The sequence below is a fragment of the Canis lupus genome, chromosome 7, assembly GCF_011100685.1.
Source record: "Canis lupus familiaris isolate Mischka breed German Shepherd chromosome 7, alternate assembly UU_Cfam_GSD_1.0, whole genome shotgun sequence".
Taxonomy (NCBI): domain Eukaryota; kingdom Metazoa; phylum Chordata; class Mammalia; order Carnivora; family Canidae; genus Canis; species Canis lupus.
The window spans coordinates 58,137,030-58,209,118 of NC_049228.1; the positions used below are offsets into that span (position 1 = coordinate 58,137,030).

Here is a 72,089-nt window from a genome sequence, read left to right on the forward strand (position 1 = left end):
ATATTTATGACACACTAATTTTTGACCCTAAGGACCATATCTTTAGGAAGTCAGACCCTAAGGACCATCACTTTATTTCAAACTCTATACACAGAACATTTAAACTACTATTTTTTCCTCTCCCTTTTATTAAGAGCATGTTGATCTGAGATTCAGCCTCCAATATAGATTTGAATTATAACATTTACTTGTAAAATAATTTCCATATCTTAGGTCTGTAGAATGACCTAAGGTCTGTGAGTTGGAGTAAAGGATCTACAGAGGAGAATTGATTTATGCCCACAGGTTGTTTATTGAAAAAATGACATGCCTTTAAAGGATTGTTAGAACTGTATCTTAAAAAGATAATTTTAAAATTTAAGAATAAAGAGTTAGAACATCAGTGTGTAATCCTGACAAAAAATTTATTTGAAAGTATCTTCCTAGAAAAATTGACAACTAATACTGTCATTTTTTATATCTTCCATGGTTTTTTACTAATGGATCTTCATAACAACAGTTATTAAAGATGGTCACTCTGGCATTTGTTAGACAATCTAAAAAACTTTTTTGGAAGATATCCAGAGTCTTTAAAAAACACTTCTGATGAGAAATCAAAGTGACACAGAAGCTACTTTTGGTCAGATACCATTCCCTTGAATTAATTAACTAGTAATTATTTTTATTCCTTCAAACTCCTGGATCCAGCATAATCAAGCATATTTCAATAAATACATCTTGACTTTATTTCTGGAAAGATTATCCATCATTAATGGAAGCTCCCCCCTCCCCAAATGGGAGAAAGAAATAAAAGAGTCCCTGTAAATGACTTTATTTACACCTCTGCATTTTGACATGCTACAGACTATCAAAATTTCACATAGACTACAGATGTAAAATAAGATGTATATTGTGGCTTTGAAAATATTGACATCATCTACTATAACATAGAGCAAAATAGCTCTGATAAAATAGTTCACTCCTTAGCTCCCTTTGAAAAGTGTTGGAAGTTGACTATTCTTGGATTTTGTAATACCTTGGGAAATTTGAGTAATCAACAGGGAATAGTCCTTGAACAATTTTGTCATATCTAGTTTCACTTTAGTGAGCTCATATCAACACTGAATTTAGAAATGAGAAAAAAAATTCTCTATCTTGCCATAGCAAGTTTATCCCTGTCTAAGAATGCTTTGGTTCTATTTAGAGATTTTTTAAACCAGGTATTACTATATAGCAAACACACAGAAATGGCTTATCATAAATAGTATATTGCTAAATTTTGAAGCTAGAAAAATATATCATACTATATAATTTGGGAACTATCTATAAATTGGAATATTATATAAGCCAAGAGTTTTATCAACAAATTAAATAAGGAATATAAGATTTATTCTAGTGAGAAAATTTAGTTAGGGAGTGAGATAGAGTAAGGATATGGGATTGTCTAGTACAATTTCACATAAGTTAACACAATATCATCAACTCTGTTAAAAGGTTTTGGTTGACCTCTTTAAAATAGCAGCAGAGTGTTGTTTTTAAAAGTACTAAACTCAATTAAAACTAATAGTACAGCATTACTTTACAGAACTAACTTTTCCCATTAAACATTTTACATGTTCTAAAAACTTTTTTTAGATCCCCTTAAAAAAATCCCCCCAAAGCTTAACCATACTGCAGAGTTTTTTCACAGCTCAGCTTAAGTAAATTATTTTAACTTAAGAGATGTATAATAGAGAGCTGGATGTAGGTGAATAACACTTACTAAACACACATCTGAAAATACAAAGTGGTATCCATCTGCTTCCTTGGAAGGTAATTTACCATTAGGGATGACAACCATGTCAGGTGTTACTTGCTTCAGTCAGAGAAGTATACTTGGCAAGCTTTCTGCCTTTAGGTAAGAGCCACAGTGATAAGAAGAACGAGTGTGATATTCTGCAACCTCACATCTACCACAAAACACAAACTAGAATCAGAAAACTCCTGGACTCCATGTGAATTTTAGCTGAGGCCCCATCTCAAGATTCAGGTTCAGACATTTCCAGTTTTCCCCAAATGAATCTCCCCTATTGCCATTCCCTTGTGGAAATTTCCTCCCAGGAAATTGTTCCTCATTTGAGGTTTATTTTATCTAGTGCAATTATTAAGGTAGGAGTGCTTGATGGCTTGTGAACTGGATTGTGTAGCCAGATTTTGTTTTCTTTAATGGTTCATCATGGTCTGAATACATGGTTGGATTTTTATTCCTATTATCTGTGAAACTGACCAGGTGCTTAGCACATATTTCAAATTCTTCCTACATATGTGAGCTCATGTTACATGTTTAGTCCTTTTTTAATATTGCCTGAGCTACATGGCAAATCAAAACAGAGTAAGGAGAGTTGTGCTGATAGCCATCTTAAGGCCAGTGGTTTTGCATGACTGAGTTTAATTTATTCCCTGTGCTGGAGATATATGACAGGCCACACAGAAGCAAAGAAGACCCTGTCTCAAGTTTTACTTCACTGTCATGATTCCATAAGTATTAATATAAGAAAAAAGTTTACAAATGCTAGGGAGAGCTCTTGCCCAATAGCACTGTTTCCATCTTTCTCATTGTGGTTTCTGACCTTGTTCCACAGTTTTTTAGCACCTACCTGCACATCATCAAACACATCATTAGTTTTTTGGTGGTGGGAATGGAATCTAAATCACCATTACTGAGAACAAATGTACTGGGATCCTGGCTACTTAGTATATTGTACTGTACTGTACTTTGTGATTCGGCTTCGGGCAGTACTAGGGGAGGCAGATCCAAGGGTCTGGCTAAAGTGATGGTCAGAGGAGCTCCTCACATGACCGATGGTGGCTGTGCCCCCCATGCTGCTACTCAGGCCACCACCTCCTCCCAGGCTGTTCAGCCCAATGCCACCACCACTTACTCCCATTGCACTGCCAACTAGGCCACTGCCTCCACTTATCCCAGCTGGGCCACTAATACCACTTATGCCAGAGCCAGAAACAACCCTCTCTGTCACAATCACATTTTGGGCATTTGATAACTCAGGGTGTATACTTAGATTGCCCATCATGCCAGAAGCTGGTCGGATTACTCTTTCTGTCACTACCACATTTGATGATTCTCTGGGATCAGGCATAGTCAAAGAGGTGGGTAGACTTGAGCTTGGTGCTATTACCCTTTCTGTCACTATAACATTTGACCCATCTCTCAAGTCAGGCATCTCTAACATTCCATGCAAATCAGTGCCAGAGATTGGGCCAACAACCCTCTCTGTCACCACTACGTTTGATGCATGTCGATTATCATGAACATGGACAGTGGGCTTCAGAGTGCCAGAGGTGGTGTAAGACTCGGTCACAGTGACATTACCATAGCCCAGAGGATCAGGAATAGGCATAGGATGTTGTACACCAGGTCCTGAGGGGTAGGTATTCTCAGAAATGACTGTGGTAGTACCGAAATGTGGGGAGATGGGTGGGTGTCCACCAATGATGGGCTCTGTTCCCTGCTGAGGGCAAATCGGTTCAGTGCTCTCAGGTGGCCAAGAGGGATCAGGTTCAACTTCTTTTCCCAGGCTGATATCTGCCAACTTCTTAAATTTAGGCCCCAGTGTGTCCAAAAAGCTGTCACCCAAATCTTCTCCAATGAAGCTACAACAACCCACGGAGCCAGCAGGAGAACCTACACCTTCAATATCATAAATGAGCAAACAGTCATTGGATGGACGTCCTTCATCTTCATCTGCATAAGCATATGCTTTCTAGATTTGTAGAGGAAAGAGAAAAATGAAATTATGGATACATATTTAACAATAATAGAAGTCTTTATCATTCTTTTTGCTTCTGGGGCATTATCAAAGAAGAATATATAGGACAAAATTCTAACCTCTACTAGAGATGTATTAAAATCATCATATAATTTCTTGAAAGAATTTGGTTGGATATTATTTTAACTGTAATCCTGTTAATACATTTTGATTTTTAAAATTTATTTAAATGGACTTCCCTCATCATAGTGCACTTTGGATACAAAAGTACATGCAAAAAAAATCACATGAATTATTTTGTAACCAAATTGGAAGGAGATACCTAGAAGCACTGAACATTAAGTACACTCAATTGTGTGTGTGTATGGGAGGTTCTATTCTTTTCTTTCTTTTTCTCTTTCTTTCTTCCCCTCTTTCTTCCTTCCTTCCTTCCTTCCTTCCTTCCTTCCTTCCTTCCTTCCTTCCTTCCTTCCTTTCTTTCTTTCTTTCTTTCTTTCTTTCTTTCTTTCTTTCTTTCTTTCTTCTTTTTCTTTCTTTCTCTTTCTTTTTTTGTTTGTATATAAAAGGTAGCTCATAGTTGATTCGGGCTCATTCAGTATTGCACTCTCCTTTCTCCAGCGGAGTGAATTTGATGGTTCTGTGAAGATTTACTTCAAGATGGCTTTTCCAGCAAAACAACAGAACATGTCTTTGCCATTTTGGGATTCAAAACTGAAGATTTTTTAAAATAGGATCTTCTTCAATTCAAAGCTAAAGCCCAGAGACGTGCACTTTTTTCTGTAAGATTTATTTATGAATTTGAGAGATAGAGATAGAGAGAGATAGAGATGGAGATGGAGATAGATAGAGATAGAGATAGAGAGAGAGAGAGAGAGATAGAGATAGAGATAGAGATAGAGATGATAGAGATAGAGATAGAATCTCAAGCAGATTCTCCACTGAGCACAGAGCCTGACTTGGGGCTCCATCTCACAACCTGGAGATCACGACCTGACCTGAAACCAAGAGTTGGATGCTCAACAAGCTGCGCCACCGAGGTGTCCCAAACATGTGCACTTTTATCTCATTTCTGTCCTTCATAATATTGGATTGCAAACTTTCAGGTTAAGTATCGGAAATATCTGTATTAGCAAACCAAGTCATTTCACTATTTCATTCAAAAATATTTTTGAATCTGTACTGTATGCCAGACACTTTATTAGGAAATTGGCAATGTAGGGGTGAAGAAATACATTTGAAGTCTCTCTCTCACAGGGCTTATATTTTAGTAGGATGAGACAGACAATACATAAACATATTTGTTAGGAGGTGGTATGCACAGAGTGAAGAGATAGGGTGATAGAGTGGCCAAGGGCAGCATTTCGTAAAGTGATGTTTGAGTAGCGGTTGGAATAAAGCAGTGGGTGGAATAAAGCAGATAGAGTGTCCTGGGCAGAAGGAGTTGCAAGGTGCAAAAGTTTTGAGGAAGAATTGTACTTTTCATGAAAATAACATTCACTTGTAGGGACATGGATAGGAAGTATTCCTGTGGATTTCAACAAGTCTCCTATTATTATCTCCCATTATTTGAAAGGCTTTCATTAGTATTTTATTTCAAGATAATCAGCCTCCCTTTAAACCAATGGGAGAGTTAAAGAAGATATTTTAGACTTGGATGTAGAAGAATATAAATCTATCAGAGACTGCTTCAGGGATAGAAAATTCCTGAAAGCTTAAGTATCATATAGTGCATATCCACAGACAATTCTGTCTCCTGAGGGTGGCAAAATTAATTCTTACCAGTTCTTAGAATATTCTGGAAGTGTGCTATGGCTCTTGAACCCATGCTTACTGAATGTTTACTATGTGCCTGGAGCTGAGCTAGGTACTGGCAACATGTAGAGAACATATGGACAAGATGCTAAAAACCATGATAGACATAGAAACATATTTTAGCAATGATAAAGTTCTATAAAGACTATACACAGAGCACTACAGAAATACAGATAAAGAAACATCTATTCTATTTTGAATGTGAGGGTTAACAGCAAAACTCCAGAGGCAGTAATATTTGATTGAGCCTTAAAAGATGAGTAGGAGTTTATGAAAGAGGTGATGGTTAAAAGCATTGCAGGAGAGACACAGCATAGGCAAAGGCATGGAGGGGAATAGACCAGTGTGAATAAGGCAAGGACACTTGGTATGTGGAGTTGGTGGTGAGGAGGAATTGGAGGTGAGAGAAGGGGTCATTTTATGAATAATCTTGTCATGTTAAGGAGTTTGGACCTCATGCCTTGGGTAAATAGAGCTAGGTGCCATTGGCTATTTTCAAGTAGAGGATTAAAGTGGTTAGTTCAGAATTATAGAAATTTTATCCAGCAGCTGTATGACTGTCAGGCAGAGACTAGAGGCTGGGAACCTGCGAAAGCCGTGTTGAGGAATAATGGTAGCCTAGAGTAGAGCCGGGGGCACAGGATGGAGAGGAAGACACAGTGCTAGAAACCTTACCTGGAAAAAAAAAAAAAAAAAGAAACCTTACCTGACAGAAGTAGCTTTCCATGAAGTTCATATTCAGACCTCCTTCTCTACATTCTCTCATAGAATTTCTTCTTAATGTTCCAGAATATTCTTGACATATTTCAGGTACTCCTGACGTTTTAACTCCTTCTGTTAGTTCAAATCCTGTTGTTCTTTCTCCTCCTCCCAGATCTTGCATTTCTCTGCCACCATACTCATTTGTGTAAACCCCTAAAAGTGTTGATAAAATTAAGTTTTCTTTTTCTGGTATATTATAGACCAAAAATAACTTTCTATAATGTAAGTTTCCTCATTGAAGTAAAATCTAGACAATAAGTAAAGGGCTATAAATGCAATATTGAGTTCAAAATAATATTATTAATCAGTTTGTTAATTTGTTAATTGTTTGATGTTAATTATTTGTTGCTAATTATATGTCATGCTGGAAGAGGGAGGGCTGCATAGAGGTTATAAGAACCTATGCTTTAGAGAGTTTGATTTCAAATTGAGGGAGTTTGGGGGGGATACCCAAATTCTAAAAGCTGAATAGTATAAGAATACCCCAACACATTAGGAGTACAGGGCATCCAGAAGAAGACCCAAGAACCACTGGCTTTCAGAGGAGTAGTCATGGCTGTGGTGAGGGGAAGGTTTGCATGGAGAATCTTGGGTTTTCACTTAGATGTGATGGGTGAATAGAAACCTGTTACCATGTTCAAGCTAAGTTAGTCAAAATGATGGCTCAGACTATGGAAGAGCCATAGATAGGGAAAGTGTTGAGACTGGGGTATGTGCCCCATGGCTTTAATATGTTAAAAATCTTGATTTTTAGGGACAGTGTATTTTTCATCCTTTAATGACTCTGGTGCCTCTAACTGTGCTTTGTTCCAGATTTGTGTAAAGGCTTTTAGATGTAATGAAGGGATAAATGCATAAATAAATCCTGATGGATACGATGATTTGACAAGTCTTGAGAATGGATTGGATGTTAAAGAATAGGGAGATAGAAAAGTCAAGTGGCTGCTGCTTCTGAGGTAAGAGGAGCTGATGTCATTACCAAAAATGGAGACATCAGGAGGAGAAATAGGTTTAGAGGCCACTGTGTCTAGTCTTTGAATAAAGTGCAATTCTACAAGTTCTGGGCATTCCTACACCTCTTCTATTTTAAAGAGTTGCAAGTAGGAAAGTAATGATGACAAGTTTTAAAAAGACCCAGAGAAAAGGAAGAGAATATCTATTTTTGTTTACTCTGAGAAAAGGCAAGATGGTACAACAGTTTTCAAAGATAATAAAAAGTTTAAAAGAATTTTTTTATTAGCATGGTAGCTGTCCTCTTGCTATGACATTCTAATCATTCCCTCACTTCTGCCTGCAAACTGGTCTAGACCCCTGTTTTAAGGCCTTTTGTATTTAAAAGTCTTGGTTAACTATGTGCAAGGAGAGACTCCAGCACCTGCACACAGCCTCAGCTGAGAACTTGGAAAGATTCTGATAGTGTTTCATACACTTACTTTCAATTTAAGAAACCAGACAAATCGTTTTATGTCAACTTTATGCACATGCTGAGAATGGATGCAGTTTTTTTCTTTGTCATGATAGCAGCTGAGGTCAGAGTGTGTTTGAATGCAGATTTTTTTTTAAATGAATACAATTTAGTAATGTAAATGTTTTTCTCTTCCTTATGATTTTCTTAATAACAATTTATTTTTTCTGGTTTACTTTATTGTAAGAATACAGTATATAATACATATAAAACATAGAAAATGTGTGTTAATCAACTGTTTATGTTAACAGTAAGACTTCTGGTAGTTAAGTAATAGTTAAGTTTTGGGGAAATCAAAAGTTAATACTTGTGTTTTTGACTGCACAGGGATCGGCATCCCTAACACCTATGCTGTTCAAGGGTCAACTGTATTTTTTTTGGTAAATAATGTTTGCTCTATTAGACAGAAAACCTGGACCAAAATTGACTTGTAATTAATTCTTCTCTCCTACTTATATAGGTCCTACTAGAGTCATTTCCTGAGTACTCTCTGATGATTGAGGAAGACTTTAAAAATTCAACATATAAGAATAATAATTACTGTAGGTTTTCCCTTACCATTTAATTTGTAAATTAGTCATCTAAAAATGAATGATAGAAACAATTTTAAAGACAAATAAGATAATTGAGAAATAGTAAGGTAAAGACAGAATGGAATTCCTTCATCATTTGAGCTGTTAAAATTAAACAAAAAACAAACAAAAAGCAAACTTCTTACCGGATGTGTCAATGCATTCAATTAGATTTGCATTATCAGATGGTATTGGTGGTACACAGACCGTGGTCGCATCCTAAAAGACAAGAAACATATCCCCACTTGTAGTCATTCTTTTCTTTCTATCCTTATATATTGGGTTTGTTCTCAAAGTACCCCAGATTCTAAAATAACATTATTTATAAAACTTCTGAAATCCATTTAAAACCTGCACCTCATTTAGAAAGTCTTTCCTGGTTACTTCCATCTAATTCAGATGGACCTTTGACTTCTCTTCATTTTTCACATTGGCTATCCCAGAATGAAGAATAAGATAGGCTGTGAGCAATCGCCAACATCTTGGTTCATGTACATGAAGCTGAGTTTTGGGGACCACCAAAGCCATTTCTTACAAATTAGCCACTTACTGTGGGAAGTGGCTGTGGTCCTTCTACTGCCCATGAGTGAATTGCTCCATCTGAACATTCAGGGACAGGCTCAAAGCCAGCTCCTGCACCAGGAGCACCTCCACAGTCACAGCACATCAACAAAAATGGGACCACTGTTGGTGAAAGGAAATGAATATTGGAATTAGGAACTTCTGTTAAAAACTTCACATTAAAAAAATAACTTGCTTTTGTATGATTAAATTTGAAACCCTAATATAACTGCATTTGACTTTAAAATTATTATGAAAGTTTCGATAAGCAAACTGAGTCATGGTCAGATATCAGAATCATTGTAAGCTTCAGTATATTAGACTACAATCAATTTTCATTTGTTATATAGTATTCAACTCACAAATAGTATTATACTATTAAAACAGATGAGACTTTTTGCTGTCATTACTCAGGAAAATGTTAGAGTCAAAAAAGAGAGCTGCACAAAACAGGCAGTATGTTTGAGTCTTTACGGTTCCTCTTCCATGTCTTCACTTTTTTTTCTTTCATCCATGCCTGCCTTTGTAATTTCAGCAGTAAAATCTTACTCATGCTTCAAGTAATTATTCCCTCTATTATTTTCCTCTACATGGCTTTTTTTTTTCTTGAAAGCATGCTTGCACAAATAGAGAATATTACACTGCCAAATGATGTCTTTCTGTTAACCTAGTTGGATTTTCTTGTTCATCTAAATATATGTCTAGCACAGAGCCTTTTATATGATAGAATCTTGATAAATGATTTGGAATGAATGGACAGATGAAGGAAAGGATGTGTACATAGAAAATACAACAAAGGAAGGAAAGAAACAAGAAGGAAGTGAGGTAGAGGGGAAAGAACATAGAAAAGATAGCAATAAGGAACGGATTGTAAGAGAGGGGAAAAGGAAAGAAAGGAGAAAGAGAATCCTATGTATTTTGCTTTCTTGAAAATTTACTAGGGCTAGAGAAAGCTTTGAATCTAGAGGTATTTGACCCTAAATATATAATTTTTAAATATTTTTTAAACTATGCTACCCAAAGGCAATCAACAATAAACTCAAAGTGAAAGTCATATATTACTTGCAGTAGAGATAATCAACACCTGGGTAATTAAATTACTTTTATAAAGTACTTAATTTTAAAATTTTAAAATGCTGCTTAATAGTTAATAGGGCTAAAAAATTGAAATTGGGGAATTATCTCTTCTCGTGTATTTTATGTTACATTCTGCAAGTTTGCTTTCTCTATGTAGCCTTTTCTGATTGTTTGGATCATTTATGATTGTCTTCTTTACCTAAATAGCAATCTGAACCCTGCCTGTGATAGCACTCTCCCATTGCACTGAGATTGAATGCAAAGAAGTTTTTATCCTCCACTGCACTATAAGGGGTCAAGCAGTTTGATTTTTTCATCTTACAGACCCACCAGCAAATAGGCATTTCTTAATAAGTGCACAAAATAAGAATTTATAAAGTATTCTTTATCATAGGATCAGAAAGCTTATCTCCTCCCCATAATTTCAGGGAGAGGGACACATATGAATAGGATTGTTAAAAGTACTTACATCCTAGGACTAAGAATCCCATGATGAGTAGTCCGATGCCAGCAGGACCAAAATGGACATTATCTGACAGATTATTACTACCTAATTCCTGATGGTTGTTGTTGCTCTGTGTCTGGGTTTCACCGTCTTCATAGTCAGTGGAAGTTTTGCCACCTGTGTTTGTAGTGGTATCACCTTCGCTAGGATTTTCTCTGCCACCTCCACCTGTACCTCCACTGCTATCTCCAGTAGAACTTCCACTGTTTTGTGAACTGGTAACTTTTTCAGAATCTTTTTCCCACCCAGAACCTTGAAGGTCAATATTAATTGTTCCAGTACAAGTTCTTTGAAGAGCATCTGCAACAAGATTCAAAATGGAAGATATATTTAATACATTTAGTATAATAATCATTGAATAAGATAAAACCATTTTTTGAGTTAATAACTTATGTCAACATCTTTATTCCCATGAATTCAGTAACTTCACAAATCATCCCTTACTTGTGACTCAGTTTTTAAATCAAACCATGATGAATATTCGTGCTCCTGAAAGATTGTCCCATATGTTGAGAAATATAAACAGTAAATGCCATGTCATGTATGTGCTGTCATTCACCTTAGATAAATAAATCAGTCATAGTCCACATACTACTTAAATGAATGGAAGCTACTTGTATTTGTATTTTACGTGCAGTAGTTAATTGCTTTATTCTCTCCTAAATTACCTTGACAGAGATTTATTCATCACATTGGCACTATCTGCTTTCCATAGGATTTGAATATGTGATAATCTCTGATTAGGAATTGCTCAGTGCAGAAAACCCACAATACTGAAAGTTCAAGGTGTGATTTTTTTTTTTTCTCCTTCAGTGATAAGATTTCCAAAATCTAGCATCCACTGTATAGGAAAGCTTCTTCCCCAACACGTTCTATTAGGTTAGAAATCTTTCATAACTCTGAGATTCTGGCTGTACATTGGTGATTATAATAATTCTTACTACAGTGTAGGAATGATGCTGATGGAACATTATCCTTTTCTATAACCCACTTACAATTATTTATATGTAGTTATGTCTTAAGCAATTTTTTAAAATTCCATGATAAGCCTTTTTTCCTGCTATCTTCTTTTAACTTTATAAATAGGATATAACATTGTATAAACTTAAGGTATACAGTGTGTCATTCTGATATATACTTATACATTGCAGTATGATTTCCACCATAGTATTAGCTAACATCTCCATCACCTCACATGACTACTATTTCTTTTTTGTGGTGAGAACATTTAAGATCTATTATTTTAGGAACTTTTAAGTATATAGCAATTGCATTGTCATTAATGATCACAAGGCAAAGCTCTGCATTAGATCCATAGAACTTATTCGTCTTGTAACTGGAAGTTTGTACTTTTTGACCAACATCTCTCCCCTTTCCCATCCCTTTGGTGACCAGCTTAATTTTAATTTTGTTGGTTTGGAAACATAATACAAACATGCTACTTTGCATGAAGTTTTACATCAACTTTCCAAAAATAATGTAAAGTTAACTTTGCTTCTGGACTAATTATTTGCAAGTAATTTAAGAATACAATTTTAAAAAATCATTTATTGACATTAGTAAGAACTAACATTGAATACTAGCATTCTTCTAAGTGCTTTACATGTAATAGCTTATTTGGGATCTCTAAATCCATGTTAGTGTCCCATTTTACAGAAGAAAAGACTGAAGAATAAATGGGTTAAATGACTTCTCCAAAATCCCATAGCCACTAAGTGATGGTACAAGATACCAATCCAGTCTCACTCTAGAGCTCATGAACTTGGCCACTGAGTTATGTTGTCTCTCATATCATTAAAAATTTGATTATATAATACCCAGTATGATTTGTTGTGTTGTTGTTGTTGTTTTTGGGAAAGGGTTATTTCAAAATACAACAATTAAAACTTTAATTTCTGAATGTATATATAATTTCCTCTAGACAGGAAAAAAGTTAAATTGATTTCTTACCATCTATAGATAGAATTGTTCCTTGGTATTTTCCATTAAGCATTTCATATTGTTCCATGGTAACTTTATTTCTCAAAGTAATTACGCCTGTTTTTGAGTCAACATTTAGTAGGTTAGCTGGATTATTTCCCATTACATATCTGTATTTGACGAAACAGTACGAATTAATGTCAGCTTTCTAAAAGAGGCAGATTTTGATTATAAATGGCATGTTTCAAGTCAGTGGTTATAACCTCTGCATAACATTTGCAATTATTAGAGACTTTTTTTTTTTCAGGGTAGTGCCTTCTGTTTGAAGACATTCAGAAATAGAAAAGGTTTAAATTTAAGAAAAATGAATTGTTAGCAGTCATTTCTGATGGAACTACCTCACGCCCATTTGGATGTCAGAATAATCTTTGCTTCTTACAGTCTTATTTTCATTTGGTTTTGGTAGCATTAGAACTATCCTGGAAGACCCAGATCCTGGGACCTCTTGGGCTCCTTCTAACTCTCTTACCAAAAAAGTTACTTCTCCATCAGCTTGTGCTTCATTATCTCCCTATTTTCACTCACCCTTCCCATATATATGATGACTTTATAGGACTTCTTTTGAATTTCCTCATTTGCATATTTGTTAAACATTGGTTAAATAACCCTGTCTTAAGCACTGTGCTAAACTCAAAGACTGGATAGAACTTTGGGAGGATCAGAGTGGGGTGGGGAAGGTAGGATGATCTACCCTCAGTGAACTCACATCTGTGGAATACAAGATAGTTTATCAATATTAAATGCCACTAAAGTGAAGAGAGTAACTGAAATGAGCTAACTAAATCTAATTGATTTCAATCTGGACCCATTTGCAATAGGAAAATCAGTCCATAAAATCTTCTAGGGGAATAACCATGATATATGGTAATCAGCTAAATGACCAATAAAATACATAAATACAGAAATGTCAAACTTTCAAGATCCAATATTTTCCACATTTTGCATCTTTACATTTTTTGCATTTTACTTTTTGCACAATTTTTATATTTTCCTAAGGTAAAAGCTGTGAATTAAATAATAGTTCACTAGTTAGTACTTTTTATGATTGAATGATGGTTTCAAAAATAATGAAAAATATTTTAATTCAGATACTTAAAATTTCTAAAAAGAACATACATACTTAAGTTCAATATATGTTAAAAATTATTTGGAAAATGTTGGTCTTACCTAACAGTTGTTGAAGCTAGACCTGTGTCCAGGTCAGTAGCTACAAAGTCTCCCACTTTATAATTCTGTCCCATGTCACTCCTTACTACATATGTCTTTGAACCTGGACGAAACACTGAACCTTCAATTACATTTAACACAGTCACAGAGATTGCAGTTGCTGTGACTTTATATTGAGACATAATTGAATGGTGAAAGTCAGCTTTATTTCTGACACCGAGACTAAGTTGCAGATTCTGCACAGCTTCATAATCTAGGGGCTAGAAAATACAGAGTGAGATAGTTTCACTATAAGAAAAAAACATTCTGGAAGAAAGACAGATCCTTTGATAATAGGCCAGAAAACTTTTACATCCCTTTGTTTAATTAAATATAAATACATACAAATATACACTCTATTCTGTCTTTATCTTTAATGCAATATAAACACATGAAAATATAGGAAGAAAAAAATCCAACTGCCCTAGATCTTTTGTCAAAAAAGTTGAAAGTACATGACATGAGTTATAATTATCCATCAAACAAATTTAAAAACTCAAAATAATATAGATGGTCAAATCCATGCATTTTGTAGCACAAAGACAGTTTAAGTTAGCTTCTGTCATTTCATTTTTTCTCACAAATAGCTCCATTTATTACAAAGTATGGGCCAAATATCTAGTAGGTTCAATCACGTGACTGGTTTTCTCCATAAAGAACTATTTAGAAGAAATTTTACTTTTGTAAGTGTGACTTCTCTCAATAAGCCCAGTAATAAATAGAACAAAGTATAAATATAATAAAAATACTTATTTTCTTCAATATATTCTGGAAAAAAATATTTCAAGTAGCCATTTTCATTATGAAAGTCGGTGTCAATATCCACTACTTATGAAATTCACAGACAACTATGCATTATGCCTGTAAGCCCCAAATATATTTTTTCTAAATTTCACTTGAGAGTAATTTAGATGACTGTCAATTCACAAACTCTGTACTTAGTAAAATTTTCAATCTTTAACGTTGTCTATAAAATCATGTTCACATATACGTTACATACATACATACATATAACAAAGGAATTAACATATAATGTCATGCCTGGGAGAAAAATCAACATTATTCCCATTTTACAGATAGAGATATTGAGGATAACTAGACTAATTTTTTAAAGTAATATAGTAGTTCAGGGTGAAATAGATTAGGACTGTTTCTCCAGCATGGTATCATAGAGTAGTAGAGAAAATATGAACTTAATAGCTAGAGAAATCTATGTTTGAATGTCAACTGTACCACTTACTAGCTATCAGAACTTGAGTGGGTTACATACTCTCTCTCAACTTCAGTGTATTTATCTGCAATATGGGCATATCCTAATTTGCAGGGATGCTGTGAGGAAAAAACTAAGGTATCCGCACCCTGCCTCAGTAAATGGAAGCTATAGGCATGATGACACTTTATGAAGACATAAGATAAATGATCACACATTCTTCTGGGAACAAAATCCCTTTGAAGTCTATTTCCCAGGACTATTATGAAGGAAGGAAATAGTTTAGAAAGGAATACATTTTACCATAAAGAATACATATTGCCTGTATCATACACAATCCATGCATAGCTATTGCAGATTTAAAAAATAGACTCCACAAGTCTTGTAGCACAGGCTGAAACTTTCACTATTAGCTCTGTAGAAGTCACATTTTACCCCCCAACTCTTAGAGGAAATTCAATGATCCACTCATGAGGTGGATCCTTAATGTAGGGAACGTAGGAGAATTCTGTTGACTTGGACCAAATCTTTGTCACTTAGACCAAATCTCTAGTATATTTATATACATAATAAGCCCTGATTAGGAGCTACAGGAAGAATGGAATGTGATAATCCTACTATTACAGTAATTTAATTTTAATTTTATATAAACACCTCATTTAACATTTAGAGAACTAAACAACTTTTAATTTACATGATGAATATTCTCAGTGCATGATAACTAATGTACAATGCTGACAAAGACATATTTTTTAAGGTCATGTGAAATCTGCTTAAAAAGTATTATTTAAACATCTAAAACAAAATCTTAAGGATTGATTATACTTTGTTGTAAGCATAAAATAAGATTCATTTTCAGAAATGCTCTAAGTTTATATGATCTTTGAAAGAGTAGTATACTAATAGAAGAGAGTTTCAAGTTCAAATTTAATGCCAGTTTTTATAAAGTGATATAAACGGAAAAACTGCTAAAAAAGCTCTATAATCATATATCATTTTAAAACTGTAATTTTTATTCTTTCACCCCCTCAATTTTGTGACATGTTAACATTTTATTTTAAGACTATCATTTTGAAAAAGATCAAGAAAACAAAATATTTAGGATAATTATACCATACCTTAATAACCTTTAAAATTCCCACATTTGTCCTTTCATTCATTTCTATGTCAAACCAACCTCCCTCATTTCCGGAGATAAAGAAAATTACTGCCATCCAATTAGCTGAGAACTCCTCATCCAAATCGATTACTCTAATCTCGACCAAATTTTGAGATAGAGCATTTTCTTCAATTCTAACCATATGCTGAAACAAGAAGTAAAAAAAATCTTAACAACTGTGTGAGTGAGAGAAGAACTATTCTGGACTTACAAAGAAAGTTTACAGTCATTCATTACTTAGAAATGAGATCTGTGTTTATAGGCTCATGCTTCATTGTCCAAATACATATATTTTTCCTATGTAATATATAAACAAGCATAAGACAAAACACGTGTCTGCATTTGGGTTGTATGTCACTAAAAATAACATGCACCTCTGTAAATAGAATTGTTTGAACAAATTTTAGAATGTAATGAATTAAAGTTATTAATTTCAAGGACAAATACTTACAGAAGACGGTTCCATGTATGGGATGTTATCATTAACGTCGAGGATTTTAATGTTGCACTCACACTCTGCTGACATACCATCTGCCCCACCATCTCGGTCTGAGCCTCTCACAGCAAGGGAATACTGGCTATATTGCTAAAAGCACACATTACAAAAAATGTCATAGTTGATCCAGACAGTCCGTATTTTGTCTCATGCAAAATTCTTTTAAAATGTTGGCTCAACATTTACACAAATTTATGATTGAGATAGGGGTAACACAGAATGTTGAAAATCCACATATCTCACATGAATCAAATATCACAAACAGTTGCCACTTCTATTTCCAGCAATGCTTATCCAGCATCATTTAAAAGAAAACACATTTAAAGGCCTCATGTCCAGAGGTTGAAAAAAGTTTATAAAGGGTAAAGTGGACCAAAATGCTTAGGAGGAGAGAGATTAGGTTTATCAAGAATTTATGACATGAAAATTCCATGCTGTAAATAATCAGCCCTGAAATGTACAAGAAAATAAAGAGATAACAAATGGTTTGCATTTCTGGGAGGCAGGATGGTGGGCTGAAGCAGTGGAGTCATTGATAATTCTATCTTCTTGATTCTACTCAATGGTGCTTAAGTTTTTAGAAGTCAGCAAAAGCAGAGAAGCCTTTCACACACACGTGTATACACACATCCTTATTCAAAATTGTGGATATAATTTTAGAAGATTCTTTGTTAGGGACATCTTGAGGTCTCTCCATGGACTCTAGGTTCAAAATGTCTGCTTTGGTGGCTTGCTAGTGACTACAGAGTTCCTTTCATTTTTAGATCTCTTCACTACTAAAACTCTTGTATGAAAGGAATCCCACTGGCCCCTTTAAGGAAGTTTGAGAGAGAAAAAGTAAATAGTAAATTTCTTCTAGTGGTTATTTTTGAACAAGTGAAAAAGAAGATAGAGGTAACTTAGAAACTGATAGGATTTGGATCATTAAGAAGTGTGAAAATCATCTGATTTATTATAAACCTAGGGGTCATTAACAGTGTTCACAGTCATTAACAGTCTCTGTTCATGAGATTGAACAGATCTCATTCAAAATAACTATAATAATTAAAATAAATTTTAATTATCAATTCAAAAATAAAACTTCATTTATATCTCTAAAATACAGATCAGGTAAATCCTATCAGTATTTTAAAAATGATAAAAAAATTGATACTTTTGTATTAAATAATGGGACCATATGGTATTAATAGAAACCATGCTGATTCTAACTTGCTAACTATCACTAATTATATTATTTGTAAGTGAAAAGATTTGTCTGAATGTTACTCAATTGCTATCCATCATTTTGATTAATTTCCAAAAATAATCTGGGCTGTCAGTAGGTGAGATATAGGAAGGAAAAAGAAGAGTTCTGTTGGCTCATATTCAGATGAGCTTAGGATATTCTGGGTTAAAGAAAGATAAATAAATTTCTTAGCCTGTAAGAATGCTTGGAGCTTCTACCATGTTCATGCATTGCGACCTACCAAGATGGGGGACATAATAGCAATTGTTTCTTAAATTTATTTCATTATAGATCACACTTTTAAAAGAAGAGTACAGCTGTGCCTCCGCCTTATGTATATTCTTGTGTACTTTCAGAATATAGTTTTCTTAAATTGAGAGAAATATCAAGTAGGATTGAATGAGAAATAACAGTTTAAAATGTATTTAAGTATTTCACTATGAAATATATTAATGTATTTCATTTGGAAGATATTTCTTATATCATTACCATTATATGAAAAGGTTATATAATTTAAAAATTAAACATATTGTCTTCTTTTTCTTTCTTAGGTACTCTTGCTTTTAGAATTACTTCCTTTGAAACTAACCATTCAAAGAAAAACAATATTACCTCTCTGTCTAGAAAATTATTCATTGTACGAATTTCTCCAGTGTTTCTGTTGATAATAAACATTGGTGAATCAGAAGGTTCTTGTCTTATGATCTTGAAGGCTATTTTTGAGTTCAAGTTATTTGGTTCATCTGCATCAGTAGCATTGAGTCTCATCACCAGAGTATCTAGAAATCAAGAAAAATTGGTTGCAAATGGACAGTTTGCATTTTCATTATAATATAGTACATTGCTTTTTTAACAAGGTGTTAGGGTTGGTTGGTCTGTACAATGTATGCACTACCATTTTTTTAAAGATTTTATTTATTTATTCATGAGAGACACACAGAGAGAGGCAGTAACACAGGCAGAGGGAGAAGTAGGCTCTATGCAGGGAGCCCGATGTGGCACTCGATTCCAGGACTCTGGGATCATGACCTGAGCTGAAGGCAGACGCTTAACTGTGGAGCCACCCAGGTGTCCCGCACTACCATTTTCCTTTCTACTTCTCCAACATATCATTAATTTAACTCCTTTCTATACCTTTGCCTTGACAAAAAGATCACATTTTACCAGGAATTTACACATTACTGATAGTTAGAAAATAAAGAAATGTTTTACTCTGATTTTCCTTCTCTCATTTTAGTGTAATCCTTTTCTTTTTAATTTAAATTCAATTAGTCGACATAAAGTACACAGTTAGTTACAGATGTAGTGTTCAATGATTTATCAGCGTTCAGTGATTTATCGAGTATAATATCATTTTATTTCACTACAATCTAATGGTGATATTAAAGTCAGACCAACTCTCTCAACTAAAGACTCTCAACTCTCTATGATTTTGGCTTCAGTTTCCACTCTATAAATGGGGATGATAATAGTACTGTCCTCACTGAATTCATGAAAGAGTTGAACTTTCTCCCTCTCATTCTCTCTCTCAATCTCTGTGTGTGTTTATGTAATTCATTTCAGCATTCTTTTAAAATATTTTCAGTAAGCAATTAATTATGATACATGCATACAAAAAATCCAATGCAGCTATTAAAAGTAATGAAGACATCTTCATTTCCTAATATGGAAAAATGTTAAAAATATTTTTAAACAAAAATTTACATTATGTATTAATATGTAAAATATGTTCCCAGTTGTTTCCAAAAGCATGTTTATATAAGCATAAAACATATATATCTAAGTAACTAATGATAGTGCTTGCCTCAAGAATGGTACCATGGAAAACAATGAATTGATTTCTATTCAATTTTTTACTTACCATATTCTGTAAATTTTTACAACACTTTTAGGATGGTATTTTAGAATGGATACCTATTCAAAAATAGGTATAGTATTTTAATGAATAAAAGTAAAATGTCAGGATTTTGGGAATTTATAAGAAATATACCACTCAGGTTAAGAGTAACTATGATAACTTGAAGTTTTGAATTCATATGAGAATCATCTCTGCTATTTTTAATATATTTAGGACATTCTTTACTGGTATGCTAGGCAATTGATTTTCTCAAGTGGCTGAATATTTACAGTTAAGATGTTGCCATTTACAGTAATCCATAAGGAGGACATTGTACCTTTAGATCACCAAAGCTCGTTCAGGTAAATGCTCTATCTAGTTTATAGGTTTTCTGGTACCCCTCAATTAACCCCACTTCAAACAATAGTTTTCAATATGCATGGTGGGCCGAACAGGATTAAGTTTCTAGTCTATTTCAAATACATAAAATCAGTAACTTGAGTAAAAAGTAAGCAAGACCTGTATTTATTTCATCTTATATAAAAAGGGAAAATGATGCTTGTTTAGTGTTTATCTTGAAGATTTTGGTCAAAAGCTAGATCATCTGGAAATGATTTCTACTAATGACTTTAAAATAGGTTTAAAAAAAAAAGGTTGGGGGGGGTGCCTGGGTGGCTCAGTCAGTTGGGCATCTGGTCTGGCTCTTGATTTTTGCCAGGTCATGATCTCTTGGGTTCTGGGATCGAGCCACATATAGGGTTCTACACTCAGTGGGAGTCTGCTTGAAAATTCTCTGCCTTTGCCTCTCTTCTCACTGTCACTCGTGCTCTCGGGCTCTTTCTCTCTCTCTCAAATGAATAATAATAATAAAAAAGGCAGTATGAACAGAAATGGTTGAAATTGCCCTTCAGAGCAGCCAGATTAGGAGGCTAAATCTCCTCCCAGTGCCCCTGCCACCACTGTACAAAGTATTTTGGGATTTCTCCTTAGGAATCTAAAAAAAAGCTGATGTATGAGTTACATGAAAAAACCCTTCTTATTTCTTTGTAGTTGCTCCTTGGGTATGCCAAACTGGAGCTGCTGCCACAGTTGAAGGGAAAGCTGTTATGGAGACTGAGAATGACTTTCTGTTCTGGATGGTTTTCTGTACTTAGTCTCTTACATTCATGATGAAGTAGTACCTTCTTAGTTTGGTATCTCATTGCCTGGCTGTGAAGAGTGATCTGGAAGTCAACGTATTCTTGTTTACTTAATAAAATGGATTACTTACTTGCATTAGAATTTTCTTCTATTTGTCCTACGAAAGTAGACATAGAAAATACTGGAGGATTGTCATTTATATCCAGAACCCTGACTCTGAGCTCAAGAGGCCTCTCTAAATCTTGACCCAGTGAATTCAGAGCCCGGCAATAGATCTAGGAGAGAAGATAAGAATAATTATTTGGTGCAACAGATGTTTATTTATTTATTTTTATTATTTTTTATTTTTTAAAGATTTTATTTATTCATGAGAAACAGAGAGAGAGAGGCAGAGATGACAGGCAGAGGGAGAAACAGGCTCCCTGTGGGGAGCCTGATGTGGGATTCGATCTCAGGACCCCAGGATCATACCCTGAGCCAAAGGCAGACACTCAACCACTGAGTCGCCCAGGCATCCTGCAACAGATATTTATTAAGTTCTTACTTTGTTTGGATACTATACTAGGCACTGAGGGTAACCAAAAAAAGTAAGACATATTATTTCCTACTAGACTGTAGGTACAAGCAGTACCTATGATCAATAAGGGGAGGCAAATACAAACTCAAAATACCATTTGAGAAAAGGTAACATGATAAGTTACTTAAAGAATAGGAGGATGTAATGAATGAGAAAGATCTTGAGAGAGAATTCCAAAAAGTGGAGCTGGGATTTGACAAGATGTTCCAAGAAAAGGAATTTATGTGAGGAAAGAAGCAGAGTAGTGAAAATGCATTGTTGAAATTAGGAGTAGCGGCTATTGGCTTTGAGGATGGGGTAAAGGAGAGTCACATGGGGGGGCTCAAAGAAAGGTAGTATTCATTAGCTAGGTGGTAACTTTGTGGGTATTTGTATTATTATTGCTGTTGTTATTATTACTTCTATATGAAGGGTATGTAAGTATAATGTATGCTGTTTTACTTGTACTATAGAAATGCCTTGTGCTTCGAGAAAAGCTAATAGGTTGACATGCTGACCTAGAGAGTTTGTGGGCAAACATTGTCAGAAATAAGACAGGAATATAGGTTTGGAATAGAAGACTAAGGAATTAAAGCAGCCTAAGGAATACACAGTAAGCAGTAATGACACAAAGCACAAGCATCCCTTACTATTTGAAGGTGTCTGGGGGGGATGGGTGGGTGAGGTTTTCATTGAAGAGCCTACAAGATCAAGAAGGGTTTTCTGTATTTCCTTTTTTTCTAAATATTAACAAGTGTCGACCATGATGATAAATGGAAATGGAAGCAGCCAAGGAACAAGCATAAGAGAGACGAAAAATAAAATTGGTAGAATAAGGTGCTTGAAGAAACAGGTAATTATGGAACAATGGAAATTTCTTGAGGATAAACTGTGGGAAGAAGTAGGAAATGAATCCTGTTTTTGGATTTAATGCAGAATATTTCTGAACCGGGGGAGAGAAAATTGTGGGAGTGTGTAATGGAAGGCCTCAGACTTTTAACGAAGTTGATCATCAGGTCAGCTGCTTTAAGTGCTAATGAGGTTGTGGGTTTGCAGCTATGTCACAGCCACTGTCCAGAATGGATGTGTGATTAAATTAAGGATGAATGGGAGTTTTTCCAAAGCACCTTCTAGCTCAGGTGAGCTGGAGCAATGTGAATTTATAATAAAGTATGTTTACTCAGAAGAGCCTCCCATAGTAGCTCAAAAATCATCACTTGACAACGGAGTTAAAGAGAAACAATATTCTCAGCTGAATTAAAGAAAAAGAAGTAAGAGTTAGGTCCCTGCCCTTCCAAAAAAAATATTCTAGTTTGCCACTGGGGACAAACCAGAAGCTAACATTTTTTGCTAAGGCATTTCAGCAAGACATTTCTCTTAATCTATTTGTTTCTGTTGGGTCATAAGATGCTCATGAATTGAGACAACCAAAAATTATATTGGGATTCCTGAAATCAAATCAAATATGATCTGAGCTTAAAATATTCTAAAAATAATTTAAGGCTTAACACATATATTGGTGTGGAGCCAACTCACAATGAAAAAAGGGGTGATCTCTCGATCAACTATGGATGTAATATTAATTTCACCAGTTTTTTGATTGATGATGAAGATTCCATAAGGTGGCTGATCAATTCCTACTCCAGAGATGCGGTATGTAACTTGCTGGTTTGCAGCACAATCTGAATGAATCTGCAGAGAAAGCACAGGTGAAAATATTACAGAGAACAAATAAAAAGTGCTAGGTTTGATAAACATTTGATGTTTATCAACATGATGTTTGATAAACATGCCTATCTTTCTTGAGAACTGTAGAATGTCAGTACCTGTTATCTTTTGGGAAATGCTGGAAATAGTTATTTTTCTAGTTTCAACTCTAGTATTTTCCATAATAGCAAGCAATCTAATAAAAGAAACTCAATTTCTATTTATACCAAATAAGAAAAAAATAACATACCACTTTAATAAACCCAGGACAAGGTAGTCATCATCCATCCATTCATTCATTTATTCATTCTTTCTTTCCACATTTATAATTGATCATATTATTTTCAGGCTTTGTGCTAGCACTGGCACTAGAGTAGGTAATTCCAGTTTACCAGTGTTGTCTTTATATAACTTTGATCTCTTGATCCAAACAATTTTAAAAATGTAGTTTTAGAAGAAAATTTTAAGTAGTTTTATGTAGGTGACAAGACTTATCTGACTCTGTGTAGAAGCCCTTAATTCTGAAAATGGGGAAGATGTATTATCAGAAAATAAGGAAATTTCGCCCAAATAAATGGCTTATTGAAGCTGGATTCATTGCATTCTTTGAAATGCAATGTTGTATGACTCTAAGCATATCTAACTGGAGAGTGTATATCTGTCTGAATGTTTGCGTATATTGTATATGTGTCTATGTATGTATATGTATCTGTGTGTGAATCTGTGTGTGGGGATATATTTGTGAGTGTGTGTGTGTGTATTTATACAAAGGAAAACAAAGGGAAATGAAAGGGAGTATGAAACAGGGTACATTGTGAATTCTTACTTAAAAAAAGCCAAAAGTAGAAATTCAATTCTAATAGATCAAGGCAGAAAGAATACACATTTAAATACTCCCTCTGAGTGTGCTAAGTGTTAAATTCATTATTTAAATCACTGTATTTTTCTACCTAGAATTGGGGATAAATTATGATCATGTATACTTATTTTACCAATGAGGCACGTCAATGTTTAACTGTTTAACCCAGTGCCTAAATTTCTTAATTTATCTTTTTAATGGCTTCAGTTTTCATACTATGAGTGACTATACTTCTGTTTTGTATGATAAATTCTCAGTGAGTTATATTTATAAAATATTTAAAAGATAGGCTCTTTTGAAACTTAACCCCATCCATTCTGATTTTTGATTTTATGCTTTGGTGTTGATACTTACTTTGGCGATTGGGTTCCTCTTTGAATTGTCTTCACCTTCACGACAGGCTGCAGCGAACTTGATCCATTCACGTTTTTGCCTCCTGATTGAATGCCACTTGATGGTGCCATTTTTAGTGTTGTAATCTCTTACCTTGAATAGGCATGATAAAGTAGTAGTATCTATTAACTTTTATTCATAATTCACATGCCACTGAAGTTTTTGGAGAAGAGGGTAATTGTAATATTAGAAAGAGAGGATGTTCAATTAGGAAAATTGGTAACTTTGATAATCTATTAATTTTAGCATAACCTTCATTTTTTACTTATTAGGATGAATTTTCTTTGAAAATGTGTTGTTACTTCCAAACTATTTTCCTTATTTCTAATTTGGAAAAAAATAGATTTGCTGTGTATTACCTGGATTCGAAATTCACTGTTAATTTCCACCACCACCTATAAAATACAAAATAATCGCAACAGTTAATTTTCATTAAGTGCTTTACAATTCATGTTATCCAATCATTTAAAAATCAAATAAATCTTGTGAGTCATTAGAATTATTTTATCAGTCCAGATAGAGATGGATCTAGCTTATCTCCCAGGTATAATGATGATGTTATAGATTCCTTTTCTTTTTGTCTTTACTTTTCAGTTATGCCTGTCTTTTTAATTACTTTTATTTTTTAACCTCTTTCATTCTTCGCCTACACAGATATGTATTATCATATGACCTAAGACATTGAACGCAAGAGGAGTGAGGGTTGGAAATTTAGGCTTTCTTCATAAATCTTGCACTTAAGGAGCTATTCTGATGCTATTCTGTAATATTCAACAGTAAGTTAAGATACTTAAGCTTTTGACTATAGTTTCAGGATCTGAATAGCCATAGATGGAAATAGAAAAAAAAAAGTAGAGTAAAGAAAGCATATAGAACTGAAAGTATCTGACAGGTTTCAGAGTATTTGCTCCTTCATATTCTAATTCTAAATGGGAGATTTTCTAGTATTTTGAAAATCTTAAGATGATAGATTTGCTTTGAAATATGAGAATAAAAAGTTCTAACACGCAAATGATTTCTTTTATAAAAATGAGTTCCTGTTTGATGTTTTATGCTAGCCCTAAAAAAAAAAAAAAAAAAAAAAAAAAAAAAAAAAAAAGATATAAATGCATCCTTCCATAGCAAGGAGAAGAAATTGTAGGCATGTAGGGACAAATTAGTGGGTAAGCAACTTCTAGCAATCTCTTCTCCAGCATTAAACACTTTCCCTGTTCAACAAATGAGCTACTACTCAAGTAGAGCTCTGCCTTATTTCAGCTTGATCTTGATCTTTACATATGATTTGTAGTGAAAGATCAGGATAATTTAAATTACTTTTCTCTAAAACCCAAAAGCATTTCTAAAAAGATGGATTTTATATATTAAGTTTAAAATGTCAGTATACTTAAGACAGAGTAAAATACCTATCTAAAAATTAGGTGTAGATGTAAAGGTTAATTTGCATTTATTAAGTTTTAACTTGCACTTCAAGTCATTAAAGATAATGTAAATCCTTGGTTTTTATTTCTCTCTAATTAAGAAATTTTCAACTTCTAGTTGAATTTTTTCAGAACTGCAACGTATGAATTTATTATCACAATTAGACTTCATCTGCATCACTGATAGAAGAAATTGAAGCTTGCATTTTAAAAATACTAATAATAGAAACTTCAAGATAGAGTAAGTTACTTTTTATAATTTCAATCTCACCATTAGATAAAAATAAAATTTTGGTTTCCAAGTGCATATTTTTCAAAAATTGTTATAATTGATAATTCAGGAAAATACCTATTTTTTGGTTAATGAGAGTAGTGTGAAGAGATTTTTTTATAGGAATTATATTCTTATGGTATATATTTAATGTTGATTATTATTATCACTGTTACAATGCACTGAATAGTGACTAATTACTAGATAGTGTGTTTAGAGAAATCCATGCCTTCAATCTTCACAAATACAGGTGGTCAATACTATAATTTCATTATCTCCATTTTACAGATGAGGAAATTGAGTTTGGGATACAAATTTATGGCTAAATATCATCCAATACAATTCAGCCTAAATTTGTGCTTGTGATATGGGTTTTACAATAAAATGCAAGATAGCCTATTCCAACTAAATTATTAAATAAGCTATACTATGGAAAATTGACAATACAACTTTGAGAATTCAAAACATTCTGATTTTAATCTCATCTCATGTTAGCCTAACAGGAATGTCCATATATAACAACAACAACAACAATAGTGATTCCAGGGGGAAAAGAAGTAGATGGTTCAAATGGTTTAGATAAGTAACTCAAATGTTATTGTTGAGTCCCTCTCAGGTACAGAATTAAGATGATGTTACTTCATGCTACCTGTGGACTCATGAGAACTCTATCTCTCTCCCACTTGTGGATATGGAACGGGGGTGTAGGGATACCTTATTTGTCTATTTGGAAGCCATTTCTTCATAGCTACAGAGTTATGTAGGCATGTGTTCTCTGTCTTGCACTTCCCTTCCACACTGAAGTGTCAGAGCCTACTGTTTGTTTTGGAGAACTATGCCTGGTGACTAATAAACCTTCCAACTTTATGAAGCTGGGTCATTCTTTTTCCCATGAGAGGCAATTTAGGCAGAAGACCAAGTAAGTTTCACCATAGTGTCAGGCTCCCAATTGAATTAGTAATTAAGAAACTGCCAAGTCTGCTTAAAAATATGTTGTGTTGACATAGCCTTATTGTTTTGCTCAGAGTCTAGAATAAGCGATGAAACAAAGTCACTCTTGGACTTTCAAAGGCAAAATAATGAGATAAAAATAGTGCTTTGTAGAGTCAGAAAGCTTTCAATGTAATTCTTAAGTTCTCTAAGCCTTAGTTTTCTCATTTGTAAAATGAGAGGGAGAATACATTATATAAAGTTACTTTCCAATTCTAACACATAATCCCTGTGTGCAGTAGGAAAATATCAGTTATTTGATCATGGAAAAGGCATGGTAAACTTGTGGGTTTAAAAGATTATTCTGTCCACAGGTGGTAGAAAGAGGCAGGATTATAGGCCACAAGTAGTTGAGTGTTCCACATCAAAACAGACCAGAGATGAGGCAGGGAGGAACAGAAGCTGTGACAGTGTGACAGTGGTAACAGACAGGGAAGATCAAGGCAGAAATTCCACACAATTGAAATGGATGGGACTTGAGAACAAATAGGACATGGGAGTCAGGAGAAAGAAGAATCTCAAGTGATGGCAGTTTCAAACTAAGAGGTGAGGCGCAAGGCAGTAGCAGAATGTAGCAGATTAGAACACATGGACTTTGAGATGCTAGAGAAATGGCCAGGTGAAGGTGCTTAGCAATTTGAAATATGTATCAGCACCATGAACAATGTTCAGATCTCATATGATCTGCTCAGGTTGGACAGTTTAAATCATGGGAGAATTTGAAGACCCTAAAGTAGGGAATACAACAAAGAAACAGCCTCTGGCCGAGCATGAAACAAGGGGAATTCCTACATTTATAGAATAGGGAACAGCAACAGAAACAAGCAAAAAGAAAAAGAGAAAAGAAGTGGCCAAAGTGGGAAGAAAATATAATGCAATGTTCCAGATGTCAAAGGAAGGGAGAACTGAAAGAGATATGGGATGTGAACATGTGTCAGATGACTTAAAATCCTGGAGTGGAATGAATCCCGAGGTTTTGTGTGACCTCCAGAAGTATCCTTTCAGTTTGATGGAATGGGTCCTTCTTGACTGAAAGGGATTGAGGAATAAACGGGAGGGGAAGGGGATATAAAGATGGCTTCTTTTCCAGGAAATTGGACTACAAAAGGAAACAGAGACGGGATGGTAAAATGAGATATGGCATCCAAGGAAATACTCTGGGAGAGGGACATGTGGATTTTTGAAGGTGAAGAAAGAAAAAAGTAGGAGATTTTTATTTGAAAGAGAGGTTCAAAAAGAAAGTACTTGGTAGGAGTGTAACAGAGCAGGAGAGAATTGGCAGAAAGAAAGGAGAGAGGGTAAGGAAGAGAAGAAGGATGGAGGTTAAAATCAGTAGACTGTAAGAGGTAGTTGAAGGACATCATCTGATTGATCTAGACCTTATCTGTAGAGTAAGTATAATCAGGGGAGCAGTTTGGATTCCTAAATGAGTTGGAAATAGGTACTATGGAGGCTTATGATGGAGATTCACTTAAAAATGAATACAGGCATTATTAAGCTGAGCATATCTCATCTCTCTTGTCTACTGGGTGTGTCCCTCTGTGCCTCTGTTTCATTGGCTACTTATGAGACTAAAGCCCTTTCTAATTCAAACATTCTAAGAAAGTAGTGAATATAATTCACTTGAAGTGCATCCTCAATGTCCTTCCTTCATTTCTATTTAAAGAGCCAATCCACATATATTAAAAAAAAAAATCCACAGGACACTAAATTGCATGCTAATTTCAATGGTTCTCTAATTAAACTCATTTTTAGGTCATTTTTTCTCTTTTGATACTGAGGTTTACATTTCTTTGCAAACAATAAAATGGTCTTGAAAGTAATAAGTAATTTCTATGAGGCAAACCTCTTGTATATAATAATTGGGAGATGGTCTTCCATAGCCACTTGCCAGTTGTTAAGCATCAAATGCTGACATATTTGATAACTGTATTTTACATCATAAGGATGAACTTGAGACAGAGCCAAAATATAATAATTTGCTTCTTTTTAAAAAACTCCTGTTTTGTCTTTGTATTACTATCAGTTTGGAGTTGATATACCTTGATAAGTTGAGTTTTCTTATTTGCTATTGGTTTATTTATTTATTTGACAAAAATATGTATTGAATGTATATTAAGTGGCTTCAAGGCTGGATGAAAGGGCTTAAGCCCTAAAAAATACTGTGGCAAACCTTAGATGAAATGTAAAGTAAATGTAATAAAACACCATAAAAATAAGTGTTAGGGAAATTCAACCTTATTATTTCTATGTTTAATTTCTTGATCACTTTTTGGAATGTGTAGGGGGAGAGAAATATAAACTATCCCCAAATTGCCTTCTGATGCCCCTACTTTGTGTGATTAAACATCTAGTGAGCAGTCTTGCCCTGGTGCGAGGCACTACAAAGGATACAAAAATGAATCAGACACAGAATCTGCCCTCAAATAACTTACAGTCAAGTAGTTTTATGAGCCACCGGCAGCCATTAATTTGTAGAGATGCAGTTTTTCATTAGCCAAGTGTAAAAGGCTGCACCCTATTCTCATGGACCAATTGAAAATATAGATCAGTAGCCAATGGCATTAAAACTACTTCGACCTGCCTAAGTCCTTTAAAGGAATTCGCAGGGCAAGCAAACCACCAAGAGTGGCATGTCCCAGCACTCTGTAGGGCGTTCCCTCATTGACAGAAGCATAATAAGTAACTGCAATGCTGAGCATGCGTTCTGCTTATTCCTTAGGCAATACCTGTTAGGAAATGGGATACTCGGCACCGATGTCCTTGGTGAATGTATAGTGGAGAAAGAGTTACCAGAAATTATGTGCTCTGGGTATAGACAAGAGTGTTTTCTTTTCTACATTCATCAGCCTTGTTAAAAAGGTGAACCTTGTCCCTTAGGGGCCAGGCCTTCAAATTTATTGAGACAGCATCTCTCAATGCTTTTGGTTTTTCTGTTACCTAAGTTGGGCGTGGCAAAATGTTTTACTCTGTGGCAACCAATTAAATGATGGGAAATTTGTAGTTCCTGTTTTTACAAAGGTGCAAGAAGATGCTGATCCTATATCTGCAGTGAAATAATAAAGCTTTTAAGAACACTATGAAATGGAAATGGTTTTCCTGAAATACAAATTATAAATTTTGGGATGCCTGGATGGCTCAGTGGTTGGGTGCCTGCCTTAGACTCAGGTCGTGATCCCGGGATCTGGGATCATGTCTCACCTCAGGCTCCCTGCAAGGAGACTGCTTCTCTCTCTGCCTATGTCTCTGCCTCTCTCTCTCTGTGTCTCTCATGAATAAATAAATAAAGCTAAAAAAACACAAGTTGTAAATTTTATCGAACAGGTGAGCAAAAATATCTTCATTTTCTATAAAATATTTTACTGACATACTGTTGTCTATAATTAGCATCACTATACTATGTGCAAAAGAAAACATAAAGAATCCTCCCTTTTTCTGTTTGGTCTGTACTAGTTTGTTAGCCCTTCTCTTGCTTTAAGCATCAATGAACACAATTATGGAAATTTAAAATGTCTGGTTCAAGTAAGTTGATGAACTATGTAATGAAGTATGTATTTTTTCTGTGTATTTTAACCTGCACGCTGAGAAATACTTTGGAAACTCCTGCTTCTATCCTAATTTATTTCAGTTAAGTGAAATTGTGGAGCTGGTTTATCAGCTGGCCAGAGGTGTTCTTTCTTTCTTTTTGTTTAGAGGTTTTCTTTTGAAGGCAAGTATTAACCATGCAAGAGCATGATATTCTTGGAAATCAGTAAAGATAGATTTATTTGTTCTTGGGGTATAAGCTGCAGAAGTTTGCCTTTCTATAAAAAGACACCTTGAGTTTGTACTGATGTGTGGTGACTAATTGAATCTGGCAAAGTTGCGAATAATTTTCAGAAATCATTAGAACTATAGAAATTCTACTGCATAAAAAAAATTATACTGCATCTATTTTGCTTTCCTACAGTGGGGCCCTGCCATACATTATCTCATTGTTACAACCGTTCACAGAGATTTCTTGGGTATGCTACCTCAGTGACATTGTTCTGTGGTCTCGAATGCATTCCACATCCTCCCTTTTCAATACGCTAATTTAGCAGCTACAGAAAAAGAAAGAAAAATAAATGAGGGTCCAGTAACATTTCTTTGGCTTGCAGTGTTATAACAGGTGTAAGCTCTTGTCTTTCTAGGAGGCTTGTCTAAATAACGGAGTAGTCCTGTGACCAGCTTGCTTGTTTTAAGAACAGATCTTTCAGCTTTATTCTCCTTGATCTAACTCACTAATCTGAACAAAGCCTAAACTTTCAGGTATATTAAACCGATTACATGACGTACATGTAAATAGATGGCTGCTCAGCTCTCAAATGGATTTGCATTAAAGATATGACCAGTTTAAATGTCTTAAAGGTTTTAAAAATTGTCCAAGTATGTCCAAGTATGCTCCCTAATGTAGATTTTCACTTATTATAGACTTTCAGCAGAGAAGAATAAAGACTTTTTTTTTTTTTTTTTTTTTTGTAAAAGCAAATCTTCATGGTGAGGCTAGCAGAAAGGCAAGTGGAAGAGTTTACCACTATAGTGGTAGTTAATTTTCAGGGGAAAATATTTTATTTTATTTTTTAAAAGATTTTATTTATTTATTTGAGAGAGATAATTTTCATAAGATGGAGGAGAAACTTATGATTGATTCCAAAGTAAAATATGGCAATAAGGAAACAATCCACAAACCAAAAAACCAAAACTATCCAAACTTAGAAAATAAAGTGTAAATGTCCAGAAAGCTTTTCTACAAAGAAAGGTCAATGAGAATACATGATTTTGATAAAATGATACATTTTATGAAGAATGACTAATTTGACAGTGTTTAAAGGAATTTCATAGGATGTAATTAATTAGAAACAATATAAAAATAAAGAAATGAGATATTTTATACATTTAATGAAAGCACGAAGCATATGAATAAACTCTAATCAACTGAAACTAGAATAGGCCTTAATGGATCAGCTTTATATGAAATTAAAAATAAAAGTATTTAATTACCTTGCGATATACAGCTGTCCCTATGCTCAAATAACATAGGGTACAGTGCTTGTTAATCCCTACCACATCCCAAATTATGATATTAACTGATCCTAAAGATCCATTTAAAAAGTTCATGATACAGGGCTGGTCTTTGAAGCCAGTTTGGAAGAAAAACTACCAGCTTATTGATGCTTATCTGTAACAAATCCACTGGTATTACCTCTCTTACTTAATAAACTGAATTCAAACTAACCAGCATACTTTGATTCAAAGGTCTAACTTGTTATTATAGAAACCCAACAATCCAGTTCAAAAATTAAGCAAGTAGAAACAAATATGAACCACAGCACTACATCCTGCCAAATTGGAGGGTGATTTATCTGGCACTTGCCTCTTTGGATTACATTAACTTTCCTGTGAGAAAGACTATGATTTAAAATTCTCCAACCTGTATGAAATTTGATATGACACCTACTGTTATCTTAGTTATCTCTAAAAAGAGAAAATTAATAACGTATAAGGGAGACAGTGATAAAGCATCACATTATATTTGTCTAAACATCAAATATACAACTTTTATATCACGATCATTACTTTCCAGTAGTAAGAACCAGTATCATAATAATTATACTTACTCCTTAATTACAGCTATTCCTTCACTTATTATATCATTTTATCATTTATAAATCTCCCATACTGCCATGTTTTTTGAGGTTAAAAAATGTTGTTTTAAATAAAATCATAGTTTAGCATTGTGGGGCTTTTGCTATCAGTGATATGGATACCAACCACATATAGAACTGATGAGATTATTTGGATTGTGAGGCCAGTCACAAACTGCTATGATTTAAATTTATATGTATCCTATATTTATGCTTTAAAATTATAGTGAATCTTCCAGTAAAGATACCCAGAGAATGAGAAAATGTTTAGGGTAAAGATCAGGACACAGCAGCGATGTTAGTTTACGAGCCCACCTGCAAAAAATAATTTGAACAACAAAATGCTATCAAGTGGTGATAAGACTTTTCCAAATTTAGTATTTTCCCAGCATGACTTAGCACTGACTTCAGTGTCAGAGATGTGATATGATGAGTTAACACTGATGCGTTAATATGCTCGAGTCTTCAATTAAAGAGAGAAACACTACTTAAAAATCTAGTTCGTAAAATCACCATGTCATTAACATAAACTTTTAATGGGTTTAGGTTAGAAATAATACTAAATAACACTTTCTAAAAAGTTCTCCCTTGTTTACAATGAGCATGATTATGAGGGTTTCTAACAGAATCCACTTACCAGAAAAATGAGCAGCACTGTGGCTGTTCTTAAAAAGTGCCAGTCCATTGCAGCTGGGTTCTCTTACATCCAAGACCAAGAGAGTTTTGTTTGTTCTCTGTTCTTTTTTCTTTCCCCCAATCAACTGGTGTCTGATTAAAATAATTTCTCAGTAGATGTTCTTACATGCAGGCTTTGAGGTGTTTCTGCCTTCTCTGGGAGAAGAGCACAAGGTACGTATAACCAGTCTAGATCCCCACCCTAAAAACTTGGGCTGGTCTCCGTGAAATGCTTGACAAGATCATCATTGCTCCCGGTAAAAGCTCAGGACACACCCTTCTTCCAGCTGAAAGGCAGCTCTCTGTGGGGTTGGAAGATTCACTCCTTTGATGAAGGTTTTCAGTGTCAGGCATTTAAAATGATCAGAGGGATGGAGAGTGATACAATTGATAGGGACTTTGCCCCCTATGCTCTATTTACAGGTAGTTTAAGCTCCTTCATTCTTAAAAACCCAAGTATAGTCTGGAGGCTGATATTCAAAACAGATTATCCGGTTCATACTCATAACCAGACGCTCAGGTCTTAATCAAAAATCAAAAGCTTTCCATTTCAGTGGATGTTAGAAAATATTCAGTCACTTTTTAAAGATATTATCAAAGAACCAGAAAATTTGCTGATGTTAAGAGTGAGGGTTCTTTTTTTTTTTAAAAAGAATTAATCCAAACAAGCAAAACTATGCTACTTACAATGATAAGGTCCCCTGCATAAGTCTCAGTTCTCTTTAAGTGGACAGCCAGAATCCAGAGAAGCCTCTGTTTTTTCTCTGAGTATCTTCTCTCCCCAATTATTATTTTTCTCTCTTTAAGACTTCACCCTTTTCAAATGTAGTAAAACAAAATTTAAAGTATCTAAGCCAGATTAATAGTAAAAGTCAGAGCCACCAATTAAAATCTTGTTGGCCATTTTACGAATGAAGATCAGTGCCTGAAATGCTAATGGAAGCACGGAAAGCTGCTGTGCAGGTGAGGTGGGTGAAAAGGCAATGACGAGTCCCAAGCACAGAGCCAAGAATCTGGATAGTGAGCCAATTAGAACATGGGTAATGCACTGAAGAAATGGCTGCCCACACACACAAATGGGAGATTGAATGCAGCCCTGAGCTTTCCGAAGAGTGACTCTCACAAGGCAGCATTTGCAAATGTTCTTGGGTTACCCTCTCTTTACCCAGCTATGTCGGGTATAAATATTGTGAGTGGCAGGAAGTCTCGAGATGGCAGTGTGGAACAAGAGACCCATCTGATAAGATGTAGATTATGGTCAAAAAGATGCTAACCATGTCCCAGAAAGGGAGGGTGTCTCTGAGGGTCAGAACCTCTACAAATTGCTGTCATTTCACAACAGATGTGTGGCAAAAAAGGTTACTCAACAGTGATTTGAAATATTATGCTCTTCCTCATGGGGCTTAGAGAGAAGGTGCTATGATGTCCATTTGTAGTATTGGTGAATAAGAATGCTTATAAGAATTGGTTGATATGAGTAAATGAAATGAAAGGAGAGGGTCAGGCTAAAATTCTCTTAGTAGAGTAAGATAGAATGTGAGTATCGACCTATGACTTAGTCTGAGCAATATATTAGTAGTAGGATTGTATGACCGTGAATGGCTGAAGACTCACTGAGCACCAGAGATGAAAGAATCTACTCTTGCAGCTTTGCATGGCATGAATGTTCTATCCACCTGGAATTCTGGGCATGGTACTAGGTTGTGCACAGGCCCTCTTCATGCATTGGATAGTCTTTCCTCAAGCCCAACCCTGGCTCCACCCTTAACTCAATGCCCTGCTCCAAGAGTCCCAACACCTAGACTCTTGCATTTGTCAGGCAGCTCTTCGGAGAGGAGGTGTGTCAGAACCTTGCTGTAGTAGAGCGGCGACTATCTTAACTGTCACATGAGGACTAGTGACATGGAGCATAAGTGGGAAAGGGAGTTTACGGATCATCATTCCTTTTCTTTCACTTCTTTCCCTGCCTTTTTCTCTTTCCTACTATTTTAATTTCTTCAGAGTAGCATTGTCCAGGAGAACTTCTTGAGACATGGAAATGTTCTCTGTGTTATCCAGTAGCCACTAACCATCTATGGCTACTGAGCAAATGAACTGTGGCTTTATATGACCAAGGAACTGAATTTTTAGCTTCATTTAATTTTAGTTCATTTAAATTTAACAACCACATGTGGCCAGTGGTTAACGTATCGCATAGTACAGAGAGGTGAGAGCATCATTATTTTTATTATCTTCTATCTTGTTCTAAGCTGTAACTCCTTTTGTTCCTTGTAAATTCAACTCCCTTTAGTTAAATCTACTCTATTCCTTTTCTCAAATGAGGGAACTCTATCTTTCAGAGTTTCCAGTCAATGCCTTTTGATTCCCTTTTCTTTGTGTACGCTTGTTATGTGAGTTGGCCTGCTCCTTTTTCCTGACTCCTTACTGATCCTATTTCCCAATGCCAACGAGTTAAGATACTTTTAAACACAGGCAGCACAAACCCCTCTCATTTGCGTATTCACATTTTCTCAATTATTTCCTCCAGCCATCTTACTTGTAATTTCATATCACACTGTCACAGAATTGTGCTACACAAGTTGGCTTCTGGTCTCCCTGGACCCCATTTCTATCTGAACATCGGTTGGCGTGCATATCTCCACCTACATACCAACAGTTCTCATTTCATAGAGATTTTATGGAATTTGGGGTGATCTTTTTCTTTTTGGAATTCCCTTGATAAGCTAACATTTTCTCACAGGAATCAAAACTCTCCTGGGAAGGGATTTTCCTCTCTCTTATAAGGCACTTGCAAACTCTAGAAGGTCATAGAAGTTTGCTGACCTCTGCACTAGGTGAATAGATTATAATTCATAATACAAAATATGATTCATTAGGAAATTAGTTGACCTTAGGAGAATCCACAAAATTGAAAGTGTATGAACAGAAATCATGATGACTTAAAGTAACCACTTAAATTAAAGCAATTAACCACTGAGGAAAAGGTACAACTTTATAATCAAAATATATTTTTAGTTTTATATTTTCAGAAAGACTGTTTAATTGACTAGAATAATCTATGGTCCAACTCTTCTGCCTTCCTTTTAAACCAGATTAAGGAAAACCTTAATTTTATTTTTCTCTAGTCAATTCTAAAATAAGAATTTGATAGCACAAAATCTTTTTTTTTTAATTTTTATTTATTTATTCATGAGAGACACACAGAGAGAGAGAGAGAGAGGCAGAGACACAGGCAGAGGGAGAAGCAGGCTCCATGCAAGAAGCCGGACGGGACTCGATCCCAGGTCTCCAGGATCACGCCCTGGGCTGAAGGCAGCGCTAAACTGCAAAGCCACCCGGGCTGCCCAATAGCACAAAATCTTAATGTACTTTCCTCTCTATAGAAAGAATATTCATGAACAGGGAAAAATATCAAATTATTTTGTGAACCTCAGGCTCTATCTTAATGCTTAAATATTTTGTGATTAAATAAGAGTGGTCAAAGAAACTAATCTATTATTGTTATTTCTTTAAAAAAATTAAAAATAATTCTAAATGAGCATCCACTGCATTTTCATTGCTGTGCTAGGTGTTGTGGAACATTCAGAATAATTTCAAACTTTGCCCTTACAGAGGTTATTCTGTAGCTGCAAACATACTATAATAGAAGAATTACTACTCCCTTCTGGAAGACGTTTTTTACTCACACACCTATGTATATTAGCTCCCACCTCTATGTACTGTTTGGATTTCATGTGCAAATTTAGTCCTTCCTTTTACTTATAGTAAATTGCCATCAGTTCAGTTCCAGAACATTTTTTATTTTTATTTTTTTGCCTACTATATGCCTTGACTATACTAGGCACTGAGGTAGTAAAGATGAACTTACCATGGTCCTTGCCTTCATGTAGCTCCAGGCTAGCTGGATGGGAAAGACAACAGATTTTCCATCAACATGCTAAATAGAAGTAATCATGCAGTATGTTGGGAACCCTTAGCTCTGTTTTGTTGGAGGTGATGTTGGAGAAATCTTATATTATTAAAGACTACACCTATATGATATAATAAAATTGATTTCTAAAATGCTGAATTGCTTCTTCTTTTCTTTGTAGTTTACCTAAATCAACTCATCTATGCTTTCAAATTTTTATCTTCTTTTATCTCAATATTGCCTGTCTTCATTCCTTCTGCTATAGATCCTTCCAGGCTCTCTTCACCCAGCATTGCTATGCCACACTTCTAAATGTACCTCAGCACTTGCCCTTTTAATCCATTTTGGATTCATTTTCCAGGATAATGTTTCTGAAACATTGCTCTCCTTATGTCATACTTTAAAAAAAAATACAGTAACTTCATATTTCCTCCCAGATCAAAATGTCTTTATATTGGAATGTCAGCAGCAAATTTATGTCTTCAGATTATTTATTGTCTCTGGTGAAAACACAATGCAGTCACTCTCCACCTTCTTAAGATTTTCTGCCATTGCTTTTCATTTTTGAAGATCCTGCTTTTGATGATGATGATACTAATAGGTTTCAGAATAATATATTGATTGATATTTGTCTAGGATATTTTCCATTTAGGGGTGTGGGTATAGTCTATGAGCAGTTTGTCTTTTTCAGAAAGTATTGGTGACTACAGTTTTAAAAATTCAATTCCACTAATGTTTCTTGAGGCCTCATAGGGAATGTACTAGTTGTCAGGAGAGAGAAAAACAGGTAATAAAAGTTTCCGTTTTTAAGAAGGCTGTAACCTTGACTGGATCTAAAAGAATTATAAGGCTTGTCTCTATGATAAGCTATATTGATGTATGTGCTGTAAGGAAGGCCTTAATAGAGTTTTATGAGCCCCACAAGAGAGAAATAATTTCTATATTAAGGAAATTGGAGAACTCTTCATGGAAGAGGTAGAATTTGAAATTTTCAGGTTGACTACAGTCTCAACAAATGGAGATATAGATGAGAAAGAAGGCAGAAATGAATTTGAATTTATCAGGATAGAAAGGAAAATCAAACTGGACCTACATGTTACCATTTGTGAGAGGTAGCAGAGTTGATGCGTTAACAGAATGTAGAGGACCTTAAGTGCCCTGCTGAGGAATCTGGATGATATGCTATGACAGACAAAGAACCACTGTGGGCTTTGAGCAAGGTATGAACCTAGTCAATGTGCTTTGGGAATTTGTCCTGAAACCTTTAGAATGGATAGAGAAGAGACACCAGAAGGAGAAAGATGAATTTGGAGGCCTCCATAATAGTTTAAGTGATGACCTTGAAATAATGTAGTTTCAGTGGGAAAGGAAAAAGGAGATAGAAGTATGACAAAAGTAAAATAAACAGTACCAGCTGGCCAATTGGATGGAGGCTGGACGAATAAGGTGCTGGGGACTAAAGGGAAATGCTTCCTTCCTTCTCACATTAGGTGCAATGGAATAAAAAGAAATCTGAAGTTTTGGTGTAAGAACTAAGAAGTTTTTTACATTTTATCTGTTTGTATTGTTTTGTTCCTCTTCTGCTAATAAAATTCAAACCTTCATTCAAATTTACAATTTGCTAATGTTTTTCCACATTAGCTCTCTCTTCATGTTACAAATACATGTATAATTTGTGTATTCATATATATTGAATAATTTAGAAGTTGCATATATCATGATAGTGTATATCTCCTAATAACCAAGACTTCTGCTATATAAGCATAATTTGTGTCTTTGATGCATAAGTCATCAAAAAGAATAATGATGCAAATGAGCTCTGACACACTGATTAAAAAAGAATACATGAGCCCATAGCATTCCTCATAATGGCAATGGGATGAAGAGTAAGCTCTTCTTTAGGAAAGATTGCCAGCTAATAAATATAAGGAAAAAAATAGAGTTAGATAATTTTTATAGTGAACTCCGCAAAATAATAACTGGTTCAGGTAAAGATCATCAAAGGGTCTTAATACTATTGAACGAAGATTTGTTGTGATAGCAGGTGTTTACATGATCTCAAAATATATCATCCCACCAACTGATCAAACTAAGCATTGGGACAAACTGACAATGTATACCTCCTTGGATGATGCTATAAAACTATATGTTGTCAACCATATAGTGTTCCTGCCCAGAATGTTTAACCTGAATCATTAAATGAGAAAACAATTAGAAAAATATCAATTTGGGAATGTCCTATAATAAAATGTCCTGCATCCTTAAAAAATATCAGTTATGATATAGAAAATAAAATGGCAGTTTGTACCAGATTAAAGGAGACTAAGGAGACATTAAAACTAGATATCATGTTTGAGTCTTTGTTCTAAATCACAGAACGAACATTCAATGGCAGTGAAAATCAGAAATAAAGAACTTTCTATAAAACAATTAAATTTTTTTGATTTGGGGCATTTTAGCTCTAGGAAATATCATGTTTTTAATATCTATTTTTTCTAAATATTTTTACCACCAGTGTATACAAAACAAAAGTAGGAATAGCATTATAAATTGTTGGCAAAATATAGTTTAATTGAAGCAATATTTTAAAAAATAATAATAAATGTCACAGAGAATATTTGTCATGAATATTCAATAATTGTCATGCATATGTTTTTTCATGAAGTAAAAACAAAAAACAAAAAAACAAAACAAAAAAAACATAGCATGCTCCAAGTCAAAAAGTTCAAGGGAAATAGGAATAAGAGATTTTCATTTATAAGTTTATTCATTGACAGATTATAAAAATATGATTCTGAAAATAAACTAGACAAAGACAACAGAAACAAAAAGGAACAATTACACAACCAAAGGGAACAATCTCATTAATTAATATAATTGCTAAAATTTGAAATAGTGTGTTGACATATGGATTTAGGGAGAACATTAAAATCATTATGACTCGTTGAAGTCAGTCTAGGAATGTTAGGTAGATCAATGTCTTACCATTGTAGTAGCTCAAATTAAAAAAATAACTTCCACAGATGCTTTACAAAGCTTTATTTAATTCATCGTTTTAAATGTTTTATTTCTAATTTTTTAAAAGATTTTATTTATTTATGAAAGTCAGAGAGAGAGAGGCAGAGACATAGGCAGAGGGAGAAGCAGGCTCCACACAGGAAGCCTGATGTGGGACTCCATCCCGGGACTCCGGGATCACGCCCTGAGCCAAAGGCAGATGCTCAACCGCTGAGCCACCTAGACGTCTCTCATCATCTCTTTTTAAATGAAAGAATGAATATGAAGAAATAGAACAGGCTGTAGCTTGATACAAGTTGTGTATCATACAAAAATCTATCATGCTACTCAGTGACAAAATGACAAACACATTTTTATTAAATTGAGGAAAAAGATCCCACTGTTATAACTTAATATTTTCTGGAATGAATAGTCAAGTAAAAATATTGGAAATGACTTAAAATTATGGTTACTCACAGATAATAAATTTTCCTATATGAGAATTCCAAGAAAATCAGTTAAAAAATTACTGCAAACAACTTGAAAATTTATTAAGTTGGCTGAACACCTAATTAATAAAATTCAGTAATCTAAATAAATATCAGGGATTATAATGAAAGAAATATAAATAATCTAATTATCAGGGAATATAGTAAGAGAAATATAATAGTTTATAATAGTAACTGTAAACATAAACTATCTCTCATCGTGAAGCAGAGCACAAATATATAGAACCTGCGTGATAAAAATTTTAAGGGTTTCCTAAGGAACATGAGGAAGACATGAATCAATAGAAAAACATATTTTGTTTTTTTACAGAAAGACAGCATATGATAAGGAGACCTCAAAATTCTTTTTTTGTAGAATTTGACAAAATGGCTTCATATTCATGTGGGATAAAAAATAACTGAAAATAGAAATTAAAACTCTAGTATATGAAAAGCACAGTAATGAGTGAACTCAAACCAGGCTAAGGTATTAACCATAATGCTACAATGATTAACATAATCTGGAATCAGAAAATGAATAAAAATGTCAATGAAATAGACTAATGATTCCAAAACTAGATTTAGTGTATGGATTATGAAAAGATCTCTAGTCTGAAACAGTTATTCTTTTCAAATCACTGAGATTTGACAGTGTTGAGGCAGGTTGAGGCAAGTAACTATTAGAATGAAACTAACCTATTCCTTATACAAGAAATTTAGATGGTGAAAAGATTTAAATTGAAAGGAAGGCATTCAGAGAAGAAAATTTAAATACTTTGAAACAGGGAATGTCTATTTATATCCAGAACCCTTAGAGTTGAAGGATGATAAATTTTAGTAACATAAAAATGAAAACATGTACACAGCAAATATACATAAGCAAAGAAAAAAAGAGAAAGCTAGAAAAAAAGATTTTTTTACATGTGTAACAAAGTCCAGTTTCCAGTATATAAAATATATAATAATAATGAGCTTTTGAACAAGAAAAAGTTGGCAATCCAAAAGAAAAATAGGCAGAGGATAAAAAAAGGCCTTTCACTTAAAAGAACATAAAATAGTTAATAGGCAGGAACAAAAAAAGATACTTAACTTTAGTCAGAATTGAACATATACATGAGAAAACAACACCAAGAAGTAAAGATCTTTCACCAATTGGATGAACAAAACATATTCTCTAAAATATTATCTAATGTCCATTGTTGAGAGGGAAGCAGAAAAATAGGAAATCATCTTTTTGACTGAAAGTGAAAGGGCAAGTTGGTAGAATGTTTTGGGAAAGTAATTTGACAATAACTGACAAAAAGTTATACATACACTTTTATGCAGCAATTGTTATTCTCAGAATTTAGCCCCAGATACACTGATAAAACATACACATACAAGGACATTCATTGCATTATTGTAATAGTGAAAAATTGGTAACAATTCAAATATCTCAGAGCATGATTTGTTTAGTGAATTAGGGTACATTTATAAGTGGAAGTTTTAAAAAATGAGACAAATCTAAATATTCTAATATGAAAAGAGATCTAAATTACAGTAAATTGAAAAACCAAGATGTAGAACACTATGCAAAAATATATGTTGTATATACACATTTTTATACCTGCATGGAAATTTTCTGGGATTGTTCACAAAAAACTGCTTATTGGAAAAGAAATTGGAAATCCATTTCCATATTTTATTGTTAGCAGCCTTTAATTTTATAATAAAAGGTGAAGGTATTTGAAGCTTTGTAATTGACCTTTTAGAAATAGGAGAGGTAATCTTAAATGTCCATTTAAAAACAGATGGAGAAACAAGGATTAGAGATATATAAGTGAAAGTTGTCAGTTTCAAGATAACAATGAAACTGTGTAAGTGGTAGAATCACTTAGAACGTGAGGAGAAAGACATGAAAATATCTGAAGAGAAAACTTACATGTTTATGTTTGCTTGGTAAAGGGGAAGAAGAAGAGTTTGCAAAAGAGATACAAAAAGGTGCTTTAAAGATGTGGCCAAACCGGTTCAATCCCATGTAATCTAAATCACAGGAAGAATTTCAAAGTGAGTAATTTCCAGAACCGTCCTGAAGATAAGAGAAAAATACAGCACAAACAGTCTCTTGATTGATTTCCCAACTCTCTGGCTCTTACTTTCCTGTTTGCAGGCATATTCTTCAACCGTCCATTTGATGCATTGTTTTGAAGCTTGGTTTTGTATCCTCGTCCCCTAGATTGGTTTCATGAAATAACACTCTGCAGGTGGATTTATTCAGGCCATTTATCCAAATGCCTACTTGACATTTCCTCTTAGAAATTTCAAATATAGATCAAAGTGTTGAAAACTCATGTTCTCCTTCTTAGAAATGGTCCTTTCACTTTGCTTTTGTTTTGACTTATTTTCATTCCAATTATTAACATAATTATTATATTAGTTTCAGATGTACAATATAGTGATTCAACAATTTGATATATTACTCAGCTCATTAAGTGTAGTCTTAATCCCCTTCACCTATTTCACTGATCCCACCACCTACTTCCCCTCTGGTAACCCTCTGTTTTCTGTAGTTAAGAGTTTGACTTTTGGTTTGTCTCTTTTTTATCCCCTTTGTTCTTTTGTTTTATTTCCAAAATTCCACATGTGAGTGAAATCATCTAGCATTTATCTTTCTCTGACTGTCTTATTTCACTTAGCTTTATACTCTAGATCCATCCATGTTGTTGTAAATAGCAAGATTTCATGACTTTTTATGGCTGAATAACATTCCATTGTGTGTATGTATATATATATATGTATATATACATGTATATGTATATATATACATGTATATGCATGTGTATATATATATACACACATATATATACATATATATATATATATATACCACCTCTTTATCCATTCACCTATCGATGGACACTTGGGTTTGCTTCCATATTTGGCTATTATAAATAATGCTGAATAAACATAAGGGTGCATATATCCTTTTGAATTAGTATTTTTCTATTTTGGAGGGGCAGGGTTGAAATACCAGTAGTGCAATTACTGCATCATACAGTAGTTCTATTTTAAATTTTTTTTTGAGGGATCTCAGTGTTTTCCACGGTGGCTATAGCAGTTTGCAGGGTTCCTTCCTTTTGACCAGGCAATAAGACCAGCATCTATCTAGTTGTGCAAAACAGAAGCCTAAGAGATATTATCAATAACTTTTTCTTCTTATTCTTCCATTTCTAATTTACCACCAAGTTTTACTGATTTTACATCTAAAGTATCTCTCAAATTATTTCCTTTCTCTCCATCTTGACTCTACTACCGTCTTAGCCAAGAAATTATGGTGCCTTTTACCTGAGATGGCTGTTGTAACTTCCTAACAGCTCTGTATCCCATTCTGGCTAGCCTCTAATATGTCTACTACACTATTGCTGGAAAAAAAGATATTTCCATGAGCAAACCTAAACAAATCAATCTCTTATAGAAGCTTTTAATGGCTTTTAGGGTAAAGGGGAACAAAAGTGAGGACCTTGTATATCTCCTTTGCAGCTATCATAGTTACAAGTTTATGTGTTTGTGTGATTGTTACTCTCTGTCCTCACCACTCTACTGTTAGGTTCATGAGAGTAGGAACCATGCTGTTTTTTCATCAAAATTATATTACTGGAATCTAATACATGATAGTGATCAATAAATATTTTTAGTTAATAAATGAATGAAAACAGAAAGGAGTTTCAAGGGCGGCCGGGTGGCTCAGCGGGTTAAGCGCTGCCTTCTGTCCAGGGCATGATCCTGGAGACCCGAGATCGAGTCCCACATCAGGCTCCCTACATGGAGACTGCTTCTCCCTCTGCCTGTGTCTCTGCCTCTCTCTCTCTCTCTCTCTCTTTTTCTCTCTTTCTCCTCACTGTGTATTCTCATGAATAGATAAAATCTTGAAAAAAAAAAAAAAGAAAGAGTGTGTGTCTTAAACTTTGTTAAGAGATTTAAAAGGATGATGGTAAATAGTAAGAAGTAGACAAATTTGATGGTTTGATGAAACAGATGATTACTGGTGAATTTGTGAATAACATGAAGGTGAATATTGTCAAGACTATCCAAAGAGATAGACTATGGAGTATGTCCTGGGAAATGAGGAACAGATCCCCTGAGTGATTAGTTCTGAAGAAAGGCAGGGTATAGGAGTCTAGGGATCTTATTAAGGTCAAAGATATATGTATTAGAAGCAAAAGAGTGAGGCTATAGCAACTTAGGTGTCACCATAGAAACTGATGCTTAGGATGGTATGAATTGTACTCCAGATATTACGTACATGCTTCCTGAGAAAAAGCTCTTTAAAATTAGGGGTCATGCCTGCCCTCTGCTCTCCTAGAGATTCCTGAGAATCCATATATGCCTAATATATGTTTTAAGTTAAATTGAATTAAAGCCCCATTTTTTAGAAATTCTGCCACCTTAATTTTTTTAAAGATTTTATTTATTCATGAGAGAGAGAGAGAAGAAGAAAAGAAGAAAAGAAGAAGAAGAAGAAGAAAAGAAGAAGAAGAAGAAGAAGAAGAAGAAGAAAGAGAGAGAGAGAGAGGCAGAGACACAAGCAGAGGGAGAAGCAGGCTCCATGCAGGGAGCCCAACGTGGGACTAGATTCCGGGTCTCCAGGATCACGCCCTGGGAAGAAGATGGCGCTAAACCCAGCGCTGAGCCACCCGGGCTGCCCTGCCACCTTAATTTTTACAGCATTTTTTAGACTTGATGTCTTACAGTTACTTCTATGTAAATTTGACTTCGTGGCAACTTCTTGAAAAATAATCAGTATTTGTTGTATCTACTTCCTCATCACTTAAAATCAAGCAGTGATTTAAAAAAAAATGTTCTACTGTTGGGCATTTCAAGAATAAGTTTTCAGTTACAGTCCATGAGCAATGCATATTTTTTGGCAATTATGCCAGAGTTACAGCAAGAAACTTAGGAACAGGTTTTTAAAACATGTTTCTGGTTCTTGGGAGGGTTTTTCAGCTCGAGCAACTGCAAACATCATCAGAATTCTGTGATATAATCTAGTAAGTACTATGAAATGCTGATGACTAACCTCTGGAAACGCACATCCAAGCAGTCAGACTTGTATATCGTGAGTCACAGAATTGTGGATTTAGAGTCAGGGAGCAGAAAACTCTGCATATATTCAGAGATATTGATAAAGAAGTAAAGATAAGAGAAACACCCAATTCTATCAGGATTCTTGTGTCAATATTATATCATCAACTCCTCTCAGACTAATATCGAGTAACTAGATTCTTAATGTAAGTTTTTGCAATCAAACATATTTACTTGCATTCAGAGGTATTAAATTTCATGGTAATAAGTGCCCTGCACAATAAAAAGAAATAGGTGGAAAAATTGTTTTTCAAAAGGATCTTAAAGTTAATTCTTAAGTCTTATCTTACATTTACTAAATCCATATTTTTTATGTGGCCCAGAAAATTATATATTAGTTAGTACCCAAAGTAGATTGGATGTCTCTTAAAGTTTGAGAACCTTAGACATAGAAACTTACTAAGAAAGATGTTATTCCTAGGTTGTCTTGATGTGTGAATCACAAATTACAGAGACACAAAGATCTAGGGAGTATCCTATTACTTAAACTGTTAGTGCCAGTTTCTGACATTATCCACAATGAAGAACAATCCGAATGCTTCTGTTAAATAAGAGAAATTGCTTGACTTAAAGGACAAACTTAGATCAAATTCTGACCTTCCATTGTGTGACCTTGGCTAGATTAGTCAATGCCTATGAGTTTCAGTTTCCTCATTTGAAAAATGAAGATAACGAAGTCTGTTTAATAGGCAAGGGTTTGTGGGAATTAAAATAGGGTATGAGAAATCATGATGTATTGGTGGGTCTTCAAGTAGTTTGATAGCAATGAAGTATAAGGAGGGAAGTCTGAGAGACAAAACCAAGGGGATCAGCAGGAGCCATGTTATGAATGGTCTCATCTGAGTCCCTTTGAGCTTCAGGGAGTCATTTGAGCCTGTGATAACAGTTTTGCAAATCCTAGCATATAGTCTCATGGGCTTTATTTTATTAGAAATACCTAAGTAACTCTTCTTCTCTCTCCCTGAACAATTTCTGCCTCATTCAACCCAAGCCTCACTATCTAAGAATTCTGAAGAAGATGATAAGGATGTTGTTTCAAGATTCCTTGAGAACATGGAGGAGAAAGAGATAGTGGTAACCTCCTGACCAGCAAGAAGGGTGATCAGTCACAACTTGGGCACCCTCAGAGGAGTCTTCCAGGAATTCAGGGAGAGTTACACTCATGGGCAGTGAAGCATTAACAAGAATTATTGAGCTCACATTGGGCTAGGATTTGAGGATAAGAATATAAGTGAGATATGTGTGCTGTTAACTAACACTCAGTGTTTTTTTTTATATGCAGGTAAAAAAATAAATTAAAATTTTGCACCACAACTTCTGTGATTACAGTTTGTATAATGAGCACTGGGTATTATATGAGACTAATGAATCACTGAACTCTACCTCTGAAAGTAATAATACACTATATGTTAATTAACTGAATTTAAGTTTAAAAAAAAGAAAAAAATTCTAGAGAGAAAACACTAATCTGCTTTAAAGAGTGAGAGGAGTCTTGGGGCTCCTGGGTGTTACAGTTGGTTGAACGTCCAACTCTTGGTTTTCGGGATCTTAGGGTGTTGGGATCGAGCCCTGGATCGGGCCCTGTGCTCAGTGTGGAGTCTGCTTGAGACTCTCTGTTCTCCTTCTGCTCCTCCCCCTCCATAATCTTACTCTCTCTCTCTCTCTCTCTCTCTAAGATAAATACGTCTTAAAAAAAAAGAGTGAGAAAAATCTTCATAGAGATGAATCTTAATGGGATATGGAGGATATCTGGAGATGCAGAAAGATATGGGCAAGGGAAGTCCATTGTTCTAGAGGGAATTTGTACCAAAGTCACAATAAGCCTAAACCTGTAGAGGTGAAAGAGGTAGGATCTGACAGGATTGTTCTTGGAGATAGCTCTACTGTGACCAACCATGTTTTATTTAAATCCAAGGGCAAATTCAGGTGAACTTCCTTTTCCTGCTGTTGAGTAGGTTGCAAAGGGCCTTACAAGGATGTCATGCCGCAGGGTTATCATTCTCTCTTTTCTCCACCATTTCCTCCTCAAGACACACCCTAGCAGGTGCCTTTGCAGCCATCACTTGCTTGTTTAGATGAGCCCTCATCAGAAGTATTTTCTGAAGGCCAAGTGCTACTTCCCTGCTATTTGTTTAACAGTCAGTTTACGTTACTCATGTGCAAAGCATTGTAGGATGCCCCATAATAAGCTGTTCCTCCTCAGCACAAGTTGCAAATGAGGCTTCTGATGGGAAAGTTTCGTGTTCATTTTATGTATGTAATGGAATCCAAAACAACTGTCTTAAATGCTAGGTATTCCTCTCCAAACGTTTGTCTAACAATTTATTCTTGTTGCCTATCTTCTTTCCAGAGGATGACCTCATTCCCTCTGTGTGTGTGTGTGTGTGTGTGCACATGTTGGTTCATGTGTATGTATTGGGGTGTATGTCTTTTCTGCAGACCCTTCACAGTATACTAAAGATTGTCCTCTCATTGCCTTTTGCTTGCCATGAAGACTTTTGGAACTGGAGCTAGATATCCCAGTGTAAAATGTCTAGGAGCCTTTCTCACTAATTCTAGAAATAAGGGCTCTTTGGTTTTGAGTAAGACATTATATGTAAAACCCTGCTTGGGCCAGGGTTCCTCCAAGCCTAGTTCTTTGTGAAAAGCATTTTCACCTTTAGCAGTTCATGACTCTTTAAAGAAAACATTTTCCAGAAACCTGCTTTGTTCTGAGGCAGGATGTACAGTACCAGCATAGTATGATCCACAGTATGGCCCATGGTATGATTCATGCTGCAGCAGGGATCCCACTTGCTCCTCAAAATGCCCCCTCCTCCACCCACACTCAGACCCTAGCAAACCCTCATTTGGTTTAAAAATACCCATCATTTATTAAAACAAAAACATCCTGTCAGTGGTGTACTTTGAGAGAGTGATGGATAATGAATTTATAGAAACCTGAGAGTGAAATTCAGTAACTTCTTTGTTCATGCAATAAATGCAGATTGAATTTTTATTATGTGTCAAGTGCCATGTTAGGGGTTGGAGATCCAAGATATTTGTACGGAAGTCACAGTTCAGAGAGCATGATGCCCTTGTAGAGAAAATTACAGTACTATTTTGTATTTGTATTTATATTATTTATTTTCCTCTGATCAGCTCAGCCCAACCTGTAAGCCAGGAACTTGGCAAATTGAAATTATTGCAAGGAGCCTCTGATATCTTATATTATCCATCATAGTCTGTAAACTAATTGGTAGATCCAAATTTATATATTATCTATTTACTAAATAATTAGTAATATTTCTAAATATTTATTCAAATTATCAGATATTTATAAAAATGATTCTATTTGTAAAATAAAAGTAATAAAATATAAATTAAATTGTTACTTTAATCATTGAGTATTTTCTTTTTTTTTTTGAGTATTTTCTTGACAGATATTAATAGTATAAGCTAGTAGTATAATCTAATAAAAAGTTTTTATATAAATACAAGCCACCTAAATATTTAAAAGGAACAGCCAATGCTTTAAAAATAGAAATCACCTGAGAACCACTGACCATTTAAACTATTAACATGAATGAGCCTGACATATTTATCTTGAAACACATAATGAGTAATTCATTAATATTAGGTTTTTTTTTAACCACAAGGAATTTTCCAAGAGTTTTGAGATTTAAAATTATTTTTTCATTTATTCCACTAGTATATGTTGAGTACCTACAACTAGATGCTGTGTATTCCACAGAATATTGCACTACAACCTGATAAATATTTGTGAGAGCAATCATTTAATAAAATACATGGATAATATATTTCTGTGCAATTAAACTACTTTCTCATTAATTTTTACATAAAGTTGTTAATGCTTCAAATAAAATGTTATTGGCTCCAACAGATAATATGGTCTTCAAGTATGAATGCAGGAAAAAAAATGGGTGTAGCAAAAATGTTTTTACTACAAAAATTGGAAAGATCTTTCCTTTAATTGACTCTTCGACTTGATGCTTAAATTACCCTTTTACTTCAGATGGTTGATGTGAAATTGTTAAATACTTTTAAACTTCCCAAAGTTCAAAAATTGATAAATGTATTGAAATAATACCTAATAGTATTGTTTTATATTCAGGATTAGTAACAGAGCAAATACTGAAAAATAAAAACAAATATAAAATCAGAAATTCTGCTAGTGTGGTTATCTGCCCTATATGCAGAGGTAGAAGACCAGAGAATGTCAAAGTTAATGAAAGTACTTGAAAACCTCCCTCACTCCTAAATTTAGTGTATTTTAAATGAAACATTCATTTTGCAAACATTATAAAATGCATCATTCACCATCTTTTGAAACATTTTTGTATTTAAGAATCTTGTATATAGTTTATTGTCCTTGAATTTCAGGAAATTTTAGCACTTAAAACTAAAGATTATCAAAACTTGCTAAAAGATAAGTGGATGCTTCTGTGGTCTGGGGTTATGTCTTGAACCAGCCAATATTTGCCAGCAACGAACAGATGAGTAGATTGTGACGGTTTATCCATCTTCTCAAAGTAACTTCACATAGACTTAATTAAGGGACTATCGCTTACTAGGGGCCATTAACACATCAAGATGGAATTTGCAGAGTCTAGCCAGGTAATGACCTTTCTGAACTCTGACAGTTGATAAATTGTGAGGTTGATATATGCCGCAGTTTCCCAGATCCCCACCTGAAAGCAGTAGTGGGATCAGTAGTGATATATGGTTGCCACATTCTCTAAGATGACGTGAATATTTGATTTAAATGGTAAACCCTTAATTTCAGAAGGATTTGAAATTCGAGTCACTCCTAGAAGCTCAATGGACTTTTACTGCCTAATGGCATATCTGTTCTTTTAGAGATACCTCCCAGATAGAAACAAAACCATAAATGCTACCTCACACTCATGGACATGTTGTGTTGGAATATAACTTGTGAAATTCAGGAGAGATTTGACCATTGTCCCATGTCCATTGCTATTTCATTATCTTACCACCTACTACAGTTGCTTTATAACAATATTACTATTATTTTCCTAAATTAACAGGTCTAGTAAATGTATGTTCTCAGCAAGAACTGGTTAAACTTGTTTTGTGTGTGTGTGTGTGTGTGTGTGTGTGTGAGGAGAGAGAGAGAGAGAGAGAAAGTAGGCGTGACCCATTAGTGTAACTTTACAGTGGCCCTGTTATTTCTCTGTACCGTCTAACACAGAACTTAGTTTGAAGACAAAGCACTTTGAATACTTCAAAGACATGGAAACATTTAGAAGATCAACTGATTTTCTTAAGTGCCATTTTAAAATTTGTAACATGAAAAATGGGTTTTTCTTGGCAATGTTCAAGGAAAGTTGCAGTTAATGTTTTTAAAGCCTTCCTACCAAACCTTTTGAAATAAATTTTACATTGAGCTTAAGTTGCCATATCTTTGGGTCTCAAAGCTTTTCTCCACAAAGTAGAAATGTTCTGGTAGGTAGATAATGCTCCTACTTCTACTAGTTTGTGATTCTGGGAAATAAATATTTTGTAATAAATACATTTTGTTATAAACTTAAAAGAAAGAAAACTTTAGAATTGCATTAAATAAAGCTGCAGAATTAGTTTTTGTCAGTTCATTCCCAGATGACTTTTGTGTAGTAAACCTTTCTATGCAATATGATTGCAGATTACTACTTTTTATATCCCAGAATTTACCATAGAGTATGTACTCAATATGTTTTAGAATAATCAAATCTGGCAAAAAAAAAGACTTGTCTAAGGTTAGCTCAGGTCTTCTGCCCCCTGTAGAGCTTTCTTCCACATTGGCTTAGCTTCTCAATGTGAGATTTCATAAACACAGCCATTTTAATTGACAAAAAAAAAAGCATTCATATATAAGATTGAAATTACTCTACACTAACATGACAATCGGGATAGTAGATATATACATTATTCAAGCATTTCTAGAATTAAATGGACCAAAATGAGTTGTATAGTCTTCACAATTATAAAAAGAATGGAAACTTAAGCCAATAATTGAAAAATAGGATCAATAATTAAAATATAGGTCCCAAATTTTGGTATTTTTTTCTTTTAAGTAAAAGAAATAAGTTTGTGTTAAGTTTTCCAGTGTTTGTGATTTTAAGATTGCTTGGTCACTAGCACATGGTTATGGTCTTGTAGGAGTAGATTTTCTAGTTTTTATTTAATTCTTAGTAATAGCATTAATGTATACATCTTCCCCTTTTTGTTTAAAAGAAAAATGAAAAGATGTATGAGTAAATTACTACTGAGAATGTTTTGTATTCTGCTCATGATATCAGACTGTCCTTAAATCTAGAAATGTAACTTATTAAAAGTGTTTTATATTTAACTAGACATATTATATTAATTCTTGACATTAATTTATTGCATTAAGATAGCCATCTTCAAAACTTGAAAAAAAATGTGTCTGTCAATTTCATTTTACAGGGAGTAAGATTATAAAGTAAGTGAATGGAAGCAGAATCACATTGATGATGATAACCTATAAAGACCCTTAAGTCACAATATACTTTAATTTGTGAACCCTATGGGGTGATGTAAGTTACATGTCTAAATGTAGCAGGGGAGAGTAGTTGTCCCAGAGTGTGGCAGCCTGGATTTAAATTCCGGTCCAGTCATTTCCTATCCATGTGACCTTGGGAAAGTTAGTTTACCTCTCCAGGCCTCAGTTTCACTATTGATAAAATAAGGATACAGGACCTACTTACAGTGTTAGGGGAATTAAGTGATTTAATATATGTGCTAAGTACAGAGCACGTGCCGCATCAGTGTCAGTATAACAGTATCACTACAACATAGAAATGTGCATAATAAAGAGTTGATGCATGCCATAAAGTTTACAGTTTTTGTGAATATGTACTTGTTCACTTGAGTTAATTCTCTGTGTTACACAGTTGGGTACATCCTGTTCTTTCCTCTAGTGTGTTGTATGAATTGAATGCTTTTTCTTCAGTTGATATGTGTATGCACTGGATCAGAGTGTAAAATGCATTTCTCATGATGGGTTATGGTTTAAAAAGGGGGGAAATTGAAAGTCACTCTTCTGGAGCATCTGAATTCTTCTGTCACTGCCTCCGAAAAGCTATATGAGTGCTGCCTCAGTTTTGTTTTGTTTTGTTTCCCCTCCAGTGAACAATAAGCAGTAAAACTGGCTCTCTGGATGCAGAGTGAAGATAAAGGTCTAAGTAGTTTGGGAGAGCTGGCTATTGCCTCCAGGTGTAGACTGGGAGGGGGGAATAGGGGTGGTGGGTGGAGAGGTAAAACAGGGTGGAGGTGGAGAAGCCCCAGATCATGCAGCAACCTGTGCTCAGACTCTGGGTTGGGCTGAGAGGGGTGGAGAGCTCCGCTGAGATGAGACATGTTGGTCCTAGAAAGGACAGAATGCAGGTTGGGAGAAGAGAGAGAAAATGTTTAAATATGCTCGCAGCTGCATGGCATGAGATGCTGTTCTGAGAACAACATGGTTGGAAACTGGGCGGGAGAAAGATAGAGGAATAGATGGGGCGAGGGGTAAGGTGGTGAAAGAAGTTGAGGGGAAGGGGTAAGGTAAGGATGGAGTCAGTCCAGTGAGAATCTCGACATGCTTGACTTCTTATGACTCAAGGTGGCGGCTTAGTGCTCTTAGGCCAATTAAGAGCTAAATCCAACAGTGGGAAATCGAAGTTTGTAGGGATGCAGTGTGTGAGAATAAAAAGCTGTTGCTGCATTAGTGAAGTCCAAAGTTTGGTTTCTGCAGCCAATGAGGAGCTTTTGTCTAATTGTTGAGTTCATAATGAATTGAACATGCACAAAGAGTAATGGGTGTAGTTCTCAGTGTGATCTACTTAGAAGCTTTTCTAAGGAAGTAGTGAACCACCCAAGAAATGAGCCAGAGGTTATAGTTATGCACCCAAATTGGTAAACAAACTATAGAGAAGCAATGAAGGACAGTCTAGGGGAATAGAGGGTGGATAAATAGTTGTTTTTTTTTTTAATGGTGATTAATCTACTGCATAATTCAATCCCCTAGGTCACAAAAAAGACCACCCTTCCAAGTGTTTCTGAGATTTCTTGGAGGATTTCATCAAAGTGTCCATAAACAGTTTGGATGATGCCATGTGTGCCACTGCCCTTCCACAGAAAACCCCCACTCTCCCACTGGAAAGAGTTGGATCCCACAAAATGGCTATCTAGGGAGAAGAAAAGAGAATGTCATTCTCTTTTACTTTGGAGGGGTATCAAACTAACTATGCATTGTATCTTTCAAAGGTGAAGATTTTTGTATCACTGTCTTCCTAAATCTCAGGCACAGGCAACCAGGACAAATTCTGAGTGACACACACCATACTGTTCTCAGTTGTGCATGTTTCACTCTCCCAGAACCAAGGCTTTGTTCCTGGGCCAAACTATTCTTATTTCTTTTCTTTTCTTTTCTTTTCTTTTCTTTTCTTTTCTTTTCTTTTCTTTTCTTTTCTTTTCTTTTTTTTCTTTTCTTTTCTTTTTTTTCTTCTTTTCTTTCTTTTTCTTTTTTCTTTCTTTCTGCTTGTCTCTCCTGTACATGAAGTTTGTACCTCTCTCCTCCTCACCACATAATGATTATCATTGTAACCTTTTATAAGTAACTTTGCTCCATTATTTTTCTAAGTTTCACAGGATAATAAAGGGAAATATTTTAGAGCTTCTAGAGCATTGTTTTTTTTTTTTTTCATATAGCATTTGGTAATTGCAGCGAATAAATACATAGCTACATAAAATGTGTCCTCATGGGCACCTGGGTGACTCAGTTGGTTAAATGTGTGCCTTTGGCTCAAGTCATGATCCCAGGGTCCTAGGATTGAGCCCTACATCAATCAATGCTTTTCCCTCTCCCTCTCCCCCTCCCCCCTGCTCCTGCTGTCTCTTTTTTCTCTCTCGCTTGCGCTCTCTCTCTCTCAAATAAATAAACAAACAAATAAATAAATAAGGTCTTTAAAAATGTGTCCTCTGTTTCTGTGGGTTTTCCCTAAAGGTAACAGCTGACAACATGCAGAAAGCATGACTTGAAGGTCAGGAAAGTCTTTTTTTTTTTTTTTTTTTTTTTTAGGTCAGGAAAGTCTTCCATCTCTTCCTCACCTGTGTGCCTCTGAGTTTGGTATGTATGAGATGAGCCCACTAGAAACTCAGGTATGCATGAGGGATTGGTGAACGACTTAGGAGAGAATGTCACTGAGAATCAGGAAGATAACTTTATCCAGGAAACAAAACATTGGTTGTCAGAGGGGAAGGCATGATCATAAATACACTATGTTGTTCATCATATCGATTTGTCTCTTGACTTCAGTGTGTGCCTGGTTCCACTGGAAAAGGAAGTGCTCCTGTAAAACAGAAATGATATTTTCATGAAAGCCTACAAACACTGACTACCAGCAGTACCAATACATGGTTCCCAGTTGGAAATAAAAGGTCTGATTACCCTTCTTGTGGAACCGATTAGAACATCTACAGTTTGAGGATTCCAGGAGGAGATGGTAGTATGTGGCAGATGATGATAACTCTGTATGAGCATTCATCTCTGAGCACCGTGCCCATTGGAACAAATATCACCAGAAGGGTGGAGAGGAAGAAAATGGTAGATGTCATGGAATGTTTGAGTGAACATGTTCATGAGCATGCAAGAGGCATTCTGTAGTTTCTAACTAGAACATAATTGTTCTAGACAGCTGGCATACAGGATAAATTTTGTAGGGACAAGAGGTTCTCTCATAACAGCTGGGAAACAAGAACCAACAAAACAAATATAACAAAGATTCATATTGAGGGATGCTCAGGCCATTTACCCTACTAGATAGTCATTTCAAGGTGTTGATTAGCTGAAACGGAGTTTGAATGTTTTCTCGGTCAGTTAAAACCACATGTACATCTTTTAGAGAGAATATATAGGATGGCTGAGAAGTGCGGCTTTTATGAAAACAGACAGGGTCCCTATGTAACAGAGCTAGTGACTGAAGCTGCACCAAACCCCTTCTATGTTGTCCTGCTCTTATACCCTGAGAAAAATGAGTTGAAAGTGACAACTGTGGATCTTAATCATATGTATAGTGGCCCAGTGTGCTGCCCATATGCATACTTAAGTGAGATTGTATTTCTATAAACTAGTGACCAGAGAAAGATTGCTAGCTAGAAGAATATTGTTCTTCACTTGCTGCCTAAAGTGTTCAGATCTGCAAGAATCAGACTGTTATTGAAAGAGAACAAGCTACTAGTTACCAGAGGTGAAATCAGGAATAGAGATTAAGGAGGACAGTTGTGATGAGCACCGGGTATTGTCTGGAAGTGTTGGATTGTTATATTGTACACCTGAAACTAATATAACGCTGTATGTTAACTAACTGGAATTAAACTAAAAATTCAAAATAAAAGTCTGTAGATCTGACTGAAACTTTCCTTTTAGCCCAATATCCAGCATGTACTCCTCTGAACTACTTATCCTGTCTCCAAATGCTCCAGAAAACCCTTTCACTCATGTTAATTTGCTCTCATGGTATTATCTTCTTGGGATGTCTTCCCTTAGCCTCTGTCTCCTTTCTTAGCCTGACAAATTCTTTCTTATTCTTTAAAATGCATCTCAAAGACATACAAATGGCCAGCAAAGACATGAAGAAATGCTCAACATCACTCGGCATCAGGGAAATACAAGTCAAAACCACAATGAGATACCACCTCATACCTGTCAGAATGACTAAAATTAACAACTCAGGAAACCACAAATGTTGGTGAGGATGTGGAGAATGGGGAACCCTCTTACACTGTTGGTAGGAATGCAAACTGGTGCAGCCATTCTGGAAGATAGTATGGAGGTTCCTCAAAAAGTTAAAAATAGAGCTACCCTATGACCCAGCAATTGTACTACTGGGATTTATCCAAAGGATACAAACATAGTGATCGAAGGGGCACATGCACCCCAATGTTTATAGCTGCAATGTCTACAATAGCCAAAGTATGAAAAGAGCCCAGATGCCTATCAACAGATGAATGGATAAAGACGTTATATATATATCACTGGAATATTTCTCAGCCATCAAAAAAGAATGAAATTTTGCCATTTGTGATGATATGCATGGAAGTAGAAGGTATTATTCTAAGTGAAATAAGTCAGTCAGAGAAAAACAATTATATGATTTCACTCATAGGTGGAATTTAAGAAACAAAACAGATGAACATAGGGGAAGGGAAGGAAAAATAAGATGAAAACAGAGAGGGAGGCAAACTGAACGAGACTCTTAACTCTGGGAAACAAACTGAAGGTTGCTAGGGGCAGGGGGACATAAGTGAGGATGGGCATTAAGGAGGGCACTTGATGGAATGGGCACTGGATGTTATATGCAAGTGATGAATCACTAACTTCTACCTCTGAAACCAATAATACACAATATATTAATTAAATTGAATTAAATAAATTAATTAAACATAAAATAAAATGTGTCTCAAATGGCTTCTCTTTGCAGGCTTTCCTAACTTCCTAGGAAGAGCTAGTGTTCCAATATTCATATCTATTATAATACCTAACACATTCTGTTACATGATTACCTCTTAACCTGTTTCCAAGTTAAACTGTTAAGTCATAAAGGTAAAGTCTGTGTTCTATCACATACATTTCCTAAATGCCTAGCAGAGAAAAGGTTAATAGGGCTCATGAATATTCAATGACTGATTGACCAACTGAAATAGGAAATATAACAAATAATTTAAAGCTCTGTATTCTTCAAATCCTGCCTGTTTGTTGCTGTTGTTTTGTTTTCATAATATTTCATTTTAAGACTGAGATGATTTGACAGGAAAATCTGATTAGGCATTTTCATTTCAAATGGTAATTTTTGTTTTTTAAAGAAAAAGGAGATTTCTTCTCTGCTTTGTAATTCCGAACCTTTGAGAAACAGCCTCTTGAAAATAGATTCTTGGCCAAATGCTTAAATTTTTTTTTTTTTTTCTGAAATGGTACATTTATCACTTAAGAGAGTAGGACATGACTCTTCAGTTAACTTTTTGCTTTGTCTTATCAAATGCATCTAAAAATGGATTATGAGTGAATGGTTTAGGGAATTAGAATAATGAATAGCTTTGTTTTTTGTTTTTTTTTTTTTTTCTTCTAGACATCTGCTAGTCCTGGGTTGTTGAACATGTTGTTCAGATGGGGCTACTCTTCCTGGTTCAGTGTAGGCCTACATGGGGAGTGTCTGCTCAGACAATAATGCTAACAGCAAAGACAGCACAGAAAATGAGTGGTGGGAGAAGGTGGGGTGTATGTAGGGAGCAGGAGATAAGAAGGGTAAGAAGCGGAAGGGAAAGGAAAAGAGAAAAGTTGACAGAGTACTTACTGATCAGGTCACTGGATTCCCTGGATCCAAGACAAATCAACCTCTATATTTTTTTGGTATTATGTGAGCCAATAAATTTGCCCTAAGTAATTTGAGTTGTATTTGAGCTAATATCATAACCAAAATTTTCCTGCCTATTAGTTTTAAGTGTTCAAGGTTGAGATTAGAGCCATAAATCTTAGTCTGTAGCCTGATAGCCATTATAGGAAGAGATGGAAATTTTCCTCAACACACAGAGCAAGAAAGAAGAACAGTGGTAGTTTGCTCTTATCACTTGTGCCTTTCCCACATAAATTTTCTTTAAAATGTTTCAACTGGCCCGTTACTTACTGCCACACATTTATACACACACTGACGTGTATGTGCACAGATAAACGGGAGAAATTATGACAAGGGGAAACCAAAGTAAAGAACCTTCTACATTTTTGTTCATTTATTTAGAAGCAGTCAATTTAAAAAATATATTATAAAATTATCAAATATGTGAATGAACACAGCATTCCAAATGAGGGGTATTCTTTGCAACTTAAAGAGTATGTGTTAGGCAGTTAAAGGAAATAGAACCAAAAAAGTATAAGGGAACTTCAATGTCATTAGATCAGAGTCTTACTCTCTCATCCTCTCTGTGAAGCAGACCCAGACAATTGACAAAAATAGCCCATTTTCTCCCCCCAAATTTGAGATAGTGCCAGACTTACTTTTTTTGAGTGATCCATTATACAATAGAACACTTCAAAAGGAAATTACCTCTGATGTGTGGCTAGACATCTAGCTTGTTAAAAAAAATAAATAAATGAATTCATTAATGACAAATTAATAACGAGGGATCTTATAGGCAAACCAGCTCAGTGTGTAAGCCCCTAATCTTTGAGGCTGATGTCATAAAGATCAATACTTTTTATCAACTTAGCCTTTGATGAGACTCAAGGAGTGGAACACCAGATTGGAAATGCTTTGTGTAACCATGGTTAGGCATCACCATGTTTGGTAGGAGGATACCATTCTCCCTAGAAACTGAAGTACTTTCTGAACACTTGACATAAGTTGTTTCAGTACTTTACATAACATATCTTAAACTCCTAATAACAGTTATAGGAAGTTTAATCAAAGAGGTTAAAATTGCAGGGCTTAAGCTCTATAAGAACAACAAACTTGTATTCTTTTTGAACCATTTATACCCAGAATCCAAGTGAGAATTGGCATAAAATGGATACTCAAGATATTTGCTGAATGAATGAAATGAGACAGATGGTATTCAAATAAAATTCCAAATGACTATAAAGCCCGTGTAGATTCCAGGATGACCTATTGAGTCCTAGGCTTGGGTGTGAACAGAACTAACTGACTATGGAGTAAAAGAAGTTGTATTGTAGCTGCTGTCTCTGAAAAGATCTTTTGTAAAATCTTGACAGGGAAGACTACTATGTACCTTAAACCAGGTAAACAGGAATTTATCATCAAATTTCTGTTGCCAAGTCACCAAGATCTATAATATATAAACACCAAAACAAAATAAGAAACAAACCTTGTCATCAACTCCACCCATCTGTCCACCAAATAAAAAAAAACATATTTTAAAAAACTTTGATAGATAATGGTATTAATATGACATCAAGGTAAAAGTCATGCTAGATTCAAGACTCTATTTTGTTAGTTCATATTAACTTAAACTTTGGTCACATTCAGTTCCTTAACACCATTGGATTATAGTTACTTTAAATAACAAATAAGATTCTTGTGAATCTTCCCGAGTAGTCCAGCCATTGCTGGCTACAAGAAAAGATCAAAGGAAAGAGTCACTTGTCCTCTTTGAACCACAGATTCGACTAATATGGAATGGTACATGAAGCCAGTAGATAATTACTTCAGGTTTTATAGTACATAAAACCATAGGGTTTCATAGTATAGCGGAAAGAGTCTATAGACAGGTCAGGACGATGTTATACTAGTGAGCAAATAATCTGCCATTCAGATCATATGGTTATCAGAGATTAGGCTTATTAGTCATGAATGAACCTCAGGTTTATTGTTTCTTCTAGGATAAATTTGTTTCTAATTTTTAGAATAACATCAGAAATCAATTAGTAACTCCATGATAAATATGGAAGAATATTTGGAGAATTTCATTGTGAATATTCTACTCTTAAACTATGTATGGGCTTTATTGCAGTGTTGAGTTCTGTTGAATACATAACATGTACAAATATTCTAAGAATGTTGAGAAAAAAAGAGAATAGAATCATAAAAATTATTTATATGGGAAAGAAGGCTTAATATAATGAAATCTATGAATCTTTATTCAATCTAGAAAGTTGAAACTTGGGAAGAATAGTTATTTTCATATCTATTCAGTCAGCAAACATTATCTTAAAATGGTTACATTTTTCTGTCATACTCAGTTTCTCACAGATTTTAATATTATCTTTTAAGTTCATATGCTTTTTACATTTTCCTCCCTCTGCTTGACTACTTCGTATCTTCAAAGAGTCATCTTGGATTGAACTCTGGAATCCTTTCAGATTCTCTAGACAGACAGTAAATACTCTTTCTATAGGCCCCTGAAATGCTCTGGACTTCTGACAGAGCATTTGTCCCTTTTAGGTTTTAGGCATTAATTTTCCCTAAAAAGCAAGACAAGACAAAACAACAGTAAAAAACCAAAACACCAAAACTCTTTAAACTCCTTGAGTTCTCACACAGTGTTCAGAATACAGTATGCAATCATATGTACTGTATAAGTGAGTAAATCAGTGAAATAAATGATTTTTAGTCCTTTCAGAAAAAATGTTATCAAAAAATAAGGAAGATGATATGGAGAAAGTGATGTTGAGAATCCACAGAGTTCAAGGAAATCTCTTTTACATTCTGCCCCAAAAAAACAATCGTGGGAAATCCACTTGAAGATTTCTGGAGGAGCATCTGGGTAGTTCAGTTGGTTGAACCTCTGACTCTTGCTTTAAGCTCCAGTGATGATCTTAGCATCCAGTCCCAAGTCTGGCTCCTCATTGAGCCATGAGTCTGCTTCTCCCTCTGACTCTCCTTCTCCTTCTGCCCTCCCCCAGCTCATGCACATTCTCTCTCCTTCTAAAATAAATAAACATCTTTAAAAACATTTCTGGATTAAATATTTTTAGCTTTGATTTTTTTTTAAGATTTTATTTATTTGAGAGAGAGAGTAGAAGCTAAGGGAGAGGGAGAAGCAGACTCCCCACTGAGCAAGGAGCTCAATGTAGGGCTTGATCCCAGGACCCTAAGATCATGACCTGAGCCAAAAGCAAGCGCTTAACCAACTAAGCCACCTAGGCTTCCCTTAATGAAGATTTAAAAGTACATAAAATTAAATGCTCAAACCACGTCCAAAATATTATCTTCCCAAAGTCTAAACTAAATGCAAAACTCTAAGCTACAGAAGGAGCCAGTCATAGATGAGAGGCTACTTTCTGAGAGAAATGAAATCCAACTCATTCAAGCCTAATGCGCACTTGGATTAACTTGATATGATGTGTGGTCATCAAGGTCATCTCTTGGAGACATTCAATTCCCATAGATAAAAGCAAATGGAAATGTGCTAAATTACTGTGAGGCAACTCCACATCCTCCCCCAGGGTCATCACCATCCCCCAGCATTCCCTAGAGCTGCTGCCTCCACCTCATTGTCTGCCCATCACTTTAGCATCTGGCTTCCATCTTCAGGCCCAGAGACTGCCTCCCTTCATTGATCTTTTGGGTATGTCTTACAATCAGAAGGAACACATCTGAGATACCTCAATGGCTATTTTCATGCTGACTTGAATTGCAGTTGATTGTTTACATGTTTCCCCCTAAGTATTCACCTCTCTCTTACACAAGCTCTTAAACATGCGTGTTCAGTGTGCACACAGATACACATACTCAAATGTAAAGCTCCTAGAAGAAAAAGATTGGGCTTACTTGTCTTTCACAGAGTTTTTCATGTTGTAACTTAATATGTTTTCAAAGAAGGAAGAAATTATTATCAGAGAATAATGCATGGAAAGTGCTTAATTAATACTTGTGGATTGTTTTCCTAAATAAAGGAAAACAGTGTGTAAAAGAAAGAAAGCATGGAAGGAAGAAAAGAAGGAAGGAAGGAAGAAAGAGGTGTTTGGGTACAAAGTTTACTTTATATTAAGAGATGCAGTTAGAAAGCATCATTTATATACCCTTAAAGTGGGGTATTAGAAGATTTATGTGTCTCTCTTTTTAATAAAGAATTTACTGTAAAAAGACATTAAATAAGGGAAGAAAAATGTGGTTAAGGAAAATGGATAGATGTACTCTGCTGTTTAAAATGTTCCCTGAGATTCATTCATAATAGGGTGTGAATTTTGTGACCTTACATATGCAAGCTTGCACTTACTGTATCTGTGAAAAATAAAACAGAAGCCTACCCAGTTTGATTGAGATCTTGGTGTAGCCTTTAGCCTAAAGCCTAAAGATCTTGGTGTAGCGAAAGTTAAAGAGACCTAGTTTTCTTAGCTGGCTGACATTATAAAATGGGGAAATTCTCAGAAACTGGAGACTAGTTGATAAAAACCACCACATTTTTGTTGCAAGATTATGCAGCTCCACCAAACTCTGAAAGAATACAAATGGCATAGTTACTTGCTATTTATATGTTTCTCTTAAGTCAGAATACCTTAACATGAGAGGAAATAATTTATTTTCCGGGTCAAAACTAAATTTTACGGCTTTGTGGAAGACAGAACTCTTTTAAAATTTCTGTTTGTGTTCCTGTATCCACGCATATTATTTTCTTCAGCTCTTCTCACAAATCCTGCATCTAGAATCCTTCCCTCAAAAGCTGTATCACAAAAACCCACCCAGTCTGTCATCATCACCATTTTCAAGAAGTGTTTATCAGCCCTCAAGTGGAGTGCTTTGGCAGCCACTACTCTGGAAACTACTCCTGAGACGAGAGTATTGTCTGATTCATCACATTGGAGAGAAGGAGGGGTTGTTACTTCTGGAGGTGGGTTTCGAGAAAAACAGGAGGCTCTAATACCTCACCAATGAGTCCTCATTATTCTATGAAAGCTGCTTCATCACCCTCTAACATACCAACTCAGCTCATAGAGATTTTTCTCTTTTCTATGGCCACTCAATATATGTTGCTTTCCTAAAGCAAAGCAATCTTGGGCATAGGAAGCTTGGACCCATCCCCTCTGGAGGGCTTGGATACTTCTCCAGGTCAAACCAAACAAGTACAGATTCTGGACTTTTATTATCAGAAAGGCAAGAAATTATGTAAGTTCTGTGTCATAATGCAGTCAAGATTTTTTTTAAAATATATTATTTACTCATAAGAAACAGAGAGAGAGAAGCAGAGACAGAGGCAGAGGGAGAAGCAGGCTCCCAGCAGGAAGTCCTATGTGAGACTCAATCCCGGGACCTGGATCACGCCCTGAGCCAAAGGCAGATGCTCAACCGCTGAGCCACCCACGCTTCCCAAGATTTTTTTTTTTTTTTTTTTTAAGTGGAGCACTAATATTTATCTTCTGGAAAAAAAAAAAAGGACGCAAAACCACTCTCATTTAGAACAGCAACAAAGATGATGGTATCAAAAGATGTTATTTTGGAGGGTTAGAGGTGAAAGACACAGAACACAGGCTGGGAAAAGATTCCAGTTTGCTTTTTAAGAAAACTGTTTCATCCAGGAAAAAAACATGTCCTTTGGGATATTAAAGAACTTGGGAATAAACATTATATATTTCAGAATGTGAGAAAAAAAAAAAAGCAACAGCAGGATCTGGTATTCTAGGTGAAAATTACTTTGTCGAATTAATCTACACACAGATCTTCATTTAAAAAAATACACACACACCACGCTAAAACTGCTTATTCAGTGACGCTGCTCACCAAAGGAATTATTCTTTGACTCTGTTTTTAGTTGGGCGTGGAAAGGTAATTTTTTCCCTTGGCTGGAAGCTTGGAGAGGAGCCAAGGTGAACACCCATGTGAACACAAAACAATTAGGAAAGATTCATTCTGAATCAGTTGGTTCCCATGAACAAGATGGGATTTATTAATCTGCCCTAATTAAAACTAATTAAAATATAGACTTGGGAGTGGGTACACAAGTTAACAGAGAAAAAGACAATCATGAGATACTGAATATATAAACATTCTGAGATCATAAGGATGAACATTAATATGAAATATAACATTAGTATCATTATTACTTTTCTTAGTAGTCATTATTTTTAAAGAATAAGAAAAGTATTTTTTTTTTTTTTTTAATATTTTATTTATTATTTATTTAAGTCACAGACAGAGAGAGAGAGAGAGGCAGAGACACAGGCAGAGAGAGAAGCAGGCTCCATGCACCAGGAGCCCGATGTGGGATTCGATCCCGGGTCTCCAGGATCGCGCCCTGGGCCAAAGGCAGGCGCCAAACCGCTGCGCCACCCAGGGATCCCAAGAAAAGTATTAATGTTATGATTTCTGTCTCACAAGTTTGGCTTTATAATAGCATAGATACACATAATACTTGAAAATTGGATAGTCTCAAAACTTAGAATTAGTAATTCTTTCTAAATAAAGAAGTTTGTTTCAGTTTCCTGATTAGACTATGCAAAGTCAAATTATTAACCATGTAAGGTAGTTTTCTTTGAGAAATTAAAAATCAATTTTATTTGAAAATATAACTTTCTTTTCTAACTTTTACAGAGTTAAAGAGTTTTTTTTTTAATGGAAACATTAAAATATGTAACAACTTTCTTTTATACAATATTTGCTTAAAAGCAGAGGCCAAAATAATTGTTATAGTTGCCTAACAAGTACATGGGACATTTGTTTTCAAAGTTATGAGTAAGAGGTCAAATTCTACCCATTGGGTTTATTGGTACAGCTACAAATACCTTTGGAGGAAAAAAAGGCACCACCCAAACATTATTTAATTCACAAGTGCAATTAGTTACAAGCATTTTCAGCTATAATTTTGTGAAGTCTTACAGTATTATTCCAGCTAATAACAGCAGAGGTCATTGGTGAAAAGTTGATCTGATTATACTGTAATTCTGAGTTACCTTGCTTTGATCGTGAAAATGGGTTGTGTGACTATAGATTGAAAATAAAACCTCATGGAATATTATCTTCTTGAGAAGTTTTACTAGCTCAAATTTATTTTCGGAATTTTGTGTCTCTCCACTTTATACAAAGCAGAATCATAGTTAGGCTTCCAGAGTGACTTACAGTGCTATAACCACTGGCAGAAAAAACACAGTGCTTCATATTTAAAGTTGAGTAGATAAATAAAAAGTTACATTTAACAGTTTTGATTGAGATGAGTGAGCCCACTGGAAATCATTATTGACTTGAGATAAAGAGGCCTTTGCTCCTGTATTCTGCAAATGATATATCACTGAAGTAATTGGTTTCATTTTTCTCACCTGAAAAATTTGGAGATAGCTACGGATCAACACTCACTTATTTAACAGGAGTACTTTGTTTATAATGGTAATAACTGAGAAGAATTTTGAACTTGGAAGATACGGTACAAAGACAATTTTAAGTTGCCTTGACATTCTGCAATTTAACACATCAGTTTTACCTTAATATTTAGACAGACTCTTTAATTCTATAATCTGATTAGGTTTTCTTTTCAATTTTCCAGAAACTATCGAATAAGTAGTATTCCTTTTATTGGAGAGAAAAGCAGTGATATCAAATGTTATTTCTTAATTAAAATGCTCCTTAGTTGAACTTATCAATTTTCATCCATTATCTTTATCTATGTATTTTTACATATCGTAATCATATTGTATAAATCTTTTACGTGATATTTTTAGTAAATATGATATTTATTTATTTTATTTTTAAAGGTATTGTCATAGTTTATCCTTATCAGAATTCTTTAAACTATCTCATTAAACCAAATATATTTCGGGTTTTTGAAGTTTTTTCCCCCTTTAATTTTTTGTTATTATAAGTATCTCCTTAACAGCTCCTTGAATTTCTCTTTGCTGTTTCAAATGGCTTCCTTAGGATAATCTGTTCTTAGTTTTCTCTTTCCCCCTGTAATACACCTTATAGAAGCCATTTTTTTTTAATTTTTTTAATTTTTATTTATTTATGATAGTCACAGAGAGAGAGAGAGAGGCAGAGACACAGGCAGAGGGAGAAGCAGGCTCCATGCACCGGGAGCCCGACGTGGGATTCGATCCCGGGTCTCCAGGATCGCGCCCTGGGCCAAAGGCAGGCGCCAAACCGCTGCGCCACCCAGGGATCCCTATAGAAGCCATTATTAAACTAAAAGGTAATACTTTATTGTTTTTAACAAGTCTGCCCTTAGTTGATATATTAGCTTTTTGAAGGAAGGGAATATATATTGATAATATCCATGTTTTAGGCTCCTAGCATGGATATCCAATAAAAATCTGCTGAATGAATAAATGAATAACTTTCCAGAAATGGAGTAACTGTGATACGAATTTCTTTATGATTCTTAAAATATATTGTTCCCCAAAGCATTGCATGATTTATAAAAAGCTACTAACTGTTTTCTTGAGCCCATTTCACCATGACATAGCTGTCACCATAACTGAAAATATTTTTGGCATTCCTATGGATGTAACATGTCATCTCAAGCTTGTTACAAGTTATGATTCTTTATGAGCAAAGATAAATATTTTTCAAATAGTTATGGAATACTAATTTTAAAATATCTTTACTTAGCCACTATTTGCTTAATTATTCATCTTATTTAACACCCATTCAATATTTATTTTTGAAGCATATGTTACATTTGTTTCTTTCCTTAAACCTAAAGTAATATTTTAGGTCAGTGATTTCTTAATCAGTTTTAGGAAAATAACTTTTCCTAAATAGTGACAATTACACTACTGAAAGGAATTTAAAATTTGATCTAGTTTAATGATCCTTTAACAAAGCTACTCCCAGAATTTTGAAACAAGTTGCTTCAATTAAAGATCTGACCTTATAGTAGAAAATAAATTATAAGGAATGATACATATTTTTTAAAGATTTTATTTATTTATTGAGAGAGAGAGAGAAAGACAGCAAGTGTGAGTGGGGAGAGGGGTAAAGAGAGCGAGAGAGAATCTATAGCAGACTCCACACTGAGGATGAGCATTGATGTGGGGCTCTATCCCACCAGCTGAGATCAAGACCTGAACCAAAACCAAGAGTTCAATGCTTAATCTACTAAGCTACCTAGATGCCCCTGGAATGATAAATTTTAAATCTTAGGCTGAGTTGCTCTACTTTGGTTACACTGACCCCAAATACTGCTTTCCTGAATATGCTCTTCACCCCTTTATTTATTCATTCACTGACCACTGACCACTTAAATGGGTCTATGGGATGTATCCAGGACCCAGAATGCCCTAAATTTCAGCACTCATTCAATATCAGCTAACTTACAGACCTTTATCTAGTCTCTTAGGTTTACAGTAACAAAACACATTGCCTTCCCCCAAGGAATTTAGAGTCTGTGTTGTTCTCACTGCATAAAGTCCTATTTTTTCACATTTTTTTTCCCTTAAAAGTACTACCTAATCTTAAAAACCCAGCTCATTTGATGCCATTTTCATGAAACTCCCTACTTCCATAGTCAGAATTGATCTCTCCCACTTGTACCTCTCCTGTAACTTTTGTTAGCCCTATTTTTTTAAATATTTTTTTGATTTTTATTTATTTATGATAGTCACAGAGAGAGAAAGAGAGGCAGAGACACAGGCAGAGAGAAGCAGGCTCCATGTACCGGGAGCCCGACGTGGGAATCGATCCTGGGTCTCCAGGATCGTGCCCTAGGCCAAAGGCAGGCGCCAACCCGCTGCGCCACCCAGGGATCCCTTGTTAGCCCTATTTTTAAGCACATATCCTATTCTGTCTTTTGTTACAGTTACAAGATGGTATAATGATTAAAAGCGTACTCTTGAAGCAGATTTCCTGGGTTTGACTCCATTTCTATGTCACTGCTACTCAGAAAATTTCTCCACATTGCTGGCTACATGTTCCTCATCTACAACAGTAAGAGAATCTACTCCAATGTTTGCTGTAAGGATTAAATGACAATATGTGGGAAATGCATACACTCAAAGAATGTTAGCTATTACTATCTTCACTATCTTTCTCTTTAACTAGTGAATTGCTGAAAAAAGGACTCTATTTTATTAATTTTGCGCCATTGATAATTATCACAGTAAATATCAGGTAGTAATAATGAATAGTATTTTAATTAGAACAAGTTTCTTAACGAGTCCTTTTTCAGCTTTGGAAATCATCAAAGCATCCTGGATAAATCTCTAAAAGAACAGAGAATTAGACTGATTAAAAGTAAAATGATTAGGTAGAAAAATGAAATCACTTGAAAAAAATATGTCCTTGAAAGTGCAGATTTATTCAGTGTGATTGAAGAATCGACCCCTCAATTATTTCTCAGAGACTTCGTTGATTGATAAAGTTGGTTTGTTGGGTAGATTCCTTTAAAAATCTATTTATTTTTAATTACCAAAAAAGATGCTATATACCAAGGTGGGATATGGGACCCAAATACATCATTTATAGCTACAATTAGTGAGAACTGTGTCCAAGACTCCTCAACAAGCATTAGAGTACAGCTCTAAACCCCATGGTCATCCATCAGAAAGGATAAAATAAAAAGACAGGAAATATTGAGAGTTGTCAAAAATGTAGAGCAATTGGAACTCTCACACATTACAGTTGGAAAGTAAATTGGTAGAAACACTTTGGAAAATTGTTGGGTGCTATCTACTAAAACAAATGAACATGTACCTACCCTATAGTTTATGAATTCCACCTCTTTGATATATATCTGTCATAAATGAATGAATATATGCACTGAAAGAAATATGGGAATGTTTGTGGAGGAACTACTATGCATAATATCCCCAAATTAGAAATGGCTCAAATGTCCATCAATAACAGAATGGATAATATATTACAGTGTATTCATATAGTGAAATACTATACAGCAAAGAGAATAATTAATCAATAATACCCCCAAACACATGAATGAATCATAGAAACATAATATTGGGTGGAAGGAGCCAGATACAGAAAGAACATACAGCATTATTTCATTTATTTAAAGTAAATAGACAAAAGCTTAAAAACAAAAAGGAGACAAAACTATGCTGTTAGAATTCAAGCTAGTAGTCAGGTGTTTTTTTTAAAGATTTTTATTTATTCATGAGGGGCACAGAGAGAGAGGAGGAGACATAGGCAGGAGGAGAAGCTCCCTGCAAGGAGCCTGATGCGGGACTCGATTCTGGATGGCGGATCATGCCCTGAGCCAAAGGCAGGTGCTCAACCACTGAGCTCTCCAGGTGTCCCTAGTAGTCACAGTTGAAGTCAGTGATGGAGGGCCCTGATGTTCTAGATCATGATCAGAGAGCTAGTTACACAAGATGTAGTTACCTGATAAAAATTCATTAAGCCATATGCCTGTGATAGGTGTACTTTTCATAGGCATCATAGCTACACCATATTTATATTATATGTTCATTTAAAAAGTAATTAAACTTTCCCTATGAGTCTGAACAGAGATTCTTACAGTTTTGCTTTTATAAAGAACTATTAAATCCCCTTAGAACTGCCTAAAGAAAGCAGGTGAGCAAAATACACTGTGAAGTCCTTCTCCTACACTCAAGTTTCTGTTTTTGTGTTGTCCAAAGGCATCTATACTTACTCTTCTCTGTCTAGAAAGATCATTTTAAGGCTCTTTTCATAAGATTTGAAGGAAAAGAAAAACAAAACAAAAAAACAAAACCAGCCCTATCTCTGGTCTTCTGACTCAGCCACAGGAAAACCTGGCAATAAGCTCCAATGTTTACCCACCCTATCTAAAAACCTGGAGGCCTTTATGTGAATGGAATTCCTTTGACGCCACAGCTATACCTGAAGAGGTCAAGCATCATGGGCTGCACAAGTAATAATTAACATCAACTATTATTCACCAATTGTAGAAACTAAGAGTTTACATTACATTCTTGTGTCCTCATTTCCTTGTACTGGAAGTCCATAGAGGAGAGTCAGTTTCTAATAGGAAATTTGATAGTGGGTGGAGACTCTGGGCACTGCGTCTTTGGTGTGACTAGCCATGTTGTGCCAGGGGCAAAGGAGGAGGGAGGTGCACTGAGGGTGACTATGCCCTGTCTCTCTTTCCCTGTTCACTTTGGCAAAGAATTGCATATATAACTTTATTTTGCAGGAGGGATCAGGAAGCAAATATGTCTCAAATGCAGAGCACCTAAAATTTCTAGGTAGCTAGTATGGAATAATAACACACATTCTTTCCTGCTAACTTTGTTTTTTTATTGTGTGACTTCAGTTGAGCACCAGAAATGAGCTTGATGCTGTCCACAATTCACTTACTGTCACATTCCATGAGATTAGGGAGAGTTTAAAATACAATTAGTGTCATCTCTGCTTTTAGTGATCATTAAATTGTGTATCTGTTGCCCTTTTATGCTTGGTGTGAAATCAGCTTGTTGATTAGAATCAGTGTTTTTCACTCTACTTGGTTTATGGCAAAACTGACTCCTTGCTCGACAGTTACTGAATTTCTTTTCTCCTCAAATGTCCAAATGTGGATTCATTTGGCAGATGATGTGACCAGACCTTTTTTTTTTTCAATTGGTGGCAAAATCTTACTGCTTCTTCCTCCATGTTACTTTCCAAATTTATTTTCCCCTTAAGACTTTGATCACCAAGATTTTTTTTTTTTTGGCCTCTACACATTTCTCCTTCTTCTTGTCATTCCCAAACATTGTAATCCCAATTATTATTTTTTCTTGCCTATGCCCTCTCTTTTCCAAGGCAGTTGTTAATTGCTTATGTGAACATTTCCATTGTTTCTTATATTTCAACTTCTGTTTCTATCTTATTTCTTTCAAGTTCCCCATGCTACAATCACACTTTTTTTCTTTTTTATACTTCTTTCTATTATATCACTCATCCTTAAGTGATCCAGTTTCAGTTAAAATAGCTTTCCCATTCTTTTTCATAAATTTTCTCTTTTCAAGCCCTATTTAGCAAAGTGTAAAATAAAGGAGCCCAGATATACAGTATACAGACATACTTCTTCATCTATATCTGTAATGTGCTTGCTGGGTGTAATAGCTAGTCTTCAATACTAGCTGAAGAATTTAGACCAAATCTTCCAGGAATTTTTAACTTGCTGGTCCCAAATATACAAAAAAAACCCAGGTGTATGGGATGAATATGTTGGAAATTTTTGGTTTTCAATTTATCAGTAGATTACATAGACCTTTCCTTGTCCCTGTGTTCTATTTTGCCCATACTCAATAACATCTAGATAAATCATCACTCCAGCCATTGCCCATCACCATCCAGGGTCTTGCTGTTGTTGCTTCTGTGACTTCAAGTCGAGTCCTGGTACTTTTCCTCAGCCTTCGGAAAACACCCCAGGAAAATCCCTAATATACAGTAGGCTCAAATACTCAGAGACTGAAAAGGGAAGGAACAAAGCTGAAGAAAGAAAAAATAAATAAGTGGAAGAAAGAAAAATGATATGCAGAAGAGTAAAGGAAAGAAACAGAATGAAGGAAGACATAAAAATGCAATAGAGATGGGGAGTGGGGAGACTCTGGTTGGGGAAAGTCTAAAGAAAGAAAGTTGCAGACATTGGATGGGACTTCCAGGGGCTTCCGCTTTGCTAAATCACATGGTTGTATATGGATTAGTTGGCTTGCACATTACCATCCGCAAAGAAACACCAGGACTTTGTGCCTTTGACACAAAAGGCGTCATTGGTTTTCTAAAATAACATTTGATTACATGGCAATCTAATTTAGTAAACATAATAAGCTGATATTGAATTTTAGATAGGAGATTACTGACAAACACTTTAGAATTTAGACATTTAGGGGATCCCTGGGAGGCTCAGCGGTTTTAGCGCCTGCGTTC

General features: G+C 35.1%; 1 protein-coding gene and 1 long non-coding RNA gene across 2 annotated transcripts in view; both read right to left on the reverse strand.

Annotated features, from left to right (window-relative positions):
* Positions 1 to 385: 385 nt before the first annotated feature.
* Positions 386 to 33,308, reverse strand: DSG1 (desmoglein 1). The gene is given in 16 exon segments (NM_001002939.1): positions 386 to 2,927; positions 2,955 to 3,740; positions 6,265 to 6,473; positions 8,504 to 8,576; positions 8,908 to 9,041; positions 10,465 to 10,800; positions 12,451 to 12,590; positions 13,648 to 13,907; positions 16,015 to 16,200; positions 16,507 to 16,641; positions 18,389 to 18,555; positions 20,884 to 21,028; positions 22,846 to 23,001; positions 24,230 to 24,361; positions 24,628 to 24,663; positions 33,251 to 33,308. Coding segments are annotated over 16 exon segments (3,165 nt in total). The 5' UTR covers positions 33,299 to 33,308; the 3' UTR covers positions 386 to 2,705.
* Positions 33,309 to 55,015: 21,707 nt separating this feature from the next.
* LOC119872697 overlaps positions 55,016 to 72,089 on the reverse strand; it is a 23,978-nt gene continuing 6,904 nt past the window's right edge. Inside the window, exon 2 of the long non-coding RNA XR_005361708.1 lies at positions 55,016 to 55,157. This is a non-coding gene — a long non-coding RNA (uncharacterized LOC119872697). The remainder of the gene's footprint in view (positions 55,158 to 72,089) is intronic.